The following is a 72,089-nucleotide window of genomic DNA, read 5'->3' as shown; positions in this document are numbered from 1 at the left end:
CGTCCTCCTTCATTCGCGACCGCTACGAGGTAACCAAGTAACCAGATTAGCGACGAACACTTCATCGTTCATTACATAATCCGGTCTGAATGTTGTAAATTCTAGCAACAGAAGTTAGCGCATTGAATCCCATTGTGACGTAGAGGGGGACATTATTTAGCATGACTATGGATGAGCAAGACGACCAAAATCAAAAATAAATGAATTCATAAATAAATAAATATGCATGTAAATGTGAAAATAAATTAATGTACACGGAAATCAATCAATACATAAACACAGTTTGATATAAATTAGTACTTGTGCACCATTTATTCCTGTATTTATTTCCCTATTTATTTACTAATGTCAACTTTTATTCATGTATTATTTCTGTATTGTCAATCAAACTATATCACTGTGACCTTACTCCCATTGGTTGATTGGTATCAGAGTACGAAGATCAACTACACATGCATGGTTGCTATGACACATACACTACGCAATATGGCTACAGACATGCAAGAGATAGCCAGAGATTTGAGAGTGTTGGCTAACCTAGCTGAAAATGCTAGTGCTGAATCTGATTATTTACTTTTTTGTGTGAAGTCTCTGGCTGACAATTAGTTCAAGTTAGCTGCATCTACTGACACAGAGGTTGACCCTGTAGTGTTCAGCAATTTGGATGAAGTATGCCATTTCCTGAATCTTTCAATCCAAGATTCAGATGCCACCAGAGCAATTGGACGTCCTGCTCACATACTTAGCCTATGGATGCTGCAGAAGGTTATTTGTTAGCAGGTTTGTCTGTTCGTGACCTTGCAACTCTTTTTTGGGTTGGTGAAAGAACAGTTTGCCGTCGAATAGCAGAGCATGGGATAAGGTGAGTGCACCTGATGTCTTGCGCCAACCATCCCTAAAACGAATTGGTGTGTGAATGCGTCTTGAATGCGTCTTGAGGTCAAGGGTGACATTAGCTGTTTTGTCTGTACATGTTTTCCCAAAATCATGTTTGATATGGAGTTATGTACCCATAACTGTGTTTCAACTTTTCATAACAGGTGTTACAATATTCAGTTTCATCAATGAATACCTTTTTGTAAGGAAGCAACTCCATTTGGTAGTTGCCAGTTAATCTCAGCTTGTAACTATGGCAGGTAACCAAACAGGTCTCCAAGCCATTGTTAAAACCTGCGCCAAAGTCACTGGTGTGCCCCTCCGTATCCAGGCCTCGTTCTACAAGCAAACCCTCATCATCTTGGGGGACGTTATCCATCCCCTCCATTCACAGTTGAACTCATGCCACTAAGGTGGTGCCTGCACTTCATTAAGTGCTCTACTAACCGCCACAGAGCAACGTTTATGCCAGAGGCCTATTCAACAAGCTGGGGCAATGATCAGGATGTATTTGTTATATATTTGTTACTAATTCACCCATCATGTCCATTTGCATTACTGTCTTGAAGACTTTGCACTTGTGCAATGTGTAAAAAGCCACTGTAGAATGTCAGTCTAAGAAAAAAGAACACATCGATCCAGTGATTGAAGAGTGCAGATTCTTTTAACTATGTTAGTTGGGACCTTTACTATTCCAGTAAACGAAACAATGCAATTTCTTTATTACAGATTGCGATTTGTAGTTCATGGTGGCATTGACGGTTTTAGCCGTCTAATCGTATACCTCACCGCCGCCTCAACAGTGCTGAATAGCTTCCTTGAAGCAGTCAACAGCTATGGAGTGCCATCATGCGTTAGGTCTGACAAAGGAGGAGAAAATGTTCATGTGGCACTCTTCACGGTGTCCACCAGAGGCCTAAACAGGGAATTCCCATGTCACTGGTAGAAGTACACACAACCAGAGGTATTATAGGTTTTCTAATAACTGTGTATAATTTCATACTTCTTCAATTCAACCTTTATTAGCTTAAATGGCCAATTATGTTTGGTTAATGTGCAGAAAAACATGTTTAAGAAGCAAATGAGTTATCAGATTGACATTGTGGTTGTTTTATGTTTGAGGTCACATGCTAAATTGAGCAGGTAAACATTTCATTGACTGGGGAGGTCCTTATGGTCACCATCATGAAGGAGTCACAGTCCCTGAGGTTCAGCTTCCACGGCCATTGACTGGCATGGAAGTGCACACATTGCCAGAGGTTATTTTCCCGGCGTCTTAAATGTCTAAAGACAGTTGCCATATTATCAGATATAATTGGAGATATTTAAAAGCCCGGGTCTGAGAATTTAATTGATTTTAGTGTTTGGATTGGTCAAATTATCTCCAAGAGAATTTCAATTGCTGATAGATTCCATGTAACAGCAAATGCTGTTTTGGCAAGTTCCCACTGAGTCATTCACACTGACTCAGTGTAGAACGAATTGAAAGATAAGACAAGTGCCAACTATTATGATACAAACAAACTGTGATTTCTGACAAAAAAATAAGTTGGCTTTAGCTAAAGAAGGTTATTTACAAAAACAATGTTAATTTGAACAATTGAGTGCCACTCATTCAAACTCAACATTCAACAAGCAAATCACTGTAATAAGAAACTATAAACTGAACTGTGAGTGACATGGTCCTCTGTAAAATGTGTTGTATATGACTGATTTAGTTCCAAAGCATTTTACCTCCCAAAAGGATGAGTGAATGTGACGTAAAATCAATCATTGATAGTCTGACAACTTGTCTAGGTTGTATTCATTTGCCGAAGCGCTTTACTTTAGATGCTGTTTTGTGAAAACTGTCATCACCATTTTTGAGTTTGTCTTTGAAAATCGGGATTTAAGTACAAAGGACATCAGGAGGAAGCATGGTAAACAAACATTACTGATGTTTACTTGTGGAGCCTTTAGAAAAGGGTGTTCAATAACTGCTCAATTCTGTTCTTTAATTCGAATTTGTACAGTTTGCCCTGTCCCCATTGACTGCCTCAGTAAAACTGAGGTGAGAAACAGTCAATACTAAGACATGCTGCTGTCTTTTACACTAGTGAGCAGACAGACTGTCTGAACAGTTCAACTAAAGAGTAGAACGAAAAGTATCACTTTAACTTCAGTGGAATGTATTCTTCATGACTGTTTAAAAAATACATCAAAAAATGTATTTCTGGTGATGTACGTCTAACTACCAATCATGAGACGAGCAAACTCAAAACCATTGTACCGGCACCCCCCTGTATATATATATTTTTTTTTTTTAAACTGCTGCTCTTTAATTACTTGTTACTTTTATCTCTTATCCTCTTGAGTATAGGGGGCAGTATTTTGATGTTTGGATGAAAAACGTACCCAAATGTAACTGCCTATTTCTCAGGCCCAGAATCTAGAATATGCATATAATTGTCAGATTAGGATAGAAAACACTCTTAAGTTTCCAAATTTGTCAAAATATTGTCTGTGAGTAGAACAGTACTTATATTGCAGGCGAAAACCTGAGGAAAATCCAACCAGTGCTGTTTTTCCTGAAACCTCTCTGTTCCATTGCATGTCTTCCCTCCATTTAAAGGGATATCAACCAGATTCCTTTTCCTATGGCTTCCACATGGTGTGAACAGTCTTTAGACATAGTTTCAGGCTTTTATTCTGAATGAGCGAGAAAGATCACATCGCGTCATTAGATGGCTGGGTGCCAGCAGAGTTTTGCATGCGTGAGCAACTTGGAGCAGACATTTTCTCTCACTCCTATTGAAAAAGCTATGGTCCGGTTGAAATATTATCGATTATTTATTGTAAAAGCAACCTGAGGATTGATTATAAAAATGTTTGACATGTTTCTACGAACTTTACGGATGTAATTTGGAATTTTCTCTGCCCCGTCGTGACCGCTCGAGCCTGTGGATTTCTGAACATAACGCGCCAACCAAATGGAGGTTTTTGGATTTAAAAAGGATCTTTATGGAACAAGAGGAACATTATTTGTGTAACTGGGAGTCTCGTGAGTGCAAACATCCGAAGATCATCAAAGGTAAGCAATTCATTTTATTGCTTTTCTGACTTTCGTAACCAACCTACTTTGCTGCTAGCTGTTTGTAATGTTTTGTATACTGAGAGCTATCCTCACATAAACGCTTGGATAGCTTTTGCCGAAAAGCTTTTTTGAAACCTGACATGCCAGGTGGATTAACAACAAGCTAAGCTGTGTTTTGCTATATTGCACTTGTGATTTCATGAAAATTAAATATTTTTAGTCATTTAATTTGAAGTTGGCACTCTGCAATTCAGAGGATGTTGACGAAAATTATCCCGCTAACAGGATGGGTGCACCAAGAAGTTATCCTTATCTGTACTTATTTTTTTAAACTGCATTGTTGGTTAGGGGCTCAAAAGTAAGCACTTCGCTGTAGGGTCTACTACACCTGTTGTATATGGCACATGTGACTAATAATATTGGATTTTAGTGTGGTCCTTTTATTCCCCAGTGCTATCTATGCTATAATAGTCTGGGGGCGAACACTGCAACAGTGTGGATAGGCTTTCTGACACAGCCAGCTCTCCACAGACACCCAGAACACAGAGGCCGTTGTGAGCAACTTGTGATTTAAAATTGAGCCAGGCCACGGAACGAGGACATCACATCACAGCGTAGGGAGCCATGGATGGAATGTGCCCGGGGGCCTCAAACAGGATCAGGTGCTCCAAACCCTGTCAAGGCCAACTGAAGCCAGTCACCTTGGTAGGGCACACTAATACATGTAAATGGGCCTCTCCCTTTTCACTTTGACTCTTTCACACTAGACTATCATTTTTTTCATTAAATGTTTGGACTCTGAGGGAAGTTTGTTATAATGTGTTAGTGGAATGTGCAAGTGGTGAGACCCCACATCTAGCTTATGTTACAATACACTACATCACGTTTATTCAGTGTCAGGATTCCCTGGACTAAAGCCCTTATCATCGCCTTGAAACACCACCTCATCAGGAGGGTTCAGGGGTCAAACAGCTGCACTGCCCTTCTACTGTCAGATTTATAACACTGGGGAGGCCTTGAGACATAGCTCACATGTCCATCCCTTAGCGTGTGACAGGAAACACTGACTCCTGGGTGCTGAATTAACCCCTGTTGGCCTTAAATATCCTCCTGGCTCCAATTTGATATTGTAAATCTAATCAAATTATGTTAATGCAACAGTATACACAGTTCATTGTAATTACCCGCCGACACATATTCTCAAAGTCCCCAAATAATGTGTTCATGATATACTGTATCTTCTTGTATTACTGAACTGTGCCAAAGGCCTTGCTGCATATTTCAATAGAAGAGAAGGCATTGGGCTGAAAAACAAGAATAATGTCTTATCACTCTGTCCCACACTGTTTGAACATTTATACAGCGTTAGAGCTATAATTTCCATGTCTTGCAGTACAAGGAAGAGAAGACCTCCTAACTGGAGAATGCACACAGTTATAATTTGTTGTTTACTCAGAAGGGCTTGTCCTTCCTAAAACGTTGTGTTAAATTCAACAGACAGGCTGTTTGAGGTAACTTGGTAATTAAGCAGAAAGTGAGACATAACAAGTCAGAAACATAATGCCTCTTTGAATTTCTAACATTGCTTTGGCTTGGATCTGGCTCCTTACCCATGGGCATGCAACATTTAAGTCTCTGTCTGGTTTTTGGCTTTTAGTCCACACAGATTTCCCCTGGCCTCTGTGTTAATTCCTCAAAACAGTTTTGTAGCGTGACCTGTTCAGTTGAATTATACAAGTCCAGAGTGCACACAGGCAGTTGCCCCTGTACTGAACCCTGTACACTTATTACATTTTTTTTCCTAATTAATTTGAGAATCCATCCGTTTTCACTTCATTGCTGCCTCTGGTGTCCTGCTCCTCTCAGACCCAGTTAAAGAAACACCTCCACTTTTTCACCAGATGAGGGATCTGTCTATTAGACCTTTTGAGACTCTGAACCTTATGAACACCAATGACGGTTAATATATGTCAGACGCTTTATTGCAGAAAACCAGAGCACAAAGTGGATTGAGGTAAGCTGGAGGAGCGATGCGGGGGATGGGCCTGGTTTGTCAAGGGTACCTCTAACATTGATTGGCCATTTGAGACACCTTCTCCCTCGGTGTGGTGGAAAACATATTTCAGGGTAAATGCAGTTATATCGAGAGGATATGTTGTAGATATATAAAAAATGTTCAAGCATCCGATGAAGCTTCAGTTTTTTTAAATTTCAGTTTTAGAGGGTAACTTGCCTTACAATTCACTTTGTAGTGCAGGCATAGAAAAAGCACATGGGTATTCTGATATTGTCACACCCTGATCTGTTTCACTTGTCTTTGTGGTTGTCTCCACCCCCCTCCAGGTGTCTCCCATCTTACCCATTATCCCCTGTGTATTTATACCTGTGTTCTCCATTTGTCTGTTGCCAGTTCATCTTGTTTGTCAAGTCAACCAGCGTTTTTGTGTCTCAGCTCCTGCTGTGCCCAGTCTCACTTTTTCTCACCCTCCTGGTTTTGTCCCTTGCCTTTCCGGACTCTGAGCCCGCCTGCCTGACCACTCTGCCTGCCCCTGAGCCTGCTGACCTGTACCTTTGCCTCACCTCTGGATAATTGACCTCTGCCTACCCTGAGCCTGCCTGCTGTCGAGTACCGTTGCCCCACCTCTGGTTTACTGACCCCTGCCTGCCTTAAACTGTCTGTCTATTGCCCCTGTTGGATTATTAAACCTTTGTTAATTCGATGTTGTCTGCATCTGGGTCTTACCTTCATACCTGATAGACATACCACACAATATTCCCTAATGCAGTATGTTTCCCACAGTTGGAAAATCCCACCTGGCTTCAAAGGTAAATTGTTTGCCATCTATAAAGAGGATTTGTCAGTCACAATTAGTATTTGTTTCTTTGAGAGGGACCCAGAACACATACCAAGTCAATATTTGTCCTCACGTCCTTAATTCATTTATCCAATATATTAATGAGGCAGTGCATTAATATCACAATTCCTAGAAACTTTTTAATTTTTAATTTACAACCAGCAATTATTTTCCTCTGCTAGTTTTTGGCCATACATTTGGATTAGCCAATTACACTGAGCTTCTAAAGGCACATTTCTCTTCTGCTGCTTGACTGCAAAGGCACTTCCTTGAGGAAACTTTTCAAGACAGGACTTTTAAATAGGGATAATGAGAGTGGATATGGAGGGTAGGCCTTTGAACTGGCCCCTCAGCTTCAGGTTCCTCCTCCAATAGGATCTAGAATGCAACTGCCTGCAAGGCCATTGGGAATTGATGAGGTAGTGAGCACTACCGCTGCCGGCCGCAACCGGGAGGCCCATGGGGCGGCGCACAATTGGCCTAGCGTCGTCCGGGTTAGGGAGGGTTAGGCCGGCAGGGATATCCTTGTCTCATCACGCACTAGTGACTCCTGTGGCGGGCCGGGCGCAGTGCACGCTTACCAGGTCGCTAGGTGTATGGTGTTTCCTCTGACACATTGATGCGGCTGGCTTCCGGGTTGGATGTGAGCTGTGTTAAAAAGCGGCTTGGTTGGGTTGTGTTTCGGAGGACACATGGCTCTCGACCTTCGCCTCTCCCGAGTCTTAGCGATAAGACAAGACAGTAACTACTAACAATTGGATACCACGAAATTGTGATCTTCCTGTCTGGGTTGGCGTCCCCCCCCTTGGGTTGTGCCGTGGCGGAGATCTTTGTGGGCTATACTCGGCCTTGTCTCAGGATGGTATTTTGGTGGTTGAAGATATGGTTATATCCTTCCTGTTTGGCCCTGCCCTGTCCGGGGGATGTCATCGAATGGGGCCACAGTGTCTCCTGACCCCTCCTGTCTCAGCCTCCAGTATTTATGCTGCAGTAGTTTATGTGTCGGGGGGCTAGGGTCAGTTTGTTATATCTGGAGTACTTCTCCTGTCCTATCCGGTGTCCTGTGTGAATTTAAGTATGCTCTCTCTAATTCTCTCTTTCTTTCTCTCTCTCAGAGGACCTGAGCCCTAGGACCATGCCTCAGGACTACCTGACATGATGACTCCTTGCTGTCCCCAGTCCACCTGGCTGTGCTACTGCTCCAGTTTCAACTGTTCTGCCTGTGATTATTATTATTTGACCATGCTGGTCATTTATGAACATTTGAACATCTTGGCCATGTTCTGTTATAATATCTGATATCTGGGCCAGCTGTCCAGCTTCTTGCCCTATGGTGCAGATCTATGATCACATATCCCCTGTCTATATTCTATCCTTATTCTTTGCTAGATAGCAAAACTGACCCTAGATTGGCACCCGTACTCTGAGAATCTTGATAAGTGCATGCCCAGATTAGCTTTAATCACATGAGTAGGATTTAATATTTAATAGCCATAGAAGTTATCATGCTTCTCATAGTACGGGTGCCGATCTAGGGTCAGTATTATACACTATGAAAATTTAACTCAAATATGCAAGAACCCATTAATAATTCAACAAGAAACTCATTGAAATCAAATCAAACTTTATTCATCACATGCGGCGAATACACCAAGTGTAGACCTTACCGTGAAATGCTTACTTACAAGCCCGGAACCAATAGTGAAGTTCAAGAAGAGTTAAGAAAATATTTCCCAAATAAACTAAAGTTAAAAAGTAACACAATAATATAACAATAACAAGGCTATATACAGGGGGTACCGAGTCAGTGTGATGGGGTACAGGCTAGTTGAGGAAATCTGTACATGTAGGTGGGGGCGAAGTGACTATACATAGATAATAAACAGCGAGTATCAGCAGTGTACAAAACAAATGGGGGGGTCAATGTAATAGTCCGATGGCCATTTGATTAATTGTTCAGCGGCCTTATGGATTGGGGGAAGAAGCTGTTAAGGAGTCTTTTGGTCCTAGACTTGGTGCTAAAGTACCGCTTGCCGTGCGGTAGCAGAGAAAACAGTCTATGACTTGGGTGACTGGAGTCTCCAACAACTTCATGGGCTTTACTCTGACACCGCCTATTATATAGTTCCTGGATTGCAGGAAGCTTGGCCCCAGTAATATACTAGGCTGTACGCACTACCCTCTGTAGCGCCTTACAGTCAGATGCCGAGCCATACCAGGTGGTGATGCAACCAGTCAGGATGCTCTCTGGTGCAGCTGTAGAACTTTTTGAGGATCTGGGGACCCATGCCAAATATTTTCTCTCTCTTGAGGGGGGAAAGGTTTTGTTGTGCCCTCTTCACAACTGAATTGGTGTGTTTGGACCATGATAAATCATTGGTGATGTGGACACCAAGGAACTTGAAAGTCTCAACCAGCTCCACTACAGCCCCGTTGATGTTAATGAGGGCCTGTTTGGCCCACCTTTTCCTGTAGTCCACAATCATCTCCTTAGTCTTGCTCACATTGAGGGCGTGGATGTTGTCCTGGCACCACACTGACAGTTCTTTGACCTCCCCCTATATGCTGTCTCATCGTTGTCGGTGATCAGGCCTACCACTGTTGTGTCATCAGCAACCTTAATGAGGGTATTGGAGTCGTGTTTGGCCATGCAGTCGTGGGTGAACAGGGAGTACAGGAGGGGACTGAGCACGCACCCCTGGGGAGCTCCAGTGTTGAGGATCAGTGTGGCAGATGTTGCTATACCTACCCTCAACACCTGGGGGCGGCCAGGAAGTCCAGGATCCAGTTGCAGAGGGAGGTGTTTTGTCCCAGGATCCTTAGCTTGGTGATGAGCTTTGTGGGTACTATGGTGTTGAACGCTGAGCTGTAATCAATGAACAGCATGTGCATAACAGAGTTTGTAATTTCCCAACATAGACATGAAAGTCATGAAAATAGCTGCAGCTATTCCCATCCATTCCCCATCCAACCTGACAGAGCTGAAGAGGATCTGCAGAATAGAATGGGAGAAACTCCACAAAATACAGGTGTGCCAGGCTTGTAGCGTCATCCCCAAGAAAACTCGAGGCTTTAATCACTGCCAAAGGTGCTTCAACAGTACTGAGTAAAGGGTCTGAATACTTATGTAAATGTGATATCAGTTTTTATTTTATTTTAATACATTTGCAAACATTCCCAAAAACCTGTTTTTGCTTTGTCATTATTGGGTATTGTGTGTAGATTGATGAGGGGAAAAAAACATTTAATCCATTTTAGAAAAAGGCTGTAATGTATCAATGTGGAATAAGTCAAAGAGCCTTAATACTTTCTGAATGCACTGAAACCAGACTCAGCCTACATGTAATTCATATAATTATAATTATAGACTGCGTGTCATGAATCCATTGTCTTTCCCGCTCTTTCTCAGTCCCCACCCCTTTCGTTTGACAACCAAGCCGTCATATCGGCTTAGCCCACTAGGGACTTTTCTATCATTGTTAGTAACCAATATCTACTGTTTGTTTGTTATGTATTTCTGTGGTTAGATAGTTAGTTAATAAATAAGCCAATTTGTATATTGCTGATTCATAATTTATGCTAGAGTTCGTGCAGATAAGCAAGAATTTTACGACATTCAGATGAGACTGATAGAAGTTAAATAATAATTCATGATTGACTGCTATTGATATAAAAGATCTTTAAGAGTGGATTCGGGAGATAGCCGCTCTACATGAATTAATTGCCCCGGATTCCTAATGAGTTAGTTATTGCCTGATTAATTTAATACAAATAATTAAACGTTAGGTAATCGGTTTGAAAATAGCATGTCATCTCATTTAACCATAGTAAAGACACGACAGTATGGTACCCTGAGAGTGGCATCAGTAGACCAGTAATCTATCAGAGGGTAAGCTTTGGTTGCCCATGAGATGATTGATGCCTTTTGAAGCATTTAAACTCTTCTTCTTCTGAACCATGACGGAGAGGCATTGGATGTGGTGGCAGACAAGTTGGTGTTAAACACCAGATCTACCACTTTTAAAAGAAACTCCAAAACCCCTACCACTGTTACTTTAGACCCAGGCTATGTGGTGGGACTTGAGACGCAAGTCTTCTTCTCTGGTGTGGTGTCCTTCTCTGGTATGGTCTTCCTCTACTTCTGTCTCTCTTTCAATGACACACACAACAAAAACTATTGTTTATCTTTAGGTTTTGTTAATATTTGCAGTGGATTACATAACTTCAAATCCAGCTCGCTAGCTAGTTAAAGTTATGTTGGTCTTACCTTCGGCATGCGACATCAATCTGGTATTTGGATCCCAGGTCCACTCCATTCTTCTGGCTGCACAATTTCTCCCGTTTTATGAAATGGTACGCATGCGGTTTTTCTACTTGAGAATTAGAATTTGCCCCTTGGTTCATCCGCAGAAGGCATATGTTGTTTGGACCAGCCATGGGGACGTCAGCTAGTCTTTTAGACACGACACAGGCTACATGGTGCAAGGACTTAGGATGGCGTGACAGAGCGCACAGTGCATCTGTCCTCTTGCTGGGTCATTTTCAACCAATGTTTATTGCTGACTCCATGACTGAAGGAACTCTTGTAGGCTCTGGGGTTCGCAGCCATTTCAAAAGAATGTGTGCTCTACAAGGCGGCATAATGGTGACAATACCCAAATCTGCGTACGCAAGTATGATTGGTCAAAATAATGACAAGCCTCCAAACACGCCTCTTGATCTTGTGACACACACACAGAGACGCAGCAGGAGGAGTACACAAGGCAGATGTACATTTTAACATGAGATCATGAACAGAGTTGTGAAAATTGATGACTGGCCCCAGTGACTATCTTGGCTTACCTGCCCAACGTTACTTTTCACTGGCCCCGGGCCAGCGGGCGATCTTTAACGTCGGACCTTTTCTGAAAATATTCTTACGTGGCGTCTGCGAGCCACCAACACATCGGCTCAGGTAGCAGCCAGGTGTCTGGAGCAGTTCAAATAATATCAAGGTTTACAAATAGTTGCATTCTCTCACCCTGCAGAGGGGTATACTACGATGCAAGCTAGATCTACTCTGGGTTTTATAACGCTAGTCAGCTTCAGTTAGCTTCACATTCCAGCTCAGGCTTTATCCATGTTACGAAGGTGGATATTTTATCGTCCACCCGCCGCTTACTTGAGCTGGTCTTGTAACGGCGCGCGCTCTGAGCTCTAATTCTATGGGCCAATCAATCACTTTTTATTTTTTATTTGTGCTGAAATTAAAATGAAAGAAAAGTTTCCTTGCAAATTCAGCAGGCTATGAAATAGGATTTTAGTATTTTATTTAGTGCCGTCTTTATTTTATTACATATCGTTAATGCCATCTTTGGTGTGCTTATCAATGAACAAGGACCTTTTTTACCATTCCTGTCGATAAAACACTTACGTATTAAGTCCTACAAGAAGTTTTACTGTGCGTGAAGTTTCAAATGCATTCTCTAATTTAAAAATTTGTAATGTGATGTAGGTATTTTTAACAATTTAACACAAAAAAAAACGTTAACTCTGGCCTGGATTCAGTTAGATGGAGCATTAACCAATGTTGTCTGACATCCAAATAGCAGATGTTTTGGAGGTGTAATTGCGGTATGAGCTGACATAGCAATGAGCGGCTGCTCGTATTTTCAAAACCACTCTCTTCCTTACTATTCCTATTGTTATTGTGAAGTTCAAAATGGCGCTAGAAAGTGTAGGCTCTATCAATAATAGAAATGACTCAAATCTCTAACCATTGATGTTCGTTTTTTTTTTTGTCAGTCTAATTAGAGTGTTTGAACTTGTAACGATGCAGCATGACTTTCAAACGCGGCTGCATGGGATTTGTAAGATTATAGTCAGGTTTCGTTGCATCAAATGGAAGTCTCCGTGATAAGGTAACGCAACGAGCCGCTTGTGGATTTGACAGCTGTAAACAGTTGCAACCCGTAATCCAGGGCAACTGTTTTGAGCCCCACACTGTGAGAATGCCGCCGAAGGAGATGGCTGTCATTTTACGATCCCGTAACCAATTGTGCTAAAGCGTACGTTTTTTCACGTTGTTTTGTACATAATGTTTCTGCCACTGTGTCTTATGACTGAAAAGAGCTTCTAGATATCAGGACAGCGATTACTCACCCCGTACTGGAGGAATACTTTTTCTTCAACCAGTCGGACGGGAAGGATTTACTTCAGACGCCCAACAAGGCCCAACATCCCCGTCATTCACAGGAGAAAGAGACTGAGGTATCATGGACAAAGATCCGGGTGCCTTGTTAGGATCCGTCGCCGAGAGGGTAATCTACCTTTACCATCGGTCCTATTAGCCAATATACAATCAATCTACACTGCTCAAAAAAATAAAGGGAACACTAAAATAACACATCCTATATCTGAATGAATGAAATATTCTTATTAAATACTTTTTTCTTTATATAGTTGAATGTGCTGACAACAAAATCACACAAAAATTATCAATGGAAATAAAATTGATCAACCCATGGAGGTCTGGATTTGGAGTCACACTCAAAATTAAAGTGGAAAACCACACTACAGGCTGATCCAACTTTGATGTAATGTCCTTAAAACAAGTCAAAATGAGGCCCAGTAGTGTGTGTGGCCTCCACGTGCCTGTATGACCTCCCTACAATGCCTGGGCATGCTCCTGATGAGGTGGCGGATGGTCTTCTGAGGGATCTCCTCCCATGCCTGGACTAAAGCATCCGCCAACTCCTGGACAGTCTGTGGTGCAACGTGGCGTTGGTGGATGGAGCGAGTCATGATGTCCCAGATGTGCTCAATTGGATTCAGGTCTGGGGAACGGGCGGGCCAGTCCATAGCATCAATGCCTTCCTCTTGCAGGAACTGCTGACACACTCCAGCCACATGAAGTCTAGCATTGTCTTGCATTAGGAGGAACCCAGGGCCAACTGCACCAGCATATGATCTCACAAGGGGTCTGAGGATCTCATCTCGGTACCTAATGGCAGTCAGGCTACCTCTGGCGAGCACATAGAGGGCTGTACGGCCCCCAAAGAAATGCCACCCCACACCATGACTGACCCACCGCCAAAATGGTCATGCTGGAGGATGTTGCAGGCAGCAGAACGTTCTCCACGGCGTCTCCAGACTGTCACGTACCACCCTCATGGAGTCTGTTTCTGACCGTTTTGAGCAGACACATGCACATTAGTGGCCTGCTGGAGGTCATTTTGCAGGGCTCTGGCAGTGCTCCTCCTGCTCCTTCTTGCATAAAGGCGGAGGTAGCGGTCCTGCTGCTGGGTTGTTGCCCTGCTACAGCCTCCTCCACGTCTCCTGATATACTGTGCCTGTCTCCTGGTAGCGCCTCCATGCTCTGGACACTACGCTGACAGACACAGCAAACCTTGCCACAGCTCGCATTGATGTGCCATCCTGGATGAGCTGCATTACCTGAGCCACTTGTGTGGGTTGTAGACTCCGTCTCATGCTACCACTAGTGTGAAAGCACCGCCAGCATTCAGAAGTGACCAAAACATCAGCCAGGAAGCATAGGAACTGAGAAATGGTCTGTGGTCCCCACCTGCAGAACCACTCCTTTATTGGGGATGTCTTGCTAATTGCCTAATATTTCCACATGTTGTCTATTCCATTTGCACAACAGCATGTGAAATTTATTGTCAATCAGTGTTGCTTCCTAAGTGGACAGTTTGATTTCACAGAAATGTGATTGACTTGGAGTTACATTGTATTGTTTAAGTGTTCCCTTTATTTTTTTGAGCAGTGTATAATAAAATAGACGAGCTATGATCACGTATATCCTACCAACGGAGATGATTGTGGACTACAGGAAAAGGAGGACCGAGCTCGCCCCCATTCTCATCGACGGGGCTGTAGTGGAGCAGGTTGAGAACTTCAAGGTCCTTGGTGTCCACATCACCAACAAACTATCATGGTCCAAACACACTAAGACAGTTGTGAAGAGAGCACCACAAATCCTATTCCCCCTCAGGAGACTGAAAAGATTTGGCATGGGTCCTCAGATCCTCAAGGTTCTACAGCTGCACCATTGAGAGCATGGTTGCATCACTGCGTGGTATGGCAACTGCTCGGCCTCCGACCGCAAGGCACTACAAAGGGTAGTGCGTACGGCCCAGTACATCACTGGGGCCAAGCTTCCTGCCATCCAGGACATCTATACCAGGCTGTGTCAGAGGAAGGTCCTAAAAATGGTCAAAGACCCCAGCCACCCTAGTCATAGACTGTTCTCTCTGCTACCGCATGACAAGCGGTACTGGAGCTCCAAGTCTAGGTCTACAAGGCTTCTTAAATACCCCCAAGCCATAAGACTCCTGACTAGCTAATCAAAGGGCTACCCAGATCCCTCTTTACACTGCTGCTACTCTCTGTTTATTATCTATGCATGGTCACTTTAACTCTATCTACATGTACATATTACCTCGACTAACCGGTACCCCCTGTATATAGCCTCGCTATTGTTATTTTACTGCTGCTGTTTAATTATCTGTTACTCTTATTTATTTTTTTTTTTTACTTATCTATTTTTTACTTAACACGTTTTTCTTCTTAACTTCTCAAAGCATTGTTGGTTAAGGTCTTCTAGGTAAGCATTTCCCTGTAAGGTCTAAACCTGTTATATTCGAGGCATGTGACAAATAAAATTGGATTTGTTTTTTGTTATAAAAAATGAGGGGGTAGCCTGTATTGCATGTTATTTTGGCATTGATACGTGTCACATATTAGTTTGCAAACAATGTAAAAATGGTATTTAAAAAAACATTGAGTTAATAAAAACTCCATACAAACATGGTCTCTTTTTTGCTTTCTTGAGTAAGGCAGCTCCAAAATGCAGGTGTTTCAGTCTAGCTCAGTGCTTTCTGTGGTGGTGGTAATGTTCTCTAGTTGTGCTGTAATTGGACTCAGTGTTCTGTCACTCACGGGGACACTACGTCTCGGCCAAATCTAAGGGTAGAGGTCTCAAATTCAATCCCCTTGGGTGCTGACATTGATTTACATTAGAAGTGCCCATCCAAGAAGTTTCATGGTCATTGGCCACAGATAAAATTACGTCAAATCACTTTCTATCTACCGTAGGAAGCTATGTGTGGACTGATCATGGCAACATCATACTTTCATAATCTTAGCTAGCAGTCGTCATCGTGAGTAAAGTCAACAATCTACTGGCAAATCCTTGTCATTTGAAGAGAAATTATAGATAAAACATATCGGTGCTCATCAGCCATTGTACATGAACATGGGTTGAGAGAATGCCAAGAGTGTGGAAGTCTGTCATCAAGACATGGGTGGCTACTTTGAAGAATATAAAATATATTTTGATTTGTTTAACACTTTTTTTGGTTACTACAAGTCTACTACGAGTCCATTTTTGTTATTTCATAGTTTTGATATCTTCACTATTATTCGACATTGTAGAAAATAGTAAAAAATAAAGAAAAACCATGGAATGAGTAGATCTGTCAACTTTTGACTGGTACTGTAGTTTATTAAATAACACACATTGTGGTGCCAATATTAAGAAAATGGCAGAATTTTGTGGTCTACCATTTTCAAACAACATCTGAAAACTGCTCCCTGCGAGACTAATTTCTAAAACCTTTTTGTCTTGTCCCCTAACCCATTTCATAGGTGGCCATACAACAGTTTCAACAAATAAATTAAAATGCAAAGTCACAATTCCAACAAAACTAATTCTTCTGAATTTTGCCATTCACGTTTTAGACGATAATACCTTGAAACCAGAACTATTAGTCTGAGAACAATGAGTATGTTTACATGCACACTAATAATTCGATATCAAACTGATTTATGACAATAGACAGATTATACAATAGTCATGTAACCACCTTACTCTGCTTATCTTAATCGGTGTACGGTCAAAATAAAAGTAAGCATATGCCAATTTAAAAAAATTATAATGTTTCTTCTTTCGATTTATTAGAACACATAAACACCTTAAACGGCGTTCCTGCGGTGTATTTGATATGCGCATTTTCTAGCACCAGCCAAGCGAGCCTCCCTATTAAGCACAAGTGAAGTAAGTTGAGGAACTACTGAATGTATGCGCAAGTAGAAGTAGTTTTCAAATATAAACTTTAGATGTCCAAACTGTTCTTACTAGAACATCTATTTTGATTGCCGATTTTCGGTAGCCTGATTTTCATATGTGTCCATGTAAACAGGATTATTAGAGAAATCGTTCCTCTTGCAAAGCATGGAAATGTTTTACTTGAACTATTATATTAATCTGACTATCCACAATCACATTATTGTGTGCATGTAAGCCACACTCAATGAGAGCAACTCTTTTTTTCACACCCTGCATGAACTCATTTCTTAGATGACTAGAATAAAATACAGTAGTCTGGTACATGTATTGTATGAAATTAAAGTACAACATTGTAGTACCGCATCAATACGCACACAGTGTTGTGTCTTGATGGGCAAACAAGCACACTGGTCCATGAGTCTTTCTCTCTGAGAGTCTTTTCCTTGATCAGGTCATTGATTGGTCATTCAGGTCCTGATGTTGTCTATTGAGTCTTCAGACCACCAATGAGGCTTCATTTTTACCTCCCTGCGAACAAGAAGCATAACAACACACAATAAGATGAATTATTTTAATTGTGAACCTTATTGTCATGATCAGTAAAAGCCAAAACAATATTAATTATTGTTGTCATTGTCAACATCCTCATCCCAATCAAGGAGAACCTTAGAATGGGAGTTTCCCCTAATATTATATAAAAGAAATCTCTGATCTCTGCCCCCAAAAATATTAGACAAATCAGGGGGCATTTCAATGTGACCCAGCAGAGGGAAAAGGGGAGGGAGAGAGGTTGTCTTTTTGACATGCTCAACAGACATCAGAGATAACTGCTAAAAAACAGCCATTTTACTGCTATAGACACCAAAAATGACAGGCAATTTAGAAAAACTGTGAATTAAACTAGAAGATAATGATTGCCTATTTGGGTTCTTCTCAACTTGAAATAAAGACAAGTAAAACACAGCAATTTCCTATGGAGCAAATTCCTAGCCTGGTACCAGATCTGTTTTCCTAGCCTGGTACCAAATCTGTTTTCCTAGCCTGGTAACAGATCTGTTTTCCTAGCCTGGTAACAGATCTGTTTTCCTAGCCTGGTAACAGATCTGTTTTCCTAGCCTGGTACCAGATCTGTTTTCCTAGCCTGGTACCAGATCTGTTTTCCTAGCCTGGTACCAGATCTGTTTTCCTAGCCTGGTACCAAATCTGTTTTCCTAGCCTGGTACCAGATCTGTTTTCCTAGCCTGGTACCAGATCTGTTTTCCTAGCCTGGTAACAGATCTGTTTTCCTAGCCTGGTACCAGATCTGTTTTCCTAGCCTGGTACCAAATCTGTTTTCCTAGCCTGGTACCAGATCTGTTTTCCTAGCCTGGTACCAGATCTGTTTTCCTAGCCTGGTACCAAATCTGTTTTCCTAGCCTGGTACCAAATCTGTTTTCCTAGCCTGGTACCAGATCTGTTTTCCGAGCCTGGTACCAGATCTGTTTTCCTAGCCTGGTAACAGATCTGTTTTCCTAGCCTGGTACCAGATCTGTTTTCCGAGCCTGGTACCAGATCTGTTTTCCTAGCCTGGTACCAGATCTGTTTTCCTAGCCTGGTACCAGATATATGTGTGCTCTTGCAAGACAGACCATAGGAGTTGGCAAGACAACACAAACAGATCTAGAGCCAGGCTAATCCCTGCATTCTATGGACTAATCATATTAAGTCAAACGAGTTGTGGCCATTCTTATCCGCAGTGAGCCTGTGTCGGTGAAGGCTTTTGTGGCCAACCAAGCCATAACAAACCTGATTTTAAAAGTCTTGATGGAAGACTATGATTTGCTGATCATTAATATCAGGTGTCTTATTGCTTGGTAGGGATGGGTTGTTCGTGAACAAACAGATCTCTTTAGTGAACCTCAGGATCCGAATTGCATCTGTCTCCGAGCCGCTCATTTGTCTCTCTGAGTAAAGACTTGCTGAAGTATTTTCACATGTCCCTCCATGCACCCGCAGTGACTTCTGGGAAGATTTTAACCCCAAAATGTCACGTTTTCACCATCATTGTGAAGCCCTAGTTATGTTGTTGTTTTTACAAGTCATTTCTGAGGATGATTATTTTTTACTTCATGTGATTAATTTACATCTGTTCCTCATTTTAAAGTCACACCTGTTACATGAACTGAACTCTCATTTTAATATAGTGAAACTATTCCTTTTTCAATATTTTTTTTCTAAAGAAATATACATCATATTGTAAAAGAAGGTGAGTTGGTTCTACTTTTTTTGGACATTTTTCTGGTGTTTTGTGGTGGAAAACTGAGTGGGTCACGTTAACCATAGATACCATAGATACTGTAGACAGGCTAAGCTTCCATTCCCCAGTCATACAGGGATATATGGCTGATTTTAAAATGAAATCCTCAACCCTGTAGTAAAACATTTTTACTTAACCTCTTGAGATGGAAACATTTTTTATTAAGTTGAACATGTGCTCTTTATGACAGAATGTAAACATTTTTGTGAAATGTACATGTATTTAAATTTGCACCAAGTTTACTGTTCCCAAAAGGCACTGAATTGGTGGAACGATCCTACTATTGCTTTATGAGGACAACGACTATCATTATCTGTAGGTAAGTTGTAAAAACATTCCCAGGGGGTGGTGATTCCTGAGCCACGGCAGGAACAATAGGTTGTCGGGGGAAAAGCCTCATTCTGGTCCACGCTCAATTTTTGCAATGTTGCATTTTTTTTGCTATGAAATGTGCTATTTTTCATGTTGTTTTTTTTCATCCAAATAGACGGCTCATTTAGGTGATCGGAGCCAAAAGATCTGGAATGCCCGTCGCTACCGCTTGGCTGGAACAAAAGCCTACACCCACTGGCCCTTACACTGACACTTATAATAAACACTTCTAATTAACACGTTTAAATTGAACCAAACATGTCACCTGAGTAATAACTGACCTCTTTCAATTGTCAATGTCTGATAAGTGATTTTCTATCTGAAAAGAAGAAAACAACACAGTAAGCAGTGATATTGTTTTAACCATTCAGCATTCAGGATTAGACTCACCCATTGTATATTGTTTAACAACACACAGTGGCTTACTCATAATGCTGCTTAGGTATCATCCACATAGGGCTCTGGGCAAAAGTAGTGCACTACATAAGGAATAGGGTGTCATTTGACATAAGACTTCAGATGTACGATGACAGACTAACCTCTAACTTGACATTTAAAAAATTGTTTTATGTAGTTCTGTCCTTGAGCTGTTCTTGTCTAATGATGTTCTGTATTCTGTCGTTCTGTATTATGTTTTGTGTGGGCCCCAGGAAGAGGAGCTGCTGCTTTTGCAACAGCTAATGGGGATCCTAATAAAATACCTAAAATAACCCTTGGCCTCCTCACCATATCGTTAGTGCCTTCATCGTCAAAGACATCCTCGTTGGCTTCATCTGTCATCTCTCCCGCCTCCAAGTCTCCGGAGAGGTCCGCTGTCTTGGCACGGAGACACTTATACACTCCTCCCTGTTTCCTCTGGGCTGCTGGGGGAAGGGGGGATGAGAGATAGAGAGAAGATGAGGTCAGGTTAAAGGTTACACTCACACAACAGGACACACACAGTCTGAATACTCTTACCTGCCTCTGTGCGATGCTGTCTCTCAATCCTCTCCAGACGCCCCAGTAGAGAGTCGATCTTGGTCTTGATCTGGGACAGCTCCTGTTTGATGGTTACCAACTGGTCGGTCTTTACTGGGAATATACAAAAACGGAGACAAATGATGTTTCTTGAAAAGAATATGCTTCTTAACTATGACTTCACCAAAACAGTTATGTCAAAGAGTAGGAGACAGACAGAGCAGTGCAGAAGGGGGAGAGAGGGGAGGACATAGATAGGGGTGAGAACGGAGGGAGAGGGGAGGACAGAGATAGGGGAGAGAGGTGAGAACGGAGGGAGAGGTTGAGGACAGAGATAGGGGAGAGAGGTGAGAACGGAGGGAGAGGGGAGGATAGAGATAGGGGAGAGAGGTGAGAACAGAGGGAGAGGGGAGGACAAAGAAAGGAGAGGGGAGGACAGAGGATCCGAAGACAGAGATAGGATAGAGAGAGGGGAGGATAGAGGGAGAAAGAGTAGGACAGGGGGAGAATAGAGGTAGGACAGCGAGAGAAAGAGTAGGACAGAGAGAGGGGAGGATAGAGAGAGAAAGAGTAGGACAGAGGGAGGAGAGGATAGAGGGAAAAAGAGTAGGATAGAGAGAGGAGAGGATAGAGGGAGAAAGAGTCGGACAGAGGGAGAAAGAGTAGGATAGAGAGTGGGGAGGATAGAGGGAGAAAGAGTAGGATAGAGGGAGAAAGAGTAGGATAGAGAGAGGGGAGGATAGAGGGAGAAAGAGTAGGACAGAGAGAGGGGAGGATAGAGGCAGGCAGAGTGACTAGAGTATTAGACATACACATAGATCCTGCAGCTGAAGACCCAGAAGTGAGAGATAGAGGCGAGGACGGAGGAAGAGGTCTGGAAGAAGAAAAGGAATCAGAGCAGGTCCTGACCGGCAAGGAAGATTTGATTCGCCGCAGGGAAGGGACCACGACACGAGAGCGTTTGGCCGGTATCGGCGATCGGATGGGGGGCTCCACCACGCGTCCATGATAATCAAATAATCTGGGGAGACGAGGAAAGGTGAGAGGGGCAAAAGTTTTAAGAAGTAGTTAAATAGGTAAAGCGGAGTACATTGTTTACCAAAACAAATACTAGAATAGAACAGAGCAGAATGATTTCCATACCTGCTGTAGAAATCCTCTCTGTAATAGTCGTAGTCAAACTCATAGCCACTAAAGACAGAAATAGAGATGTACATACAATAAGCCACTGATACACTACCAAAACAATAAAAGGGATGTTGATCAGTCCCTGGTATGGTTGACACTGATTTTGTCCCTACTCAAGGGCTAGTATTAATGTAAGTGGGTTTTAGTGTAAGTGGTTTTATAAATGTAAGTGGGTTTTTAGTGTAAGTGGTTTATTAATGTAAGTGGTTTTAATGAAAGTGGTCTTCCAAGAAGGAAGTGGGCATAGCTTGTCACTCTCTGGCACAAAAAAAGGGTTTGAGAAACGCTCCTTTAGCCAACTCTATTTATAGAGTAGTACAAAGTGTTTCTATGGTTATCCTGCTCACAGAATGACAATCTATTTCTATGGTCATGCTATGACTCTGACCTGTAGAGAGAGGAGAGGGGCCTCTTGGAGCCCACCACCTTTGGCCTGTAGGGTCTTGGTTCTCCTGCCATGTTTATGTCTGGAAGACAAGCACAGCAGCTTCAGGATCACTGTCACACAGACCACACATACTTTTAGAATCCATGGCCAACTGGCAGCTAATAACTTTAACTTCTCACTCTATTCTTAATGTGCACAAGTCTGGTTTTATACCTGGACATAACACTGTTTCAGCAGCTGCGCTTGTTTTAGATGTGTTAAATTGCCTAGATGATAAAAAATCATTGTGCTGCCCTATTTATAGATCTTTCCATGGTCTTTCACACTGTTAAACACTCATTCAAAGGTTTACTGAAATCAGGCTCATTGGAAGTGGTCAGACAGGACAGACACAATGTGTGATTTTTGATGGTGTCAAGTCTAAGACCTGTAGCTAGCTAGCTAAACAATAAACCATAATCCCAACTCATGACGTTACTACCCTGCATGAATCTGCAGGTAGCTAACCAACCAGGTTCAATGTTAGTTAGTTAACATTAGGCTATATCTAGCAAAGTAAATGGTTCTGAGATATGAATAATATTACTATACTACACAGATCATACAGCTAGCTGACCTAACAACAGCAGTCAAGCCCCCAAACTAACTGGCTAACGTTGGCTAGCTTGCTAGCTACTTCCAGACACAAATGAGAGAACAGCTCACTGACCATTTTACTCGCTCTATTGAAATGGATGCTTGCATAGTGGATTATTTTGTCACGACATGTAGCTAGCTAGCTAAACAATGAACCATAATCACAATTTATGATGTTTCTACCCTGCATGAATCTGCAGGTAGCTAACCAACTATATTCAATGTTAGCTATCAAACCAGCTATAACTAGCAAAGCAAATGGCTCTGAGATATGAATAACGAGCTAGCTAACAGTACACTTTAACTTGAAATGAAAAAGACTTTGTCAAAATTAGAAACGTGTAATATCTGAAAATGTAGCAAGCTAGACTATCCTTTCTGTATACGTGGAATGGACGCTTCTCCCTGTCATGGATGCCATGGTTGACCTTAGTTTGAAGATGTAATCCGGGGACAGGTGTTTTCTCCATCTCCTTAGCTATCATACTCTAATTCCACTGATTTGAAAACTCGGTCCTCCAGAAAGTGGAGAGCAGCACTTATGCAGTGGCAGTATACAGTGGCAAGAAAATGTATGTGAACCCTTTAGAATTACTTGGATTTCTGCATAAATTGGTCATACAATTGTATCTGATCTTCATCTACGTCACAACAATAGACGTTTTCTGTAGTTGCGGATCAGACCTGCACAACGGTCAGGAGGAATATTGAACCATTCATCTTTACAAAACTGTTTCAGTTCAGCAATATTCTTGGGATGTCTGGTGTGAACTGCTCTTTTGAAGTCATGCCACAGCATCTCAATCTGGTTGAGGCCAGGACTCTGACTGGGCCACTCCAGAAGGCGTATTTTTTTCTGTTGATTTGCTTCTATGTTTTGGGTTGTTGTCCTGTTGCATCACCTAACTTCTGTTGAGCTTCAATTGGCGGACAGATAGCCTTACATTCTCCGGCAAAATGTCTTGATAAACTTGGGAATTCATTTTTTCCATCGATGATCCAAGCAAAGCAGCCCCAAACCATGATGCTCTCTCCACAATACTTTACAGTTGGGATGAGGTTTTGATGTTGGTGTGCTTGTGCCTTTTTTATGTTCCTTCCAAACAACTCAACTGTAATCTGTTCACCGAATATTTAGCCAGTAGCGCTGTGGAACACCCAAGTGCTCTTTTGCAAACTTCAGGCGTGCTGTAATGTTTTTTTTGGACAGCAGTGGATTCTTCCATGGTGTCCTCCCATGAACACCATTTTGGTTTAGTGGCCTCATCAACATAGTTGTTAGCATGTTCCAGAAATTTAGCTAACACTCTGGGATTCTTCTTCACCTCATTGAACATTCTGTGCTGTGCTCTTGCAGTCATCTTTGCAGGACGGCCACTCCTAGGGAGAGTAGCAACAGTGCTGAACTTTCTCCATTTATATACAATTTGTCTTACCACGGACTGATGAACGTCAAGGCTTTTAGAGATACTTTTGTAACCCTTTCCAGCTCTATGCAAGTCAACAATTAATCTTAGGTCTTCTGAGATCTCTTTTGTTTCGAGCCATGGTTCACATCATGTAATGCTTCTTGTGAATAACAAACTCCAATTGTGAGTGTTTTTTTATAGGGCAGGGCAGCTCTAAACAACATCTCCAATCTTATTGATTGGACTCCAGGTTAGCTGACTCCTGACTCCAGTTATCTTTTGGAGAAGTCATTGGCCGAGGACAGGTATTCCCAAACTGGGATACGGGAAGAAAAAAAAATGTGATTCACATTTTCAAACAGTCCATTTATATTTTCCAACGGGGCTATTCATTTGGGCAAGTTTTTTTTCTTCTAAAAATATCTGGGGTTTTGGATTGACAAGGATTTAATGTTTAAAAAACACAGATGAACTAGTTAAAAAGCAAAAAAAAAATAGAAATAGATCTTGCCTCTCCCGAAACAGCAGCAAGCAGATTGTAGAGTCAACTTCCCTGCCAGTTCTTGACTATGGTGACTCAATTTACTAGAATGCAGCAGCCATTTCTCCTAAACCTTTGGATGACGTCTACCGTAGCGCCCTTCACTTTATCACAGGTGACAGTTTTAATACTCCTCACTGCGTCCTCTATCAAAAGGTTGGCTGGTCCTCATTAAAGTCCCGTTGATCTGTTGATTTCTCCCTTTTTGTTTACAAAGCTCTACTACACAAGCTTCCCGACTTACCTAACTTCATTATTGAAGTATAAAGACGTGTTACCAAACCAGTTCACAGCGTTAGTTAACTTCCTCGGGTCTCCGCTGAATTAGGTAAATCCGCATTTAAGTTTTAATGCGCCTCACTGCTGGGACAATTTGCAGAACTCATTACAATTGGATGTTCTGTTGCCTCTCTGGCAGTTCAGCGTGCTGATTGAAGACGTAGCAGCTGAGGAATGTAACTGTTTTGTATCGATTGCCGTTTTGTTGTACATTGGTTGTCGTATTGTTGTGACCCTTGGGAATGACACCCTGGTCTCAATGGGTTTTCCCTGAATAAATACAGAGTAATACAACAGATAAGGAAACATCTGCACACACATTGACAGCACTGACTCACACCTCATCCCTGTCCCATTCAGAGTGGCAGGACACTGGTCGGGGAGTGAGATGATATCAGTGTTGAAGCGTCTGTCTGTCGGCTCAATCCTATGAGCCCTGAGGGTCTCTCAAGGTAATAGGACAGACAGGCACAAGCACGCAGACACAGAAAACACATACATACAGCTACATCACAGAGACAGCTACAGTAGATCACACAGTGCCTTTCTTACATTCATACTCTGTGAGGGTCTTGATGAACAACTCATCCATTCCATAAAAGATACTCTCCGCTGGACTCCTGCTGAGGTCACTAATGATAGAGTGGCACTCAACAGAGTACGTTCTCCCCTGGAATCCTGCTGAGGTCACTAATGATAAGAGTGGGACTCTAAGTGAACACTGTGCCGTTCATCCAGGGAACACACAGTACTGTGATTGATGTCAGTCATTATACTAATGAGTGTGTGCATATGGTGAGAGACAGAGTGTGTGTGTGTGAGAGAGAGAGTACATGTGGTTGTGTTGTGTGTGCGCAAGACAAGGTACACACACGAATAATGTGTTGCTAAGCAATGACCACGACTTAAGAACATGCATATAAATACAATTTGAACTCTGACCTTTTACAATGTTCTATTTTGGCTAAAAGGATATCAAAGGACATCTGAAGTGCCAAAACCATCCCCATTTAGCAGAATGTACAGCATTAGCATTGCTACATCAGCTTGTACTCTCTTCAAACCATTCTTATCCCTGTCCACAGGCCTTGATGGAGGGAACAGCCTGTGTTTTAGAGACCATCAAAGCTGCTGCTGAGAGCTCTCACAGTCACTTGGTCTATGCCTCCCTTTTAGGAAACTACAGTATGGTAACTCTATTGGATAAAGTATAGTTGCGTGAGTGAACAGCAGATTGTGTTCATGATAAGAGTTTTTTGAGAGTTTCGATGTGCCTTGAATTTGAATGTGTAAGAGACCTCTCATGTCGTTGGTAACAGATACCATCAGATAATAACTGTGCTTTTAAAGTCTGGATGTCTGGGAGAGCCAGGTATGAGTTATCTTATCTTTCTTTAAGGGCATGGCTGATATCTATGGTTCAGTATAGGGCTTTATCACGCAGGAGACTGGAACAATTGAGCTTTTTTTTGTGTGATCAAGAATGCATGTTTAAACATTTTTTTTAAGTACTATTTGATATTCTACAAGTGTATCCATCTGCGCTCCCTACCAGTCTATTCTCCATATAGCTAATGGGGATGAGCAAACTTGTTTTCCACAGACAAACTTGGCACAGAGGTTTGGCACATCATACCTGCCAGAAAGAGCCTCCCCTACACTCTTAGAAAAAAAGGGTTTTTCAACACTCCCCGTACGAGAACACTTTTTGGTTCCAGGTACAAACCTTTTTTAGTTCCAGGTAGAACCATTTGGGGTTCCATGTAGAACCCTTGTGGAAAAGGTTCTACCTGGAACCAACAAGGTTCTCCAATGGGGACCGCGAAGATCCATTTTAGTTTCTTGAAAGCACTTTTTTTCTAAGAGTGTATAGCCCCCCTGATGCTGAGCCAAGACAGGCCGTGATTTAATCCAAGGCGCGTTGTAGAGCATTGCACTAGATAGCCAACAATGCGCATTTTACCCGATGTTTGCGGAGATTGCATTCCCAATAAACGCTGTGCATGTCGGCTGAAGTGTAAATCACCTTTAAAGGTCAAATGCTATGCGTTTGTCGATAACATGCCTTGGATTGAATAGATAAAATAACTTTGAATTCAAACTAAGGCTTCTTTTTCCTAGGATCCATACTAAATGAATGCTCCTCTATGGATTTAGTGACCTATAGATACCAGGTCAAAAGGCCTCTGGCTTTGCACAATATGACTCTATACACTGTAACTGCAATCCCCTTTTTCGCCGATACACCGTTAAAAGGTCATCTCCGATTGAGCTGACATATGCATCGTTTACCATGAATGCAGTCTTCGCGAACGCAGGAATATTGCCTTTTAAAGCCGCATTGTCAGCAGCGCTATACAGATTGAATCCCTGCCTCAGCCTGCCCACTACCTTGGCATTTTAAAGCATATTATGGCATTTCAACTCCAAAAAACACTCAACTTCAAAAATACTCCACTCAATAGAACTCTCTATATACTATAACTGCATTTAGGCTTCCAAGGCATTATCTAAGGCATATGATGACATTCCAAAACACTCCTTACATCAGTGTTTCACAAACTAGGGGTCGCGACTCATTATTGCCTGATGATCTTCTGAACTTCCAAACACCTTCCTGATGCATACTTCCTTCAGATGGAAATAGTGTCAGACTGATTTGTAACAGACTGTCATAGCCCCAATTTAAAAAAGTAAACATTGGCTGTTGATTACATCATTTTCTTTACATGGATATCAAAATGGGATCGCGGGTCAGAAAGTTTTGGGAACCCCTGCCATACGTACATACACAATCCTTGTTATCATCTCATTTGCTATTACTGTTGACTTGCTGTTGTCTCCACTTCAGTTCTCTTTTGGAATCAACTGCCTGAGGTTTAGTTTAATGATGTAACTTAGTGACTGGGACATGATGTAACCGAGTGACTGGGGCATGATGTAAATGAGTGACTGGGGCATGATGTAACCGAGTGACTGGGGCGTGATGTAACCGAGTGACTGGGGCATGATGTAACCGAGTGACTGGGGCATGATGTAAATGAGTGACTGGGGCATGATGTAACCGAGTGACTGGGGCGTGATGTAACCGAGTGACTGGGGCATGATGTAAATGAGTGACTGGGGCATGATGTAACTGAGTGCCTGGGGCATGATGTAACTGAGTGACTGGGGCATGATGTAACCGAGTGACTGGGGCATGATGTAACTTAGTGACTGGGGCATGATGTAACCGAGTGACTGGGGCATGATGTAACTGAGTGACTGGGGCATGATGTAACTTAGTGACTGGGGCAATACTCTGTCCACTTAGAGGAGGTCCATCCATTTCATACTAGCCTTTCACGTATTTTTCGGAGGACTTTCTCATGGAGGAAGCAGGGAGCTAATCAATAAGTAATATGGTGAAGGTTTATGAGAGAGAGAGAGAAGTCTGGGTTTTAATGTATTCTACTCCTCTTCTTCCACCTGTTGCATCTATCTCATCCTCATACACAACACACACATCTATCTCATCCTCATACACAACACACACATCTATCTCATCCTCATACACAACACACACATCTATCTCATCCTCATACACAACACACACATCTATCTCATCCTCATACACAACACACACATCTATCTCATCCTCATACACAACACACATCTATCTCATCCTCATACACAACACACACATCTATCTCATCCTCATACACAACACACACATCTATCTCATCCTCATCCTCTATCTCATCCTCACACAACACACACATCTATCTCATCCTCATACACAACACACACATCTATCTCATCCTCATACACAACACACACATCTATCTCATCCTCATACACAACACACACATCTATCTCATCCTCATACACAACACACACATCTGTCTCATCCTCATACACAACACACACATCTATCTCGTCCTCATACACAACACACACATCTATCTCATCCTCATACACAACACACACATCTTCATAGTGATTTGCTGTAGGGTTGGTTGGTAAAAAAGATATATTTATATTTATAGAAGCCGAATGTGAGAAGCACAAATTCTACTGTACATAATGTAATACTGTAAATACAATAATGATGTAATTAATACATCTTTACATAGAAACATGACTAACTACTCACATCTTTACATAGAAACATGAATAACTACTCACATCTTTACATAGAAACATGAATAACTACTCACATCTTTACATAGAAACATGACTAACTACTCACATCTTTACATAGAAACATGACTAACTACTCACATCTTTACATAGAAACATGACTAACTACTCACATCTTTACATAGAAAAATGACTAACTACTCACATCTTTACATAGAAACATGACTAACTACTTTACATAGAAACACATCTTTACATAGAAACATGACTAACTACTCACATCTTTACATAGAAACATGACTAACTACTCACATCTTTACATAGAAACATGAATAACTACTCACATCTTTACATAGAAACATGAATAACTACTCACATCTTTACATAGAAACATGACTAACTACTCACATCTTTACATAGAAACATGACTAACTACTCACATCTTTGATTGCGGCGTCTGCCCTTATTATACATTGCCATGACGAACTGGAAACGGTTTCATGCAAGTAGAGATGCTCTATTCTAGTCGGGGTTCCAAAAATGGACTGCCGACAGTACTAGGCAGGACTCACAGTGCCTCCCTGGACTGTACCATGGCACAGCCGATCTGGGGGGACTACAGCATCACACACTCACACACACATACAGTCTGAGTGGATTAATCAATGGACACATGACAATCAATATACACAATGTAATATGGGGAAAAATGCACCAAATTATTTTGTAATCTTCAGCATACGGCAGAAATTCTACCAAAAATAATTGACTAATTTACTTGTTACAAATGACAGAGTCAACCAAGTTATATTTTGAAAGAGGAAGCAAAGTACTTTAAGCACATGTTTTCATTTCAGTCTCCATCTCCACGAATCAAAGTGAATTGAAAAGATTTGTTTTCTATGAATAATGTAAAAGGAACAGCTGTACAGAAAGACTCATGTGAAGACGAGGAGGAACTTCCTGGAACTTCCTGATGCAATCCTGGAACTTCCTGATGCAATCCTGGAACTTCCTGATGCAATCCTGGAACTTCCTGATGCAATGAAAGCCCAAAAGACGGGGAAAACTGGATGGCCTACCAGCTGAGGTATACCAAACCTTTTGTGATGTACTCAGAGGACCGTTATTAGCATGTATTAACCGCTCCTGTACAAATGGTAGATTATCAGATACTCGACAAGAAGTTCTGATTTGATTATTACTGAAACGGAACCCAAGTGGTAAATATAAAGACCCAGTCCATTTAAAAAAAAATTGGAGGCCCCTTACACTTCAGTGTTGTAATGCAAAATGCATAGCACACAGAATTACAAAGGTATTGTCGTATATTATTCATCCCAATAACACTGCTGTTTTACATGGACGATACATTGGAGATTATATAAGATAAGTACTGGAAACAATAGAACACTATGACAAATCTGGGAAACCAGGCCTTAAGTTCATAGCTGGTTATGAAAAGGCTTTTGATAAAGTATGACTGGAAATGATATATAATATTTACATTTTGGTGAATCTCTTATACAATGGGTTAAAGTTATGTACAGTAAAGGTATGTACAGTAAAGTTATGTACAGTAGGTGTAAAATAGTAAATAATGTCTACTTCTCAGCCCAACTAACCGGTGCCTGTATATAGCCTCTCTACTGTATATAGCCTCGCTACTCTTATAGCCTCTCTACTGTATATAGCCTCTCTACTGTATATAGCCTCGCTACTCTTATAGCCTCGCTACTGTATATAGCCTTGCTACTGTATATAGCCTCTCTACTGTATATAGCCTCGCTACTGCCTCTCTACTGTATATAGCTATAGCCTCGCTACTGTATATATAGCCTCTCTACTGTATATAGCCTCTCTACTGTATATAGCCTCGCTACTCTTATAGCCTCGCTACTGTATATAGCCTCTCTACTGTATATAGCCTTGCTACTGTATATAGCCTCTCTACTGTATATAGCCTCGCTACTCTTATAGCCTCTCTACTGTATATAGCCTCGCTACTGTATATAACCTTGCTACTATATACAGCCTTGCTAATGTATATAGCCTTGCTACTGTATATAGCCTCGCTACTGTATATAGCCTTGCTACTGTATATAGCCTCTACTGTATATAGCCTCGCTACTGTATATAGCCTTGCTACTCTTATAGCCTCGCTACTGTATATAGCCTCGCTACTGTATATAACCTCGCTACTGTATGTAGCCTCGCTACTCTTATAGCCTTGCTACTGTATATAGCCTCGCTACTGTTATTTTTCACTGTCTTTTTACTCATTTTTATTTCTTTACTTACCTATTGTTCACCTAATACCTTTTAGAAATTCCACTGTTGGTTAGAGCCTGTAAGTAAGCATTTTACTGTAAAGGTCTACACCTGTTGTATTTGGCGCATGTGACAAATAAACTTTGATTTGATTTGAAAGTGTTAAACTGTCGAGGAATAAAACAAGGTTGTTCACTATCGTCATATCTATTTATTATGGCTATTGAAATGTTAGCTATTAAAATCAGATAACAATAATATCAAGTGGCTAGAAATCCAGGGCTTAAAAACAAAGGTGATGATTTAATGTTTTCTTTTAAATCCACAATTAGGATCCCTCCACAGCCTCATAGAGGATCTAGATCATTTTTCTAACCTCTCTGGATTTCAGCCAAATAATGATAAATGTACTATATTACGCATTTGATCACAACAAAATACAACCTTTACATTACCTTATAGTTTACTATTAAAATGATCTGACGGTGAAGTGGACGTACTCTGTGTTAATATCCCAAAAAACAAAGAAATGATCTCACTACAATACAATTTAATAGCAAGTTAGCAAAGATAGATAAGATCTTGCATGGAAAGGAAAATACCTGCCTATTTGTGGAAAAATCACCCTGATTTAACTATTTAGTCATATCCCAGTTTACCTATTTGCTTATGGCCTTGCCTACACCTAGCAACTTGTTTTTTTAAATTATATGAGCCTTTTTCCATTGTATTTGGAATGGAAAGCCAGACTAAATTAAACGGGCCTATTTATATAATGAATATAAATGTGGAAGGCAGCAATGATTTAAATATTAAAGCATTAAATATCTTTCTAAAGGCTTCAGTCCTACAAAAGTTATTCTTAAATCCGAACCAGTTCTCTAGCAGATTAGTAAGAATGGCCTTTTCCCCATTATTCAGATTACAACCTCTTACTTTCGGTTATTTGAAAGTGAAATAATCTCCAAAATATTGCTTTTTTAAGGACAAGCCATAGAAAGTTGGTTGCGATTTCTGTTTAATCCACCAGAAAAGATGGAACAAATATTATGGTCAGACTCAAATATACGAATTGTTAAAAAACACATTATATTTGAAGATTTTTTTTTAAACCAGTATAATCTTTGTAAATAATATCATAAATAGGACTGGTGGAGATATGTCATACATGCAGCTAACAAAAATGTATGGAAATGTCTGCTCTTCTCAAAATTACAACCATCTAATTGCAGCATTACCACAATAATGGAAGAAGCAAGCGGAAAGGGGGAGAAAGTAAGAAACTCTGCATTAAAGACCAAAATTGGTTAAAGAAAATTGTGATAAATAAAAAAGTATACCAGTCTCCCTTAAGGACCAAAGAATTGACAGCTGTACAGATTGCAAAATTGTTTGTTCCAATGACACATGGTTTCTAAACTGATACACAAAAACAATGCCGGATTTAAAACTTAGTTTCTCAATTTAAATTATTTTACAAAATTCTTGCAACAAATAGAATCTTATATATATGGGGGGTACAGATTTTGCTGCGAAGAGACAGAATCATTAGATAATTTGTTTTGGTCCATATGTAGCTTGTTTTTGGTCGCATGTTCAAGAATGGCTGAAGTACAACATTTACCTGGAGCTAACTCTGCAGATAGTACTACTGGGTGATTTTGAATAGTCATAGTCAATCGATCAATAATTTAAAAATACTCTTAGTAAAAATGTGTATCTTTAATTTACAATCTATAGGAACTATGTCAATAGAAATGTTCAAAAAAAGGTTAAAGAGCAAGTCTGTCAGGCAAAGGGTGGCTACTTTGAAGAATCTCAAATATAAAATATATTTTGGTTACCACATGATTCCATGTGTTATTTCATAGTTGTGATATCTTCACTATTATTCTACAATGTAGAAAATAGTACAAATAAAGAAAAACCATAGAATGAGTAGGTGTATCCAAACTTTTGACTGCGACTGTGTGTGTTGCTGATAGTGCGTTGCTGATAGTGTATAAAATTGAGCAGACACCATGAAATACTGAAGAGCTCAGTTCCTCAAATTTCTTCACTGCTAAAGCTGCCCGATCAGCTGTTATTGTGAAGTGGAAACTTTTAGGAGCAACAATAGCTCAGCCGCGAAGTGGTAGGCCACACAAGCTCACAGAATGGGACTGCCGAGTGCTGATGCATGTAACACGTAAACATCGTCTGTCCTCAGTTGCAACACTCAACTACCAAGTTACAAACTGCCTCTGTAAGCAACGTCACCACAAGAAACGTTCATCAGGAGCTTCATGAAATGGGTTCCCATGGCCGCACACAAGTCTAAGATCACCATGCGCAATGCCAAACATCGGCTGGAGTGGTGTAATGCTAGCCACCATTGGAATCTGGAGCAGTGGAAACACGTTCTCTGGAGTGATTAATCACGCTTCACCATCTGTCAGTCTGACGGACAAATCTGGGTTTGGCAGATGGCAGGAGAATGCTACCTGCCCGAATGCATAGTGCCAACTGTAAAGTTTGGTGGATAAAATAATAACAATAAATAAATAACAAATAATTGTCTGGGGTTGTTTTTCATTGTCCGGGCTTGGCCCCTTAGTTTCAGTGAAGGGAAATCTTAACGCTACAGCATACAATGACATTCTAGATGATACTGTGTTTCCAACTTTGTGGCAACAGTTTGAGGAAGGCAGTTTCAGGATCACAATGCCTCCATGCACACAGCGAGGTCCATACAGAAATGGTTTGTTGAGATCGGTGTGGAAGAACTTGACTGGCTTGCACAGAGCCCCTGGCCTCAACCCCATCAAACACATTTGGGATGAATTCAAACGCCAACTTTGAGCCAGGCTTGATCGCCCAAAATCAGTGCCCGACCTCACTAAGTCCCTGCAGCAATGTTCCATCATCTAGTGGAAAGCCTCTAGATGAGTGGAGGCTGTTATAGCAGCAAATGGGGGACCAACTCCATTTTTAATGCTTTTGATTTTGGAATGAGATGTTCGACAAGCAGGTGTCCACATACTTTTGGACTCAATTAATGATCTGTAGAAAATAGTCTTATCCACTCTGAGACTGCAGAGATTCCTCAGGAAGAACAAGCACCAATTTCCCTTTGCACACATAGCATCCACATTGGCCTCAACTTAGTTTGCTGTCAATGAAAGTGCCAAAATATTTGTACTGATCAATGGTCTCCACTGGCTCACCATTGATAAGAGTCCTCATTGGTGTCAGTGAGCTCCAATATGCTTGGTTTTCTTAACATTCAGTTCCATGTAGGAGTGGCCACACCATCCAACAAAGGTCTTCAATAGAAGGTCACATGTCTGTAGTTGTCTAGAGCCCTCAAGACCCAGTTTCAGACCAAGATTAGACCTCTTGACCTCTTCGGCTATACTCAAACCACATCTTCGGAGACTCATTGTACCCAGTGTATTAAGACCATCTTTTGAATGACTGTCAAATGTTGAAAAATGATTCAAATCCGTGCTCATTTCACCATCACACAGGAAGGACAATGAAGCCTGCTGAAAGTAGAGGCCTCTGTCTCTCCTGGATGACATCTTCATCGTCTGACCTTTTTATTCCACACAAGAAAAGAGGCTCATCATTGCTAACTTGTCTCTTTCAATAGCCCACTGACATTGCACCAGTCAATTTGTATTCTCTTGAAGTAGTATAACTTTTCAGTTAGACTGTCCTGGCATTCATGTATCATTGAACAAAAAAAAAAATCCCCCCTAGACCGAGATATTGCTAATCTTTCTTTATACATTTTAAAGCTGCAATATGTAACTTTTTTTGGCAGACCTAACAAAATTCCCATAGAAATGTGATGTATAGATCTGTAATTATCATGCAAAGCAAGTCTAAGAAGCGTAAGATCTGTTCTATATGTGTGATAACTATGCTTCCCGTTTTTAAGTTTTGTTTTTGCATCTTTTACTTTTGGTTTTGTACACCAGCTGAAAATACAATATTTTTGTGATGGAAAATATGTTTCACAATGGTTTAGATGCTAGAATGATTCTTATACACTATACTTGCTTGTTTTGTCACAAAAACTGAAATTAGGCTAACTATCAGAATTGATTTCTGCCAAGTGCATCTTTTAAGAGAGGATAACTATACATATTATCAGATGAATTATAATACTAATACAAGAAGACTGGGGAAACCACTATATTCACAACATGAGATTCAGTTTAGTTACAGTTAAAGATGGTCCGCAATGGGGGAAATAGCTATCTGCCCCATGGCCATTGCTATTGTTTTGTTGACAAGGTGGAGGTGAGGCGCGTGGCACAACGTGATAAAATAATGTGCAGTATATATTCTGCTGTTCTATCGTGAGGGCAGTGATGTCCGAGGGGGAAAAAAACTGTTAGTTGTTTGCAGAAAAGTATTTGTTGTTGTAATATCGCAAACGGGCGTGGTAGTTCCACCAATTAATGATTCCCGCTATAAAGTACAAATATCTGATATCACGATGTGTTCCCAGGAAAGATAACGTGAAGCTGTTGAATCTTAATAAGATGTGCTACACAACTGAGACAAGTGCTGTAGTAGCCTCCATAACTACTCCGCTACCACCGCCTAGTGTTCACATTAGGAAAGTGCAGTCCACTCACATAAATAGATAGTAACTGTAGCCTGGTTTCAGAACTGTTTGTGCTGTATAACACAAGACAGCACAAACATATCTGGGACCAGGGTAGTATAACTGTATTACTACTGCTAAAATCAGTAATATTACAAAATCCATCACCATGTCAGAGTGGACTGACACGTAGAGATAGATATGACATTATCCTCCTAATGATTTTAAACGACTTATTTAAATTACAATTCAAGAAAATGTATATTATTCAGAATAAGAACTATCAACTTGTTCATACGGATGCAGAGAACTATTTAAGTAACATTTTCATGGATACATATGCAAGGGTTGAAAGAATATGTATACAATTATGATATTTTCTCTAGTCCAAGATAACAAAATGCTATAAATTACTGCCAAACCTGTATACGTCTCCGGAAATGTGTTTGTTAAAAACATACATATACAAACCTCAATCAGGAAAATACACTTGAAATGCATACTAACCTACACCCAAACAACACACAAGAATCAATGCACAATCCTGTACTGTAGTTTTAATAACAAACACAACATGGTGCTCAAGCACCATTAGAGAGCTCTCCTCTCCTGTCAGAATGGCACAAGGCAAGCAGAAAACCACTGGGTTTTTAGAAATAAATGACTAAAGCCAAAGACCATCTTACCTCATCCTCCAATCAGACGAGGGTTCAAATAGTAGGTTTTCTTTTAACAATGGAAGTGTTGTTTTGACTAAATATGAATTTAGAATTCAAATATCTCTGCCGTTTTCAAATTCATGCCCCCCTCTGTCCTTGACTTTTCCTAAATAAGTATATTTAACAAACATATGTTGTAAGAATGTTGACATCACAAACAGAATGTGTCATAAGCAGTTTTAAGAGGACAGAAAGGCACTTTTTCAAATCCTCCTACACCTACAGTCACATGCAGGTAGGGTGTTTTTCATTCTATATAGTATCAGAAAGAGAAGAGGCTGAGGTTTTCCCAAACCCTCACCGTTGCCAATGAACTCTCAAAATTGAAGAGAAGAGCTTTATTTCAAAATCAAAGTTTTCCAAGACTAACCACTGTTCCATGAGCTCCACAGGCCATCATTGAAAATAAGAATTTGTTCTTAACTGAATTGCCTAGTTAAATAAAGGTAAAATAAATAAACATATAAACTCATGAAAATGCTATTGTGTTCATTGAAATGTTTTTTTGTATTCTAATGTTACCCAAGACCTTCATAAACACAACCAAATGATTATTTTTCCAATAACATACATGAAATGTAGCATTTAGAGAAGTAGAGAGCCTATCTATTTTTTGGCAATGGTTAAGTGCTCACATTTTAGTATAGGCAGTCATGTCCTATGTAAGAGGCTGCAATGTGCTAATAGGAATCCACTGTTACTGTCATACCCGTTTCATTATCTTTGCTCTTTTTTATATTCTGTTATCCAAGCACTGTTGCCTTGTTTTCGCCAGCCAATGTATGGACCGGATTCTCCTGGTATTTGTATTTATTACGGATCTCCATTAGTTCCTGCTAAGGCAGCAGCTACTCTTCCTGGGGTTTATTATGGATCCCCATTCATTCCTGCTAAGGCAGCAGCTACTCTTCCTGGGGTTTATTATGGATCCCCATTCATTCCTGCCAAGGCAGCAGCTACTCTTCCTGGGGTTTATTATGGATCCCCATTCATTCCTGCTAAGGCAGCAGCTACTCTTCCTGGGGTTTATTATGGATCTCCATTCATTCCTGCCAAGGCAGCAGCAACTACTCCTGGGGTACTGGCAAAATGAAGGCAGTTATTACAATTCATTCATAACAGATTTCACAACACACCTGGGGGCCCAGTGGGCCAGGCTTTTCCCTAGCCCTAGCACACTTGATTCAATTGTCCAACTCATTACCAAACTTGTGACAGGAGTCGAGTGAGTGGGGGTGGGAATGTGTGGCCCCCTTCGGGTCCCGGGGCCAGGACTGGGAAATGATGTCATGGGCCAGATGGTGTTAGAGCCGCTTGTGGAAAATGGCTATTTTAATTGTTGTTTTTTTCAGTATAGGTAGTTATGTCAGTGGCTACAGTGTGCAGATAGGATTCCATTGTTATTATGACACCTATTTTATTTTATTCATTTTATTTTCTCTTTTGTGTATCGGTGTGGGGGGATAAAGAACTGTGGATGTTGCATTGATGTCAACGTCTCCATGTTCTCAAATTTGAAAACTAACAAATAAAGTATATATTCTATACAGTGTGTGTGTATATATAAACTCAGCAAAAAAAAGAAACATCCTCTCTCACTGTGAACTGCGTTTATTTTAAGAAAACTTTGTATTTGTATGAACATAACAAGATTCAACAACTGAGACATAAACTGAACAAGTTCCACAGACATGTGACTAACAGAAATGGAATAATGTGCCCCTGAACAAAGGGGGGATCAAAATCAAAAGTAACAGTCAGTATCTGATGTGGCCACCAGCTACATTAAGTACTGCAGTGCTTCTCCTCATGGACTGCACCAGATTTGCCAGTTCTTGCTGTGAGATGTTACCCCACTCTTCCACCAAGACACCTGCAAGTTCCCAGACATTTCTGGGGGGAATGGCAAGAGCCCTCACCCTCCAATCCAACAGGTCCCAGACATGCTCAATGGGATTGCGATTCGGGCTCTTCGCTGGCCATGCCAGAACACTGACATTCCTGTCTTGCAGGAAATCAGCCATACTGCTCATTCTGTGCGTGGTGGCATTGTCATGCTGGAGGGTCATATCAGGATGAGCCCGCAGGAAGGGTACCACATGAGGGAGGAGGATGTCTTCCCTGTAACGCACAGCATTGAGATTGCCTGCAATGACAACAAGCTCAGTCCGATGATGCTGTGACACACCGCCCAAGATCATGACGGACCCTCCACCTCCAAATTGATCCCGCTCCAGAGTACAGGCCTCGATGTAACACTCATTCCTTCAATGATAAACTCGAATCCGACTATCACCGCTGGTGAGACAAAACTGCGACTTGTCAGTGAAGAGCACTTTTTGCCAGTCCTGTCTGGTCCAGTGACGGTGGGTTTGTGCTCATAGGCGACGTTGCTGCCAGGTGAGGACCTGCCTTACAACAGGCCTACAAGCCCTCAGTCCAGCCTCTCTCAGCCTATTGCGGACAGTCTGAGCACTGATGGAGGGTTTTGTGCATTCCTGGTGTAGCTCGGGCAGTTGTTTCCATCCTGTACCTGTCCCGCAGGTGTGATGTTCGGATGTATCGATTCTGTGCAGGTGTTGTTACACGTGGTCTGCCACTGCGAGGACAATCAGCTGTCCGTCCTGTCTCCCTTTAGCGCTGTCTGTCCTGTCTCCCTTTAGCGCTGTCTGTATGGACATTGCAATTTATTGCCCTGGCCACATCTGCAGTCCTCATGCCTGCTTGCAGCATGCCTAAGGCACATTGATGAGGGACCCTGAGCATCTTTCTTTTGGCGTTTTTCAGAGTCAGTAGAAAGGCCTCTTTAGTGTCCTAAGTTTTAATAACTGTGACCTTAATTGCCTACTGTGTGAAAGATGTTAGTGTCTTAATGACAGTTCCACAGGTGCATGTTAATTCATTCAAATCAAACATTTTTGGTGACATACGTCACCTCTAGTGACTCCCCATCCCGCATGCGGGAGCGTAATCATCGCCTGACACTAATTAGCATAACGCAACGGACATAAATATCCATAGAAAATATTCCTATTCATGAAAATCACAAATTAAATATATTGAGACACAGCTTAGCCTTTTGTTAATCACCCTGTCATCTCAGATTTTCAAAATATGCTTTACAGCCAAAGCTAGACAAGCATTTGTGTAAGTTTATCGATACCCTAGCATAGCATTTTGTCCAGCTAGCAGCAGGCAACCTTGTCACGGAAATCAGAAAAGCAATCAAATTAAATAGTTTACCTTTGATGAACTTCGGATGTTTTCACTCACTTTCTCCACAAAAGGTCTTTATTACAGACAGAAATGTGCAGACCAGCTGGCTGGAGTGTTTACGGACATATTCAATCTATCTATCCTAGTCTGCTGTCCCCACTTACTTCAAGATATCCACCATTGTTCCTGTACCCAAGAAAGCAAAGATAGCTGAACTAAATGACTATACACTTCTGTCATCATGAAGTGCTTTGAGAGACTAGTCAAGGATCATATCACCTCTGCCTTACCTGACACCCTAGACCCACTTCAATTTGCTTGCTTACCGCCCCAATAGATCCACATACGATGCAATCGCACTGCACACTGCCCTATCCCATCTGGACAAGAGGAAAACCTACATCAGAATGCTGTTCATTGACTATAGCTCAGCCTTCAACACCATAGTACTCTCTAAGCTCATCATTAAGCTCGGGCCCTGGGTCTGTACCCAACAAAATGAAGGAGCTGATCGTGGACTTCAGGAAACAGCAGGAGGGAGCACGCCCTTATCCACATCGACGGGGGCCGCAGTAGAGAAGGTGGAAAGCGTCAAGTTCCTTGACGTACACATCACTGACGATCTGAAATGGTCCACACAGACAGTGTGGTCCACACAAGAAGGCGCAACAGTGTCTCTTCAACCTCAGGAGGCAGAAGAAATATTCGGTTTGGTCCCTAAGACCCCCAGGAACTTTTACAGATGCACAATTGAGAGCATCCTGTTGGGCTGTATCACCACCAGGTACAGCAACTGCACCTTCCCACAACGGCAGGGCTCTCCATAGGGGGGTACAGTCTGCCGAACGTATCACAGGGGGCAAATTATCTGGAGTCAGTAGATATCTTTATCTGGATCAAAATGCCCTCAGTTCCTGTTAGCTCCCCCAGTATGATTGAGTGTGTATATTATTTGCATATGCCACTTAAAGTCATTATGATGGAAATGGAGTCCTGGCTGGTGAAATTAACCTGAGTGAATGAATAGAAAGGCTGAGCTCCGTCTCTCATATGGCTATTAAATTCACTCAAGCATTCAAGCCTCTCCTCACCTGCTGGCCAAATCCACAGCAGTATCATGATCATGAACATACAGACACACACAAACACGCACACACACCTTTGTAATCTGGGAAAATGTAATTCTCTGCATCTGCTATTTATTCTGCAGCTTTGCTCTTTTTTTTAAACTCTTTCCTACTTCTACAAGTGTGTGTGTGTGTGTTTGAGGAGGAGACAGATGTGAGAGGTGGAAGAAAATAGGATAGTGTAGAAAACCCCTCTCTCTGGTCCTGGGAGTTAGAGACAGAACCTCTCTCTGGCCCTGGGAGTTAGAGACAGAACCTCTCTCTGGCCCTGGGAGATAGAGATAAACTTTAGGACTCTGTCCCCAGCAGAGGCTACCATCCCCCGGTTTCACACCTCTGTCCTTGGCTACTCCATCGCTAGGGGGTCAGCCAATCACATGCTGTACCTGGTGGGTATCTCAAACCCCCCAACACAGTCTGTTCTTTTGCTGGACATAGAGGTCCAGAGAGACCAAAGGTCAGAAGAACTCTGCACCACCTCAACACAATTCACTTCTGGACCCTTCCTACAAGTACAAGCCTCCACCCTGGACATCCTAACCGTGTGTCACTGACCATAATCCACTGTCACTACCACTGGTCTCCTCTTCCTGTTTGGTGTGAGGTAATAAAGTGTGGACTGTAAATCTATCTCCTACTGGTCATTTCTTTCCTCTAACCGGGACAGATGTACCTACAATCTAAACCAGCACCTCTTTCAGAGGCCACCACATGATGGCGCTCTGTTTCAAGTAGATTACATTAATGCAGCATCTTTCAAATGATTTGCGGGATGTAAACGCTCCACACGCCATCATAGTTAACAGTTGGAAAGTTGCGTCTCTCTCATTTCTATCACTGTTCACCGTTTACTCCCGCATTAACAGGGTTCTATTCCCTTTATGAATGAATAGATTACATTTAAATGATTATGTCAAATCACCATTTGGCAACCCATCCCTATGGGATTATTTCACACATAAACAAACATTACAGTGATTCACAGCGATAATTCAATGAAAATTCTTCCAGTGTTTTGAGCAGGGACTTGAGACATACAGTTAACAGCAATTCCAAAGTATACCTTCTTCCATTTTTTAACCAATAGATATCCATATTTGGCACGTGTTTTCTTTAGCTCTGTGTTTGATTCGTGAGCTTAAACTTGGTGGACAGGCTTTTGTTAAACATGGAACAAAGTAGGCCCCTATAGACTAATGAATACGCAATTTGACAACATCAAAACAATGTTTTTGTTGCATATTTCAGTCTGGAACCTGCCTAGGTTTAGGGAGGGGGGTGTAACCTAATCTACATGGCACACTACAGCTGCGCACTACACAAAAAAACTAAAATAGACGAGATGCATTTATTATTCCTAACTGCAGCGCGTGATTGGGAACTCATATTTCCCTACTGTAATCAACCAGTCCATTTAGAATTTGTTTTAAAGCTGTCGTGATTTGGTAAAGATCTCGTCGTATCTCGTCTACAGTTTTGTTTTAGTGCATTCCGTCAGTTAGTCTTTATAGGCAGTCATTTCTGTAGATCTAATGGGAGGTGCACACCACACGTGTGTAGAGGGAGAGGTGGAGGGAAAAGAGAATGTAGGGAGAAGAACTGTGATCACCTGGCTACCTTTTTATTTATTTTTTGTGAGTCGCTAATACACATAACAATGGAAGGGACGCGAGCTAACGTAAATGAACGGTTGTCTAAGGCACTTAATTTCACCTGCCCAAAGCAGATTCCAGATGCCGCCCTACTGTTTGACTGCCACCTATCGGCCATACCACGCAATAGGATTTGAAGTGGAATTTTATGAAATGTTATTTTCTTTTTAATAGAAAACCACAAATAAATGTCTGTTCTTTGTCACATCCCTGCATTAAACCACATACTTCTATGCTCTTTCTCTCTCTCTCTCTAGAATACATCTTCACCATATGACTTATTGATTAACTCCCTGCTTCCGCCATGAAAAATGAGAAAGCCTGTCTAGTCCTCTTATCTTATTAAATATGAACTAGAGTCCAGAAGGTCGCAGCTGATATTCTATCCTGCTTAACACTATGGCTTCAGATAGATGGTATGTTAGTGGGAGGGTGCAGTGTGACTGCAAGGTTAAAGATGGAATCCACAGTAGGGGGAAACAGCGCCACTGGCCGCCCCACCACTGCTGTTATTGCCGAGCTGAGGAGCATCGTGCAGCATGGTAAAACAACAATCTGTACATATTGGTTATTGTTTTATCCTGCAGCATGGTAAAACAACAATCTGTACATATTGGTTATTGTTTTATTATGCAGCATGGTAAAACAACAATCTGAACATATTGGTTATTGTTTTATCCTGCAGCATGGTAAAACAACAATCTGTACATATTGGTTATTGTTTATCATGCAGCATGGTAAAACAACAATCTGTACATATTGGTTATTGTTTTAGTTACAGAGCTGAGGAGCGTCGTGCTGATGTCAGAGGGGAAAACTCTGTGTTTGTTGTTTGCAGTAGCTTCTTTATTGTTTTAATCTCACAAACGGACCATTTCACCATGAAGGATTCCAGTTCTAAAGTTCAGAGATGAGCCATAGTGCTCTCCTCATTCAGAGATGAGCCATAGTGCTCTCCTCATTCAGAGATGAGCCATAGTGCTCTCCTCATTCAGAGATGAGCCATAGTGCTCTCCTCAATCAGAGATGAGCCATAGTGCTCTCCTCAATCAGAGATGAGCCATAGTGCTCTCCTCATTCAGAGATGAGCCATAGTGCTCTCCTCATTCAGAGATGAGCCATAGTTCTCTCCTCATTCAGAGATGAGCCATAGTGCTCTCCTCAATCAGAGGCTAATACAGCTGTAGCTCAAATTGTCCTTTATAATAGATGTGTTCATTTGTATACAATTTTAATTCGTATCACATTCATAATTAGCTGTGGTGGCACGTCGACATTCTTGAAATGCAAATGTTTCAAATCCATATGATTCAGTGGCAACCTGTCATTCAGGGCAGATCGGGCAGAGCCTGTTTTGAGCCCCCTGTTAAAAAAAAAACGATATATATATATATATATATATATATATATATATATATATATATATATATATATATATATTTATATATATATATATATATTTATATATATATATATATATATATATATATATATTTATATATATTTATATATATATATATATTTATATATATATATATTTATACACACACACACACACACAGTACCAGTAATAAGTTCGGACACACCATCTCAGTCAAGAGTTTTTCTTTCATTTGACTATTTTCTACATTGTACGTATAATAATAGTGAAGACATCAGAACTATGAAATTACACACATGGAATCATATAGTAAGCAAAAAGGTTTTAAACAATTCTAAATATACTTTATATTTGAGATTCTTCATAGTAGCCAACCTTTGCCTTGATGACAGCTTTGCACACTCTTGGCATTCTCTCAACCAGTTTCACCTGGAATGCTTTTCCAACAGTCTTGAAGGAGTTCCCACATATGCTGAGCACTTGCTTTTCCTTCACTCTGGTTGAGGTTGGGGGATTGTGGAGGCCAGGTCATCTGATGCAGCATTCCATTACTTGCCTTCTTGGTCAAATTGCCCTTACACAGCCTGGAGGTGTGTTGGGTCATTGTCCTGTTAAAAAACAAATGATAGTCCCACTAAGCGCAAACCAGATGGGATGGCGTATTGCTGTAGAATGCTGTGGTAGCCATGCTGGTTAAGTGTCCCTTGAATTCAAAATAAATCACAGACAGTGTCAAAAGCAAAGCACCCCCACACCATCACACCTCCTCCATGCTTCACGGTGGGAACCACACATGCAGAGATCATCCGTTCACCTACTTTGCGTCTCACAAAGACACGGCTGTTGGAACCAAAAAATCTCAAACTTGGACTCATCAGACCAAAGGACAGATTTCCACCGGTCTAATGTCCATTGCTCATGTTTCTTGGCCCAAGCATGTCTCTTCTTATTGGTGTCCTTTAGTAGTGGTTTCTATGCAGGAATTTCGACCATGAAGGCCTAATTCACGCAGTCTCCTCTGAACAGTTGATGTTGAGATGTGTCTGTTACTTGAACTTTGTGAAGCATTTATTTGGGCTGCAATTTCTGAGACTGGTAACTCTAATGAACATATCCTCTGCAGCAGAGGTAACTCTGGGTCCTCCTTTCCTGTGGCGGTCCTCATGAGAGCCAGTTTCATCATAGCACATGATGGTTTTTGTGACTGCTCTTTAAGAAACTTTCAAAGTCATTGACATTTTCCAGATTGACTGACCTTCATGTCTTACGTGCTTCTACACCTGCATTGCTTGCTGTTTGGGGTTTTAGGCTGGGTTTCTGTACAGCACTTTGAGATATCAGCTGATGTACGAAGGGCTATATAAATACATTTGATTTGATTTGATCTTAAAGTTATAACAGACTGTCATTTCTCTTTGCTTATTTTTGCCAAAATATGGACTTGGTCTTTTACCAAATAAGGCTAACTTCTGTATACCACCCCTACCTTGTCACAACACAACTGACTGGCTCAAATGCATTAAGAAGGAAATAAATTCCACAAATTAACTTTTAACAAGACTCACCTATTAATTGAAATGCATTCCAGGTGACTACCTCATGAAGCTGGTTGAGAGAATGCCAAGAGTGTGCAAAGCTGTCAAGGCAAAGGGTGGCTACTTTGAAGAATATAAAATATATTTAGATTTGTTTAAGACTTTTTTAGTTACTACATGATTCCGTATGTGTTATTTCATGGTTTTGATGTCTTCACTATTATTCTACAATGTAGAAAATAGTCAAATAAAGTAAAACCCTTGTTGAAGCACCTTTGGCAGTGATTACAGCCTTTGGGTCTTCTTGGGTATGACGCTCAAAGCTTGGTAAACCTGTATTTGGGGAGTTACTCCCATTCTTCTCTGCAGATCCTTTGAAGCTCTGTCAGGTTGGATGGGGAGCGTTGCTGCACAGTTATTTTCAGGTCTCTCCACAGATGTTCAATCGGGTTCAAGTCCAGGTTCTGAATGGGCCACTCAAAGACAATCAGAGATTTGTCCCGAAGCCACTCCGGCGTTGTCTTGGCTGTATGCTTAGGATCGTTGTCCTGTTGGAAGGTGAACCTTCGCCCCAGTCTGAGGTCCTGAGCGCTCTGGAGCAGGTTTTCATCAAGGATCTCTCTGTACTTTGCTCTGTTCATCGTTCCCTCGATCCTGACTAGTCTCCAGTCCCTGCAACTCCTTTTACTGAGGAGTGGCTTCCGTCTGGTCACTCTACCATAAAGGCCTGATTGGTAGAGTACTGCAGAGATGGTTGTCCTTCTGGAAAGTTCTGAAATCTCCACAGAGGAACTCTAGTGCTCTTTCAGAGTGACCACTAGGCTCCTGGTCGCCTCCCTGATCAAGGCCCTTCTCCCCTGAATGCTCAGTTTCGCTGGGTGGCCAGCTCTAGGAAGTCTTGGTGGTTCCAAACTTCTTCCATTTAAGAACGATGGAGGCCACTGTATTCTTGGGGACCTTCAATGCTGCAGACATTTTTTTGATACCCTTCCCCAGATCTGTACCTCGACACAATCCTGTCTTGGAGATCTACGGACAATTCCTTCGACCTGACATGTAAATAAGGTATTTCTGTTTTTTACTTCTATAAACCTGTTTTCGCTTTGTCACTATGGCGTTTTGTGTGTAGATTGAGGAGGAAAAAAATGTATTTAATCAATTGTAGAATAAGACTGTAAAGTAGCAAAATGTGGAAAAGGGGAAGGGGTCTGAATACTTTCCAAATGCATTGTGTGTGTGTGTGTGTATATCATATTGGTTTTGCCTGTTTGTTATTTTGGCATTAATAGATGTCACATATCAGTTTGCAAACAATGTCAAAAATAAACTAATTGAGTTAATAAAGCTGCATACAAACATGGTCTTTCTTGAGTAAGGCAGCTTCAAAATGTAGGTGTTTCAGCCTAGCTCAATGCTTTCTGTGGTTGTTAGGCAGCCAGCCGAAAACAGAGCGTAGGGGTTGGGAATGTTGTCTAGTTAGGCCGTGATTGGCTCAGTGTTCTGTCACTTGTGGGGACACTACGTCACCACAAAATCTATGGGGAGAGAAAATTCAAGCCCCTTAGGTGCTGCCATAGATTTACATTAGAAGTGCCCATCCAAGAAGGCTCAAGTTCATTGACCAGAGCTAAAATGACGTCAAATCAAGTTCTACCCGTAGTTTTGATTGGACTGATCATGTCAACATCATACTTTCAACATTTTTGCTAGCAAGTTAGACAAGCAGTCATCATTATGAATCAGGTCGACAATCTACTGGCAAATCCTTGTCATATGAAAATAAATGTTTGATTAAAAAGTATGGGTGCTCATCAGCCATTGGACATAAACATTACACAACAAGTTGGAAATTGCAAATTCAACAATGAGTGGAATCAGTGGCTAACTGCAAGCATTGCAAAGCTTATTTCCAAGCTGAAAAGGATAAACATTCACATGTCAAGGGCCAGAAAAGGTTGAAGACATTGGCCATGCTGTCATTCAAGCATGACTTTTGCCGCGGCCAAAACAACTGGAACCTGGAAAATCTCAGAAAAAACGAACTTCGACTGGGGAAATACGTTTTGAACGGTCATCTAACTCGGAATTCGAAGTCGGAAACTGGGGCCTCTTCCTAGAGCTCTGACCTGAAGAACTGACGTCATGATTCAACCTTGTTTTTTTCAGAGTTCCCAGTTGTCTTGAAAGCACCATAAATCCAGTCCAAAAATGTATTGTATGATGCTGCATAAATGATGTAATATTAGGGAGATATGTATATTATATCTAATAAAGTAATACTAAGTGTATGTTGAGGAGTAAGCTGTTAGTAGCCCATGTGCCTCACCCTAATAATTTGGTAACTTAGCCTACTGTTCTGACTTGGTGGTGTAGCCTATAGCCTGTTTTAGAGAAATGTAATAATTGAATATTGTAAGAGCTTTCATTGCCTGCTTATATGCCTCCTTTATTTATCCTACGGTTCTGACTTGGTGTACAGGGAGAACACTGTAATAATGGACCATGTTCTGAATCACGTCGCTGAACCATTCAAAAGTGCTGAACAAATGTGACTCGTTTCAGGAAACTAGGCTTATGTTGCGGGTTACTACTTCACAGGAGAGCCGTTTGAATGTAAACTTTTTTGTTTTTATCAAAATGCATTTTTTTGTCAGAAAGGCCTTCTGGAACATGTGAACTTTCATGTGCCTTAGACACAAACCTGTTTGCCATCTGTAAATACGAATACAATTGTTAAATTACAAACCTAGTTGGTTTAGCCACAGAAAAAGCCATTAACCTTCCCGCTAGCCATTATTGGCTGAGATAATGAGTGGGCTGGACATGCCGAGAGATGAGTTCGGATTGGTCTGCTATATAGCATGCTTCTGTCTATTTGAGCTGGTCAGTATGTGTCGACAATCCTGTGTTAACACGGCTGTTTTTTAAATGCATTGCGTAGTAAAACTGCATAAGTGTTGCTCTCCACTTTCTGGAGGACAGAGTTTTGAAATCAGTGGAATTAGAGTATGATAGCTAAGGAGATGTAGAAAACACCTGTCCCCTGATTTATATGTTCAAACTAAGGGCAACCATGGCATCTGTGACAGGGAGATGCATCCATCTATGATGTATACGGGTAAGATAGTCTAGCTGGCTACATTTTCAGATATTACACATTTCTAATTTTGACAAAGTGAATTCATTTCAAGTTAAAGTATACTGTTTATCTAGCTAATGTTAGCTGGCTGGCTCACTAGCTAACGTTACTAGTATGATCTTATTATTTGTATCTCAGAGCCATTTGCATTGCTAGCTAACATAGAACCTGGTTGGTTAGCTACCTATCTGGTAATCTACTTCAATTTCAGAGCACTGTGTGCCAGAGTGCTGATGGGATGAACGCTCAACAACTTGAATATGGCTGGTGTCAGTAAACGTCGGCAAAAAAACATAATTAAATTGTTGCAGCAGCACAGTTACTGTCACCAACGCTCTGGATAATATGAAAACAGCCTAACCAGCTGGGTGACTAAAATGGTCAGAGTGGAGTGTTCATTTGTGTCTGGAAGTAGCTAGCAAACTAGCCAATGTTAGCCGGTTAGCTTGGGTGCTTGACTGCTGTTGTGAGATCAGATCGCTCGGATCAACCCTACTAATCGGCGAGAGCATCCAGTGTACTCTCTGAACACTCCCAGAGTGAAATGCTCTGAATTTACATTTGGACAATCTGCCAGCACAGTTGCAGTCACCAACGCTCTGGATAACATAATACAACCTAACCAGCACTGCTAGGGCGAGTAATGTTCAGTGAGCTGTTCTCTCATTTGTGTCTGGGAGTAGCTAGCATGTTAGCCAATTAGCTTGCTTGCTTGCTTGACTGCTGCAGTATTTTCACGTCCGGATGAAAAGCATGCCCAAAGCAAACTGCCTGCTACTCAGGCCCAGAAGCTAGGATATGCATATCATTAGTAGATTTGGATAGAAATCACTTGAATAATGTCTGTGAGCATAACAGAACTGATTTGGCAGGCGAAACCTCGAGCACAATCCATCCAGGGAAATGTTTTTTTGAGGTCAATGTGTTTTCGATTAGTTTTCTATGGGAAGCCCTTTTAATAGGAATCTGGTTACAGTTCCTATAGCTTCTACTAGATGTCAACAGTCTTTAAAAATGGGTTGATGTTTTTCTTTTGAGAAATGAAAAAGTAGTCCTATTCTTTCCATGTGTCACTCAGATGGACTCAGAAGTCTTTTGGTGCACGTGACCTGGAACGCGCTTCACATTGTTTTTATTCGGTATTATAAACAGTTCATTCCGTCTTAACTTATTGATTATTTACGTTTTAGGGTACCTAAGGTTGGATTAGGAATGTTGTTTGAAATGTTTGGACCAAGTTTACAGGTAACTTATTAGATACTTTGTAGGCATGTTGGGCAAATTGAAACAGGTGTATTTCTGAATCAAACACACCAAATAAATTGACATTTTTGGGACATAAAAAAGGACATTATCGAACAAAAGGACCATTTCTGATGTTTTTGGGACATTTTGGAGTGCCAACAGAAGAAGATCTTCAAAGGTAAGGCATTAATTATATAGCTATTTCTGTCTTTTGTTGCGCACCTGCCTGGTTGAAATCTGATTTTCATGTGTTTGTATGCGGGGTGCTGTCCTCAGATAATCGCATGGTATGATTTCGCCGTAAAGCCTTTTTGAAATCTGACACAGTGGCTGAATTAACAAGAAGTTACGCTTTATTTTGATGTATAACACTTGTATGTTTTATGAATTTTTGTTTGAGTATTTCTGTTTTTGAATTTTCTGCAATTTCACTGGACGTTGTCAAATCAATCCCGTTACCGGGATTCGAGCGGGATTGGGGTTTAAGGGATCCCTAAGAGGTTTTAAAGAGATGGGTCAGTCTAAAGCTTAAGAGGGTGTGAACGAAGCTGAATGTGTGTAAACAAAGAGGAGCTCTCCAGTTGGTACCAAAACATTCAAAGGTTATTTTCTCAAAATTGAGGTTACAAGTTGATGAATTTTCAAAGCAGAATGACTTTCCCATTGTTCCTCAAATGCAGTGTATGATATACCATTTTGTACCTCTGTATCTCTGCTTTTATGCAATGTAAAAAACACAATTTAAAATTTTGATATATAAATAGTCACAAAGAGTTATATTGACGACGTTGGTCATTAATGTCTTAATCAAAATTACGGATTGCCTTTTATCCGCTCCTCGTTCCCTTTTGCCATAGTTTGTACATCTCAATTGTCAGTAGAAAGCACAATTGTTTAAGCAAGTCAGCCATGTTTTTTAAAAAGGCAGTAAATGAGGCTGAATTAACTGTTTCACTGCCAGACAAGGCTCCGCTGAAAGCCAGGTGTAGCGGTGGGAAGGATTCCCTCCATGGTCCTGAAAAGCAAACTCTGCTGTTAGGGCCTACATAAAGCTGTCCCAACAGTTTGTGGGCACCATTTGTCACCGTTATAGTGCAATTAATATATTGTTTAGTGTTGTTGTGTTGGGGCTTTTCTGGCATGCATGTAAACAAAAAAAAGTGGGGATTTTGCCCCACCAAGATTTACATGCTAAAATCGCCACTCATACTGAATGCAATGTACTTTATGCCTCTCTTGTATTCTGTATCAGTGGATCCACTCTAAAATAACTTGTCCTTTGGAACTAATGATTCATTCAACAATTCAAGAGGCCTCGACAGTGAGTGCAATACTAGAAACAGTAGAACAGCTGAAGAGAAGCACAGTACAATCACTGATGTGATATCAACAACAACTCAATAGTTATCTTCTTACCACAATATAGACCTAACATATTCCTTCCCTGCAATCGACGAGCAAAAAAAAAGAAGTTACCCAAGGGCTGTCCAGCGATGACCCTGGCGTTCTCCCTTGCTACAGCCACTCGCGCGTTCCTCTCGCTGCCATACTGGACGAAGGCAAAGCCCTTGTGGACGGAGCAACCCACGATCCTGCCGTACTTGGCGAAGAGGGCCTCGATGTCGGCCTTGGTTACCGCCGCCGTGTTGAGGTTGCCGATGAAGACTCTGGAGTTGAGGGAGCGTGGATCATTCTTGTTGGTCACGTTGCTGGTGGGAGTCTTACCAGTCATCCTACTGTACCCTGACCGACTGACCGAGGAGGAGAGAAGAGATGTCAGAGTGTGTAGGGTGTGTGGTTGTGTAGGGGGGGGGAGTGTGTGTGTGTGAGAGAGAGAGAGAGTATTTCCAGTCATCCTACCACACCGTGCTGAAATGAGAGAAAAAAGATGTCAGGGTCAGATATTGTCAGGGCCAGATACTGTCAAGTTAAAGTATTTCAAGTTTATTTGCCATTATGAATACATTGGAAATCTGAGATCACCCAAGCAAGCTCTCACAAAACACAATACTTTCAAGTATTTGAGGGTGTTTTCACACTTGGTCCCTTTCAGACAATTTTTGCAAACTCAGTGCGGTTCTCTTAATTTTTTTGCAGTGTGAACACTCCAAAGGAACTCAGACCCCTCAAAAGAGGCCCCTGATGTGAACCGAACCGAGACTGTTCACATTTGTGTGAACACAAAGCTCCCGAGATTCGCTTGTCATTATTCCTGCACCACACACTAGACTACTGCAACACGGTTTCCCCTGACATAACCCCTCAGACAGAAGATGATGATGTGCTGGTTTGTGGGAAAAACACGTGTGCTGTTCTTGGATATTGATTAGCGATTGTCAAGGATGCAAAGAAATTACAACATTTGTGTGGAGTTTTGTACTGACACGATGTTCAGATTATTTGTTTGCCATAGGTGATCTATAGGCTGACAGCTTTATAGACTGTTTTTGGGGTAGGAATAGTGTGAGGTGAGAATGACGTATTTGGATAGAATCACAACTAGATTCAAAAATCAAGGTCTTTGCTATCCGGGATCTTTGGGACCTCCCACCTCTGATGTTACCCCATTTGAAGTTTAAAATGGTTAATGTACGGGTTAAGATTAAAGCTAGGGTAGGGGTTAGGGTAGGGACGTCCTAAGGATCCCGGATAGCATTTCCCACAAAATCAAGCCTAGCTCTTGAAGGGGCAGTATCCTACATTCAGTGTACAATTTTCAATTACAGCATTATTTAATCTGCAGTATTCTTCTAATATTTATTATCTTACCAATAATATTTACATGATTATAATTGTCTAATTAAAAATAAAATACAATTTTAAAAATTCTTCCTTTTCAGTCTCATCGCTGCAACTCCCCAACATGCTCGGGAGTGGAAAGTCGAGTCATGCGTCCATAACACCCGCCAGCTTAACCCGGAAGCCAGCCGCACCAATTTGCCGTTCAACTGACAACCGAGGTCAGCCTGAAGGCGCCCGGCCGCCACAAGGAGTTTGCTAGAGTGCAATGAGCCAAGTAACGCCCCTCTCGGCCAAACCCGGACGACACTGGGCCAATTGTGCTCTACCCTATGGATCACGGCCGGTTGTCATACAGCCCGGAACGAACCAGGGTCTGTATGACACCTCTAGTACTATGATGCAGTTCCTTAGACCGCTGCACCACTCAGGAGGCCCATGTCTCATCTTTTTTTAAATATATTTTTATTTAAGTTTTACAAAATGCACATCAATGTAAGTACAAAGATTTTACTATATCCCAACCAATCACACTCCCTCCATACAACACATCCATCCAACCCCCCCTAGTCCCTTCCCTACCTCTCCGCCCTACCGCAGCCCACCCACCTCGGTTTCCTCCCTCCCTAATACAAAAATGTGCCTCTAGGTGGCACCATGGGGTATATGGAGCATGTAACCAGAATGGCAATTTCTGAAAGTTGGCTGCCCAGAATTTGTATAAAAAGTTGGGCAGTGCCAGCCCTCCACTAAACTTGTATCGCTGAAGTAAAGATCTACTGACTCTGGGTACCTTTCTTCCCCAGATAAATGTGGCAACAGGTGGCAAGGTAGCCTAGTGGTTAGAGCGTAGGACTAGTAACCAAAAGGTTGAAAGTTCAAATCCCCGAGCTGACAAGGTACTATTGTTCTACCCCTGAACCCACTGTTCCTAGGTTGTCATTGAAATTAAGAATTTGTTCTTAACTCACTTGCCTAGTTAATAAAAGGTAAAAAATAGCATAAAAACAGCCTGACCGACTTAAAGAATACTTTGGTAAAAACAATAGGATAGATTGAAATAGATAAAGGAATTTGGGTTAACTGTTCTTTTTATAGCATTATACGTGATAGTACGTGATAGTGGTAAGCTTACCCCATTTCGGAAAATCAGTTTTCATTTGCACAAGAAGGGGAGTAGAGTTTGCAGGAGAAAGAGCATGTAATGAACGAGTTACATTCACTCCGAGGTATATGAAACCAGAGTGGCTAAGCTGAAAGGGCAAGTCTGTCTGCTGGAGCTGTAGCGCTGCTGGATTGATTGGGAAGCACTCACTTTTCTGGAGATTCATCTTGTAACTGGAGAAGGAGCCAAAGTTCTCCAGAATAGAAGGTAAACATTTTACATAGAGTAACAAATCATCTGCATATAATGATAACCAATGTTCAACTCCTTTCCGTGCTACACCTTGGAAAGAGGAGGATGCCCGCAAAGCTACTGAAAGGGGCTCGATGGCGACAGTGAATAATAAAGGGGACAGTGGGCCGCCTTGGCATGTCTCACGTTCCATGGCAAAATAATCCGAACGGGTGTCATTGGTACAGACACTGGCCTGGGGAGATGGATACAAGAGACAGATCCATGAGCTAAATTTGTATCCAAATTTAAGAACAGCAAAGGTACTCCCACTCAATTATGTCAAATGCCTTCTCTGCGTCTAGGGAGATTGTCTTCCACTTCCGTCGCCGACAGAGATGGCCGCCTCGCTTTGCGTTCCTAGGAAACTATGCAGTATTTTGTTTATTTTACGTGTTATTTCTTACATTGGTACTCCAGGTAATCTAAGGTTTCACCACTCCCTAGCACCACTCCCTAGCATACTACTCGCCAATGCACAGTCTCTTGACAACAAGGTTGATGAAATCCGAGCAAGGGTAGCATTCCAGAGAGACATCAGAGACTGTAACGTTTTTTGCTTCACGGAAACATGGCTCACTCGAGAGAGACGCTAACGGAATTGGTGCAGCCAGCTGGTTTCTTTCTGTTAAGAAGAGGGGCGGGGGGGTATGCCTGATGATTAACTTCCTAAGGTATAGGGGGCAGCATTTTCACTTTTGGATAAATAGTGTGCCCAATTTCAACTTCCTGCTACTCATGCCAAGAATATAAGATATGCATATTATTAGTAGATTTGGATAGAAAAGACTGTGAGTATAACAGAACTTATGTAGCAGGCAAAACGTTCTCATTGGGGAAACGATATTTCTTAGGCACTTGTTTTCAGTTCCTACTGCTTCCACTGGATGTCTCCAGTCTTTGGAATTTGGTTGAGGTTATTCCTTTGTGCAATGAAGAAGTAAGGGCATCTAGGAAATGGGTAACACTGTTGAGAGTTGCGCAAGACTTGAAAAGTAGCGTTGGTTTGTCATCTTCCTGTATTGAACACAGATAGACCCGTCTTCAATTTGATCGATAATTAACGTTTAAAAAGACCTGAAGTTGTATTACAAAAGTAGTTTGAAATGTTTTGGCAAAGTTTACAGGCAACTTTTGAGATATTTTGTAGTGACGTTGTGCAAATTGGAAGCTGTTTTTTTTCTGGATGAAACGCACCAAATAAATTGACATTTTGGATATATATGGACGGAATTAATCGAACAAAAGGACCAATTGTGATGTTTATGGAACATATTGGAGTGCCAAGAAAAGAAGCTCGTCAAAGGTAAGACATGTTTTATATTTTATACCTGCGTTTTGTTTAGCGCCTGCAGGGTTGAAATATGCTACTCTTTGTTTACTGTTGTGCTATCATCAGAAAATAGCTTCTTATGCTTTTGCCGAAAAGCCTTTTAAAAATCTGACATGTTGGCTGGATTCACAATGAGTGTAGCTTTAATTTAGTATCTTACATGTGTGATTTAATGAAAGTGTGATTTTTAGATCATTTTATTTGAATTTGCTGCGCTGCATTTTCCCTGGCTTTTGGCCAAGTGGGACGCAAGCGTCCCCTATACCTTAAGAAGTTTTAACGAGACATGGTGTGATCATAACAACATACAGGAACTCAAGTCCTTCTGTTCACCTGACTTAGAATTCCTCACAATCAAATGTCGACCCCATTATCTACCAAGGGAATTCTCTTCGATTATAATCACAGCCGTATATATTCACCCCCAAGCAGACACATCGATGGCCCTGAATGAACTTTATTTGACTCTATGCAAACTGGAAACCACATATCCTGAGGCTGCATTCATTGTAGCTGGGGATTTTAACAAGGCAAATCTGAAAACAAGACTCCCTAAATTGTATCAGCATATTGATTGCGCAACCAGGGCTGGTAAAACCCCAAATCATTGTTATTCTAACTTCCGCTACGCATATAAGGCCCTCCCCCACCCTCCTTTCGGGAAAGCTGACCACGGCTCCATGTTGTTGCTCCCTGCCTATAGAGAGAAACTAAAACAGGAAACACCCGCGCTCAGGTCTGTTCAACGCTTATCTGACCAATTGGAATGGCGCAAAACTGAAAGCGTGAACCACTGCTTTCAATCAGGGCAAGGTGACCGGATACATAACCGAATACAAACAGTTTTGTTCAACGCTGGTCCGACCAATCTGATTCCACGCTTCAAGAATGCTTCGATCACATGGATTGGGATATGTTCCGCATTGCGTCCAACAACAACATTGACGAATACGCTGATTCGGTGAGCGAGTTCATTAGAAAGTGCATTGACGATGTCATACCCATAGCATGTCATTCCCAAACCAGAAACTGTGGATTGATGGCAGCATTCGTGTGAAACTGAAAGCGCGAACCACTGCTTTTAACCAGGGCAAGGTGAGCAGAAACATGACCGAATACAAACAGTGTAGCTATTCCCTCCGTAAGGCAATCAAACAAGCTATGCGTCAGTATAGAGACAAAGTAGAGTCGCAATTCAACGACTCAGACACAATGTATGTGGCAGGGTCTACAGTCAATCACGGATTACAAAAAGAAAACCAGCCCCGTCGCATACTAGGATGTCTTGCTCCCAGACAGACTAAATAACTTTTTTGCCAGCTTTGAGGACAATACAGTGCCACTGACACGGCCCGCTACCAAAACCTGCGGACACTCCTTCACTGCAGCCGACCTGAGTAAAACATTTAAACGTGTTAAGCCTCGCAAGGCTGCAGGCCCAGGCGGTATCCCCAGCCGCGTCCTCAGGGCATTCGCAGACCAGCTGGCTGGTGTGTTTACGGACATATTCAATCAATCCTCATCCCAGTCTGCTGTTCCCACATGCTTCAAGAGGGCCACCATTGTCCCTGGTCCCAAGAAAGCTAAGGTAACTGAGCTAAACGACTACCGCCCCGTAGCACTCACTTCCGTCATCATGAAGTGCTTTGAGAGACTAGTCAAGGACCATATCACCTCCACCCTACCTGACACCCTAGACCCACTCCAATTTGGGGTCTCGTAGAGTTTAATCTTTATCGCTCTGGCCACACTACGCGATGGGGATATAGTCATTTAGGTTTTTTTGGTGATCTTACATGATTACGGTTTATGATCATTCTGTACATGTAAACCTTACAGTGTCCACTAGTTTGTTATTTCCTGAGACAGGATGAGATGCAGTAATGGTCAATGGCTCATTTTCTCATTGGATAATACCGAGGTGTTAGTTGTCCAGGGCTGGTGGGCATGCTGCGTGCGTAGCCTCTCACCTCTGTGTGCTGGACGTAAGGGGATGCTGAAAACATTGGCAGTGATGAAAGCCACCGAGTCTGAGGGGTTGACAAAAAAGCCAAAAAGCCAAGAGGAATACCTATGTGAGAATGCTGTTCATCGACTACAGCTCAGCATTTAACACCATAGTACCCTCCAAACTCGTCATCAAGCTCGAGACCCCGGGTCTCGACCCCGCCCTGTGCAACTGGGTACTGGACTTCCTGACGTGCCGCCCCCAGGTGGTGAGGGTAGGTAACAACATCTCCACCCCGCTGAACCTCAACACTGGGGCCCCACAAGGGTGTGTTCTGAGCCCTCTCCTGTGCTCCCTGTTCACCCACGACTGCGTGGCCATGCACGCCTCCAACTCAATCATCAAGTTTGCGGACGACACTACAGTGATTACCAACAACGACGAGACGGCCTACAGGCAGGATGCGAGGGCCCTCGGAGTGTGGAAAATAACCTCACACTCAACGTCAACAAAACAAAGGAGATGATTGTGGACTTCAGGAAACTGCAGAGGGAGCACCCCCCTATCCACATTGACGGGACAGTAGTTGAGAGGGTAGTAAGTTTTAAGTTCCTCGGCGTACACATCACGGACAAACTGAATTGGTCCACCCACACAGACAGCGTCGTGAAGAAGGCGCAGCAGCACCTCTTCAACCTCAGGAGGCTGAAGAAATTTGGCTTGTCACCAAAGCACTCGCAAACTTCTACAGATGCACAATCGAGAGCATCCTGTTGGGCGGTATCACCGCCTGGTACGGTAACTGCTCCGCCCTCAACCGTAAGGCTCTCCAGAGGGTAGTGAGGTCTGCACAACGCATCACAGGGGGCAAACTACCTGCCCTCCAGGATACCTACACCACCCGATGTCACAGGAAGGTCATAAAGATCATCAAGGACAACAACCACCCGAGCCACTGCCTGTTCACCCCACTATCATCCAGAAGGCGAGGTCAGTACAGGTGCATCAAAGCAGGGACCGAGAGACTGAAAAACAGCTTCTATCTCAAGGCCACCAGACTGTTAAACAGCCACCACTAACATTGATTGGCTGCTGCCAACACACTGACTCAACTCCAGCCACTTTAATAATGGAAATTGATGGAAATTGATGAAAAAATATATCACTAGCCACTTTAAACAAAGCTACTTAATATAATGTTTCATACCCTACATTACTCATCTCATATATATATATGTATATACTGTACTCTATATCATCTACTGCATCTTTATGTAATACATCACTAGCCACAACTTGTTAGGGATATCAAATCATATTTTATATGTATATAAACTGTAAAACACACAAACAAGGTATATCATCTACTGCATCTTTGTAAAATGTAATAGAAGCATGATATGTAACACCCCAAAAGACCACAAAAATTTAAACTATGCCACTTTGTTTACATACCCATAATCAATACTGGGTCTTTTTTGGATTAAATCGGTCCATTAGCCTCATCTCATAAAACGGAAAAAATAGCGTTTCATAACAGTGTTAAAAAGTCGACAAAACTTTCACAAAACACTTCGAAATACCTTTCTAATGCAACTTTAGGTATTACAGTGGGCGATGTAAATTCGATAGCCTGCCGTGTGGAAAAATGTCCGGAAAAAAAAAGACAGACAATGCCTCGGGTCGGTGGTCGGAGGTGTGGAAGCTGTAGCTACTGCATATATTACGGTTCACCTTTAACAATTCATGGGAGTGGCGCATGGATATTTTTTTCCATCTCCAGTGATCAGATTTTCCTGCGCTTTTCGATGAAACAGACGTTCTGTTATAGTCACAGCCGTGATTTAAACAGTTTTAGAAACGTCTGAGTGTTTTCTATCCACAAAAATCATATGTATTTAGTCAGCCACCAATTTTTAACAAAAAGCTGCGAAAATTCGCATCCACTTCAAAAAGATGAGAGAGGCCTGTAATTTTCATCATAGGTACACTTCAACTATGACAGACAAAATGAGAAAAGAAATCCAGAAAATCACATTGTAGGATTTTTAATGAATTTATTTGCAAATTATGGTGGAAAATAAGTATTTGGTCAATAACAAAAAATGTTTATCTCAATACTTTGTTATATACCCTTTGTTGGCAATGACAGAGGTCAAACGTTTTCTGTAAGTCTTCACAAGGTTTTCACACACTGTTGCTGGTATTTTGGCCCATTCCTCCATGCAGATCTCCGCTAGCTAGAGCAGTGATGTTTTGGGGCTGTTGCTGGGCAACACAGACTTTCAAATCCCTCCAAAGATTTTCTATGGGGTTGAGATCTGGAAACTGGCTAGGCCACTCCAGGACCTTGAAATGCTTCTTACGAAGCCACTCCTTCGTTGCCCGGGCGGTAGTTTTGGGATCATTGTCATGCTGAAAGACCCAGCCACGTTTCATCTTCAATGCCCTTGCTGATGGAAGGAGGTTTTCACTCAAAATCTCACGATACATGGCCCCATTCATTCTTTCCTTTACACGGATCAGTCATCCTGGTCCCTTTGCAGAAAAACAGCCCCAAAGCATGATGTTTCCACCCCCGTGCTTCACAGTAGGTATGGTGTTCTTTGGATGCAACTCAGCATTCTTTGTCCTCCAAACACGACAAGTTGAGTTTTTACCAAAAAGTTATATTTTGGTTTCATCTGACCATATGACATTCTCCCAATCCTCTTCTGGATCATTCAAATGCTCTCTAGCAAACTTCAGATGGGCCTGGACATGTACTGGCTTAAGCAGGGGGACACGTCTGGCACTGCAGGATTTGAGTCCCTGGCGGCGTCCCTGGCGGCGTAGTGTGTTACTGATGGTAGGCTGATGGTAGACTTTGGTCCCAGCTCTCTGCAGGTCATTCACTAGGTCCCCCCATGTGGTTCTTGGATTTTTGCTCACCGTTCTTGTGATCATTTTGACCCCACGGGGTGAGATCTTGCGTGGAGCCCCAGATTGAGGGAGATTATCAGTGGTCTTGTATGTCTTCCATTTCCTAATAATTGCTCCCACAGTTGATTTCTTCAAACCAAGCAGCTTAACTATTGCAGATTCAGTCTTCCCAGCCTGGTGCAGGTCTACAATTTTGTTTCTGGTGTCCTTTGACAGCTCTTTGGTCTTGGCCATAGTGGAGTTTGGAGTGTGACTGTTTGATTTTGTGGACAGGTGTCTTTTATACTGATAACAAGTTCAAACAGGTGCCATTAATACAGGTAACGAGTTGAGGACAGAGGAGCCTCTTAAAGGAGAAGTTACAAACAAGCAGAAATCTTGCTTGTTTGTAGGTGACCAAATACTTATTTTCCACCATAATTTGCAAATAAATTCATAAAAAATCCTACAATGTGATTTTCTGGATTTTTAAAAATCAGTTTGTCTGTCATAGTTGAAGTGTACCTATGATGGAAATTACAGGCCTCTCTCATCTTTTTTAAGTGGGAGAACTTGCACAATTGGTGGCTGACTAACTACTTTGTTGCCCCACTGTATATACTGTACTCTATACCATCTACTCCATCTTGCCTATGCCGTTCTGTACCATCACTCATTCATATATATTCATGTACATATTCTTTATCCCTTTACACTTGTGTGTATAAGGTAGTAGTTTTGGAATTGTTAGCTAGATTACTCGTTGGTTATTACTGCATTGTTGGAACTAGAAGCACAAGCCTTTCACTACAGTCGCATTAACATCTGCTAACCATGTGAATGTGACAAATACATTTGATTTGATTACCACCTCAGGGGAGTTGCAGAATTGTTTAGAATAAAAAATGTTGAACAGAGTACGAATGTCTGTCCTTTACAAAGCCGGTTTGTTCCTGTGAGTCCTGACTACTTCCAGGCGCATCTCTATCACCTTCGCCAGCACCTTTACATCCACATTAAGGAGGCTTAGGGGCCTAAATGAAGAACAGGAAGTGGGGTCTTTCCCCTTCTCAAGGAGAAAAGCCATTGAAGCCTGTGTTAGGGTAGATGGCAACGAGCCACGTTCAACTGATTCATTATACATAGATACAAGTAAAGGGGCCAACTTGGTATAGAATTTCTTAAAGAACTCAGTTGGAAACCCACCAGGCCCTGGAGCCTTACTGCTCTGCCTTGACTTGATAGACTGAATAACTTCTTCAAGGCTGAGAGGAGAATCAAGGTCATCTGCATTATCAGCCTCAACTGTGGGAGCCTCCAGTTCACCCAGAAATGTAGTCATATTGGCAGTATCTGATGGAAATTCAGACGTACAGTTGAAGTCGGAAGTTTACATTCACTTAGGTAGGAGTCATAAAAACTTGTTTTTCAACCACTCCACAAATTTCATGTTAACAAACTATAGTTTTGGCAAGTCCGTTAGGACATCTACTTTGTGCAATAATTCTTCCAACAATTGTTTACAGACAGATTATTTCACTTATAATTCACTGTATCACAATTCCAGTGGGTCAGAAGTTTACACACACTAAGTTGACTGTGCCTTTAAACAGCTTGGAAAATACCAGAAAATTGTCATGGCTTTAGAAGCTTCTGATAGGCTAATTGACATCATTTGAGTCAATTGGAGGTGTACCTGTGGATGTATTTAAAGGCCTACCTTCAAACTCAGTGCCTCTTTGCTTGACATCATGGAAAAATCAAAAGAAATCAGCCAAGACTTCAGAAAAACAATTGTAGACCTCCACAAGTCTGGTTCATCCTTGGGTGAAATGTCCAAATTCCTGAAGGTATCACGTTTGTACTCTACAAACAATAGTATGCAAGTATAAACACCATGGCCGTCATACCACTCAGGAAAGAGACGCGTTCTGTCTCCTAGAGACACCTTCCGGCGCCGACAGAGATGGCCGCCTCGCTTCGCGTTCCTAGGAAACTATGCAGTTTTTTGTTTTTTTACGTGTTATTTCTTACACTAGTACCCCAGGTCATCTTAGGTTTCATTACATACAGCCGAGAAGAACTACTGAATATAAGATCAGCGTCAACTCACCATCAGTACGACCAAGAATATGTTTTTCGCGATGCGGATCCTGTGTTCTGCCTTACAACCAGTGTAACGGAGCGGATTACATGCAGCGACCCAAAAAACGACTCAGAAAAAGAGGGAAACGAAGCGGTCTTCTGGTCAGACTCCGGAGACGGGCACATCGTGCACCACTCCCTAGCATTCTTCTTGCCAATGTCCAGTCTCTTGACAACAAGGTTGATGAAATCCGAGCAAGGGTAGCATTCCAGAGGGACATCAGAGACTGTAACGTTCTCTGCTTCACGGAAACATGGCTAACTGGAGAGACGCAATCCGAAGCGGTGCAGCCAGCGGGTTTCTCCACGCATCGCGCCGACAGAAACGAACATCTTTCTGGTAAGAAGAGGGGCGGGGCGTATGCCTTATGACTAACGTGACATGGTGTGATGAAAGAAACATACAGGAACTCAAATCCTTCTGTTCACCTGATTTAGAATTCCTCACAATCAAATGTAGACCGCATTATCTACCAAGAGAATTCTCTTCGATTATAATCACAGCCGTATATATCCCCCCCCAAGCAGACACATCGATGGCTCTGAACGAACTTTATTTAACTCTCTGCAAACTGGAAACGATTTATCCGGAGGCTGCATTCATTGTAGCTGGGGATTTTAACAAGGCTAATCTGAAAACAAGACTCCCTAAATTTTATCAGCATATCGATTGCGCAACCAGGGGTGGAAAGACCCTGGATCATTGTTACTCTAACTTCCGCGACGCATATAAGCCCTGCCCCGCCCCCTTTCGGAAAAGCTGACCACGACTCCATTTTGTTGATCCCTGCCTACAGACAGAAACTAAAACAAGAAGCTCCCACGCTGAGGTCTGTCCAACGCTGGTCCGACCAAGCTGACTCCACACTCCAAGACTGCTTCCATCATGTGGACTGGGAGATGTTTCGTATTGCGTCAGATAACAACATTGACGAATACGCTGATTCGGTGTGCGAGTTCATTAGAACGTGCGTTGAAGATGTCGTTCCCATAGCAACGATTAAAACATTCCCTAACCAGAAACCGTGGATTGATGGCAGCATTCGTGTGGAACTGAAGGCGCGAACCACTGCTTTTAATCAGGGCAAGGTGTCTGGTGACATGACTGAATACAAACAGTGCAGCTATTCCCTCCGCAAGGCTATCAAACAAGCTAAGCGCCAGTACAGAGACAAAGTAGAATCTCAATTCAACGGCTCAGACACAAGAGGCATGTGGCAGGGTCTACAGTCAATCACGGACTACAGGAAGAAACCCAGCCCAGTCACGGACCAGGATGTCTTGCTCCCAGGCAGACTAAATAACTTTTTTGCCCGCTTTGAGGACAATACAGTGCCACTGACACGGCCTGCAACGAAAACATGCGGTCTCTCCTTCACTGCAGCCGAAGTGAGTAAGACATTTAGACGTGTTAACCTTCGCAAGGCTGCAGGCCCAGACGGCATCCCCAGCCGCGCCCTCAGAGCATGCGCAGACCAGCTGGCCGGTGTGTTTACGGACATATTCAATCAATCCCTATACCAGTCTGCTGTTCCCACATGCTTCAAGAGGGCCAACATTGTTCCTGTTCCCAAGAAAGCTAAGGTAACTGAGCTAAACGACTACCGCCCCGTAGCACTCACATCCGTCATCATGATGTGCTTTGAGAGACTAGTCAAGGACCATATCACCTCCACCCTACCTGACACCCTTGACCCACTCCAATTTGTTTACCGCCCACATAGGTCCACAGACGATGCAATCTCAACCACACTGCACACTGCCCTAACCCATCTGGACAAGAGGAATACCTATGTGAGAATGCTGTTCATCGACTACAGCTCGGCATTCAACACCATAGTACCCTCCAAGCTCGTCATCAAGCTCGAGACCCTGGGTCTCGACCCCGCCCTGTGCAACTGGGTACTGGACTTCCTGACGGGCCGCCCCCAGGTGGTGAGGGTAGGCAACAACATCTCCTCCCCGCTGATCCTCAACACTGGGGCCCCACAAGGGTGCGTTCTGAGCCCTCTCCTGTACTCCCTGTTCACCCACGACTGCGTGGCCATGCACGCCTCCAACTCAATCATCAAGTTTGCGGACGACACAACAGTGGTAGGCTTGATTACCAATAACGACGAGACGGCCTACAGGGAGGAGGTGAGGGCCCTCGGAGTGTGGTGTCAGGAAAATAACATCACACTCAACGTCAACAAAACTAAGGAGATGATTGTGGACTTCAGGAAACAGCAGAGGGAACACCCCCATCCACATCGTTGGAACAGTAGTGGAGAGGGTAGCAAGTTTTAAGTTCCTCGGCATACACATCACAGACAAACTGAATTGGTCCACTCACACAGACAGCATCGTGAGGAAGGCGCAGCAGCGCCTCTTCAACCTCAGGAGGCTGAAGAAATTCGGCTTGTCACCAAAAGCACTCACAAACTTCTACAGATGCACAATCGAGAGCATCCTGGCGGGCTGTATCACCGCCTGGTATGGCAACTGCACCGCCCTCAACCGTAAGGCTCTCCTGAGGGTAGTGAGGTCTGCACAACGCATCACCGGGGGCAAACTACCTGCCCTCCAGGACACCTACACCACCCGATGCTACAGGAAGGCCATAAAGATCATCAAGGACATCAACCACCCGAGCCACTGCCTGTTCACCCCGCTGTCATCCAGAAGGCGAGGTCAGTACAGGTGCATCAAAGCTGGGACCGAGAGACTGAAAAACAGCTTCTATCTCAAGGCCATCAGACTGTTAAACAGCCACCACTAACATTGAGTGGCTACTGCCAACACACTGTCAATGACACTGACTCTACTCCAGCCACTTTAATCATGGGAATTGATGGGAAATGATGTAAATATATCACTAGCCACTTTAAACAATGCTACCTTATATAATGTTACTTACCCTACATTATTCATCTCATATGCATACGTAGATACTGTACTCTATATCATCGACTGCATCCTTATGTAATACATGTATCACTAGCCACTTTAACTACGCCACTTGGTTTACATACTCATCTCATATGTATATACTGTACTCGATATCATCTACTGTATCTTCCCTATGCTGCTCTGTACCATCACTCATTCATATATCCTTATGTACATATTCTTTATCCCCTTACACTGTGTATAAGTTTTTTTGGAATTGTTAGTTAGATTACTTGTTCGTTATTACTGCATTGTCGGAACTAGAAGCACAAGCATTTCGCTACACTCGCATTAACATCTGCTAACCATGTGTATGTGACAAATAAAATTTGATTTGATTTGATTTGAACGTACTTTTGAGCGAAAAGTGCAAATCAATCCCAGAACCACAGCAAATGACCTTGTGAAGATGCTGGAGGAAACAGGTAGAGAAGTATCTAAATCCACAGTAAAACGAGTCCTATATCGACATAACCTGAATGTCTGCTCAGCAAGGAAGAAGCCACTGCTCCAAAACCGCCATAAAAAAGCCAGACTACGGTTTGCAACTGCACATGGGGACAAAGATCATACAGGTAGCAGCCGGGTAGCAGCACTGCGTTCTAATTGGTGTGCGAGCAGACGACTTGCCATGTCGCCATGTTCATAGTACCACATCAAATTCAACATCATCAAAATTGGGAGAATATACATTGACCAATACTACAGGCGTGTGCCAAATGGTGCCAGTTATGATTAAATATCTCCCATTACTGTCTGAAATAACATTAGTAGTAGAGAAGTGTATTCTTTTACTAACCAAAATTGCAACCCCTCTGGCTTTGGAGTTAAAGTCTGAATGGAAACCTGACTAAACTTGGAGTTTTGTAGCCTTGAATGATCTTTAATGCGTAAATGGGTCTCTTGTAAAAATACCACATCTGTTTTTAGCTTTTTCAAATGAGAGAAGACCCTAGACCTCTTGACAGGATTGTTCATTGCCTTAGTATTCCAAGATTAAAAAACTTAGCGTTGTTAGCCAACTAAAATATTGAAATGAAAAAGCTGTGAAAACTGACCAAGCATTTGCAAAGATAACAGAGAAAACTGATGAAAAAAAGCAAAGCAAAAAATACAAAATAATACAAAAATAGGACTGAAAAAGATCACTCCCCCTCCCACCCAAACCCAAAGTCTCCTTCCCCAGCGAATGGAGACAGCAGGTTGAAGTTTATGCAGCTTTGGTGCCTATAAACAGAAAACCTTCCTATCCTAACATGGAGAGGCTCCATAGCACCAGTCGTGAAATACATTTGAAAAGGCATTCACAAATCGGTAAAGTACAGTCGTGCCCAAAAGTTTTGAGAATGACACAAATATTAATTTTCACAAAGTCTGCTGCCTCAGTTTGTATGGTGGCAATTTGCATATACTCCAGAATGTTATGAAGAGTGATCAGATGAATTGCAATTAATTGCAATGTCCCTCTTTGCCATGCAAATGAACGGAATCCACAAAAACATTTTCACTGCATTTAAGCCCTGCCACAGAAGGACCAGCTGACATCATGTCAGTGATTCTCTCGTTAACACAGGTGTGAGTGTTGACGAGGACAAGGCTGGAGATCACTCTGTCATGCTGATTGAGTTTGAATAACAGACTGGAAGCTTCAACAGGAGGGTGGTGCTTGGAATCATTCTTCTTCCTCTGTCAAACACGGTTACCTGAAAGGAAACACGTGCCGTCATCATTGCTTTGCACAAAAAGGGCTTCACAGGCAAGGATATTGCTGCCAGTAAGATTGCGTCTAAATCAACCATTTACTGGATCATCAAGAACTTCAAGGAGAGCGGTTCAATTGTTATGAAGAACGCTTCAGGGCACCCAAGAAAGTCCAGCAAGCGCCAGGACCGTCTCCTAAAGTTGATTCAACTGCGGGATCGGGGCACCACCAGTACAGAGCTTGCTCAGGAATGGCAGCAGGCAGGTGTGAGTGCATCTGCACGCACAGTGAGGCGAAAACTTTTGGAGGATGGCCTGGTGTCAAGAAGGGCAGCAAAGAAGCCACTGCTCTGCAGGAAAAACATCAGGGACAGACTGATATTCTGCAAAAGGTACAGGGATTGGACTGCTGATGACTGAGGTAAAGTCATTTTCTCTGATGAATCTCCTTTCCGATTGTTTGGGGCATCCAGAAAAAAAGCTTTTCCGGAGAAGACAAGGTGAGCACTACCATCAGTCGTGGGGTTGCTTCTCAGCCAAGGGTGTGGGCTCACTCACAATTTTGCCTAAGAACACAGCCATGAATGAAGAATGGTACCAACACATCCTCCGAGAGTAACTTCTCCCAACCATCCATGAACAGTTTGGTGATGAACAATGCCTTTTTCCAGCATGATGGAGCACCTTGCCATGAGGCAAAAGTGATAACTAAGTGGCTCGGGGAACAAAACATTGATATTTTGGGTCCATGGCCAGGAAACTCCCCAGAACTTAACCCATTGAGAACTTGTGGTCAATCCTCAAGAGGCGGGTGGACAAACAAAAACCCACAAATTCTGACAAACTCCCAGCATGGATTATGCAAGAATGGGCTGCCATCAGTCAGGATGTGGCCCAGAAGTTAATTGACATCATGCCTCGGCAGATTGCAGAGGTCTTGAAAAAGAAGGGTCAACACTGCAAATATTGATTCTGAATCAACTTCATCTAATGGTCAATAAAAGCCTTTGACACTTATGAAATGCTTGTAATTATACTTCAGTATTCCATAGTAACATCTGACAAAAAATATTTAAAGACACCGAAGCAGCAAACTTTGTGGAAATTAATATTTGTGTCATTCTCAAAACTTTTGGCCACGACTGTAGGCCAACCAAAAACACCACATTACAGTGTAATGGAACTCTCCCTGACTCAGTCGTCAATCAGTGCAATACGTATACAATGTGTCTTCAGCCAAATAAGTATCCCACAGTATGTTACCCTGTTACAAAAAAGAAAAGGGGCTACATGTACAAATGATCAATATGTGGTGGAAAGTCCTTCAGTAAGTATCTAGACGAAAAGAAAGAAAAAACAACTGAGGGAAGCTCTGCAAAAGCCTGTAATTGTAACTATGCATTACTACGTTAGCCATCTAGCCAAATAAAAAGGACCTCCCAAAAATGTAACCACACAAGACAGTGTTAGTCATTTTTCTATCAGAGTTCAATAATGTTAGTGTTTCTGCCGAGTAGAAAAGGAATAGCAACAGGAGAGAAAAAAATGCCCTGCCGTAAAAGTCAAACATACCTTTGACTTAAAGGCTAGGCTATGCATGCTACCTGTCAAAATAATAGGTCATAGATCCAGGATACGACTTAGAGGCTAGGCTATGCATGCTACCTGTCAAAATAATAGGTCGTAGATCCAGGATACGACTTAGAGGCTAGGCTATGCATGCTACCTGTCAAAATAATAGGTCGTAGATCCAGGATACGACTTAGAGGCTAGGCTATGCATGCTACCTGTCAAAATAATAGGTCGTAGATCCAGGATACGACTTAGAGGCTAGGCTATGCATGCTACCTGTCAAAATAATAGGTCATAGATCCAGGATACGACTTAAAGGCTAGGCTATGCATGCTACCTGTCAAAATAATAGGTCATAGATCCAGGATACGGCTCAGAAGTGACTGTCAAACCAATGCTGGGCATCCTCATGGGAGTCGAAATGTGGCTTCCCCCCGGCATGTTCAATGTGCAGACGAGCAGGGAAGCGGAGTGAGAATTTCCCTTTCTTCTCATGAAGCTTGCATTTCACATCGAGGAATTTAACTCTTTTCTTGACTACATTCGAGCTGAGGTCAGGAAAGAAGCAGAAGCTGCCAAGCCTCTGGAGGATGCGCTCCTTCTCACCGTAGTAGTGACAAGGACGATAAACACTCTAGGCTTGGAGCTGTCGTCTTCGCCGCATGCGGTGGGCTTTGTCCAGCTTCGGGGGTGATGGAACGATGGCCGTACCCAGCACATCCACAAAGAATTCTGACATGAGTGTGACCGCATGCTCTGTAACAGTTGGACTGGAGTCGGCTCCATTATTACCATTCACCTTTGCCATCGCGGTTGAAACGTTAGTTACAGGTCTTCGGCCACTCAGGTCGTGTGACATTTGAATCAAAAAGGTAACTTACAAACTCCTCAATCAAATAAATATATGATATGTAAGAAAGTGGAATGCAAAGTACAAATTTTGTCAAAATTAACTAATGCGTAGGAGCCTCGTCCATGAGCTTCTTCTCCATTCACCTGCTAAACCGGAACTATCCCATGTCACATCTTTTAACTAAATGAAATCTATTTGCTTCCAAAATTACATCTAGCTGTCCGATAACACGATCTGATGGTATGGCCATTCCTGCACTTTGTAAAAATCCACATTGCATTGAGTGAATGTTTGGAAAAAGAACTTGGTTCCATTCTAAACATAGCAATGTGAATGCAAAGAGGACTCAGACCACAAAATAGGTGAAGTGACCTGGCAAAAGAGTTGAGTCCTCATTCAAAGGCAAGGGCATTGTGAACACAAAGAGAACTGAGTTCACTTCAACGACGACTGAGATTGGTTCTTTTTAAGAGGACAAACGTGAAAACACCCTGAGATCTGTCTGATTTTGCATGGAGCTTGCGTCTTTAGGACTACTCCACAGGACAGTGAAAGCCAAATCAAGCGCATCTCAACTATTTGTGCCTACTTCTGATTGGAAGGTCGTCTCTCAGCAGACACCTTTCACAACCTTTCACAGCACTGTAGTGATAACTGTTGGTAACAACAGCTGATTCCACTGGATTGGCAGGCAGAACATGAGCTGTGAGTCTGGGGCTAGTCCAGCTCACACACACACACACACACACACACATACACACACACATACACACACACACACACACTCAAAGAAGAGTCTGCCTGAGAACCCTATCAACAATTAATCTCCTCTCTCTATGACATTATCTTTCCACACAATTCTCACCATCCCATCCTCCCTTTTCACTCAATTTCTCTCAACAGCCAAGACTCTCCTCAGCTGTCACACACTGCAAAGTTATCCTGCTTTTCACAGCCACAGAATATAAAGAATGGCAAGACAGAAAACAGACAAACTAATCTGGGACCAGGGTAATGAACCTAACCTTGATTGTTAAGGCTGGTGACCCCTGCTCTATAGAACATTGCAGATGATGAGTAGGTGTGAACTGTAGAGTGCATTAGATGTGCTCTGCTCTCTAATCGAAACCTACTAACTCTGTTGGGCATGTCACAGTTCCAGTCTGAGGTTTACAGTGGTGAGTCCATTAGCTGACTAATCAACCATCCAGAGGTCCTGTCATAAGTGGTTCTAATGGGAGGAGATGAGAGCTGTCTCAGAGCTGTCTGTCTGTTCACTGAACTGGGCTAGCTACTGTAGGAGAGAGCTAATCTCTCCAGCGACACTTCATTACAGTCATTAGGGGCCCTGAGGTAAGTAACCATCATTAAAGCGCCAATCAGCAGTTGAAACAATAACTCCCCGTCCCTGTTTCACTAAAAAGCTATGGGATGGGTCTGGAGAAATGTAACCACTCTTATGATATCACAATTGTAGTTCTAACCATGTTTTAAGGCTATACGGTGTTTGTTCTAAATGTATTTTGTTTACAAACATTGGAGTAAAACAATCTGGACTGACCACCTGCTCTGATTCTCCACACCTTAGTACACATACACTCAGTCATTCAAGCACACACGCACCCAGACACATATACAGTACCAGTCAAAAGTTAATTTTTTTAACTATTTTCTACATTGTACAATAATAGTGAAGACATCAAAACTATGAAATCACACACGTGGAATCATGTAGTAACCAAAAAGTGTGAAACAAATCAAAATAGATTTTAGATTCTCCAAAGTAGCCACCCTTTACCTTGACAGCTTTGCACAATTTTGGCATTCTCTCAACCGTCTTGGAGTTCCCACATATGCTGAGCACTTGTTGGATGCTTTTCCATCTCTCTGCAGTCCAACTCATCCCAAACCATCTCAACTGGGTTGAGGTTGGGTGATAGTGGAGGCCAGGTCATCTGATGCAGCACTCCATCACTCTCCTTCTTGGTCAGGTGTGTTTTGGGTCATTGTCCTGTTTAAAAACAAATGATAGTCCCTCTAAGTGCAAACCAGATGGGACTTCGTATTGCTGCAGAATGCTGTGGTGACTATGCTGGTTAAGTGCCCCTTGAGTAGTGGTTTCTTTGCAGCAATTCGACCACGAAGGCCTGATTCACACAGTCTCCTCTGAACAGTTGATGTTGAGATGTGTCTGTTACTTGAACTCTATAAGCATTTATTTGGGCGGCAATTTCTGAAACTGGTAACTCTAATGAACGTATCATCTGCAGCAGAGGTAACTCTGGGTCTTCCTTTCCTGTGGCGGTCCTCATGAGAGCCAGTTTTATCATAGCGCATGATAGTTTTTGCAACTGCACTTGAAGAAACTTCAAAGGTTCTTCACATTTTACATATTGACTGAAGTTAATGTAATGATGGACTGTCGTTTCTCTTTGCTTATTTGAGTTGTTCTTGCCATAATATGGACTTGGTCTTTTACCAAATAGGGCTATTTCTGTATACCAGCCCTACTTTGTCACAACCCAACTGACTGGCTCAAATGCATTAAGTAGGAAAGAAAATCAACAAATTAACTTTTATCAAGGCACACCTGTTAATTAAAATGCATTCCAGGTGACTACCTC

General features: G+C 42.0%; 1 protein-coding gene across 2 annotated transcripts; it reads right to left on the bottom strand.

Moving 5' to 3' along the window:
• Window positions 1-16,291: 16,291 nt before the first annotated feature.
• LOC112227207 (RNA-binding Raly-like protein) lies at window positions 16,292-51,810 on the bottom strand. Of its 2 annotated transcripts, none has more exons than XM_024392078.1 (8): window positions 51,423-51,810; window positions 22,075-22,153; window positions 21,642-21,689; window positions 21,311-21,519; window positions 20,499-20,612; window positions 20,268-20,404; window positions 19,823-19,860; window positions 16,292-17,401 (listed from the first exon to the last, which is right to left on the bottom strand). In XM_024392078.1, the coding sequence occupies exons 1-7, from the start codon at window positions 51,799-51,801 to the stop codon at window positions 19,828-19,830; spliced, it is 999 nt and encodes a 332-aa protein (XP_024247846.1). In that variant the 5' UTR covers window positions 51,802-51,810; the 3' UTR covers window positions 16,292-17,401; window positions 19,823-19,827. The 2 variants fall into 2 exon arrangements, with proteins under 2 accessions (XP_024247846.1, XP_024247848.1); XM_024392080.1 differs by having other exon boundaries at window positions 20,268-20,401.
• Window positions 51,811-72,089: the final 20,279 nt, after the last annotated feature.

Source organism: Oncorhynchus tshawytscha, linkage group LG28 (genome assembly GCF_018296145.1).
Source record: "Oncorhynchus tshawytscha isolate Ot180627B linkage group LG28, Otsh_v2.0, whole genome shotgun sequence".
In the NCBI taxonomy this organism is placed as follows: domain Eukaryota; kingdom Metazoa; phylum Chordata; class Actinopteri; order Salmoniformes; family Salmonidae; genus Oncorhynchus; species Oncorhynchus tshawytscha.
Note: the sequence above shows the minus strand (reverse complement) of the source record. Positions and strands in the feature narration are given on the sequence as shown.

Excerpts from the sequence above, each read along its gene's own strand:
- LOC112227207 (XM_024392078.1), bottom strand. The coding sequence starts at position 51,801 with ATGACTGGAAATACTCTCTCTCTCTCTCACACACACACACTCCCCCCC. Across the intron at positions 20,613-21,310 it reads TTCAGCTGCAGGATCTATGT|TAAAGACCGACCAGTTGGTA; the intron begins GTATGTCTAATA and ends GTATATTCCCAG. Across the intron at positions 19,861-20,267 it reads ATGAAGGCACTAACGATATG|ATAGAAAATCACTTATCAGA; the intron begins GTGAGGAGGCCA and ends TCTTCTTTTCAG.